This window comes from Gossypium hirsutum, chromosome D08 (genome assembly GCF_007990345.1).
Source record: "Gossypium hirsutum isolate 1008001.06 chromosome D08, Gossypium_hirsutum_v2.1, whole genome shotgun sequence".
In the NCBI taxonomy this organism is placed as follows: Eukaryota; Viridiplantae; Streptophyta; class Magnoliopsida; order Malvales; family Malvaceae; genus Gossypium; species Gossypium hirsutum.
Window position 1 is genome coordinate 50,281,887 of NC_053444.1, and position 72,089 is coordinate 50,353,975.

A 72,089-nucleotide genomic window follows, 5' to 3' on the forward strand; every position below is an offset into this window, starting at 1 on the left:
GAATTATAAAATTCAATTCAATTCATAATCAAAACTCGAACTACCCGATTTGATTAAATCTTAGTTTGTAATTTTTTTTTATTTTTTTGAATGCAACTGAGTTTTGATTAGTTTTTTTATCGGAGGTTGAGGTCGATTAAATTTTTCAGTGCATTATTTTTGAACTTTCAGTGCATTCCTAAGATATCTGATTGGTGAGTGAGAGAAAGTAGGGAGTTCAAAGTACTAGAGGGAAAATGCTCACGTAAGACACATTTTCAGTGGTGCACTGTCAGAAAAAAAAAGCACTGAAAGCGCATTCAAATGGACGCATTTTCATGCCATGTCAGCTGAAAACGTATCCTGTTGGACAGGCTTTCAGTGCATTTTTCTGACAATGTACTGAAAACGCGTTCTACGTGTAGCGTTTTCCCTCTAGCACTTTCAACTCCCCACTCACCTGAGAAAATTTTCTAAATCAATAGCCACTCACCCCGACTCTATAAAAGGGTGGCTTTCAGCATTGAGTGACATAAGGCATTCATGAGCAAAAAATATTGTAAGAAGAATCAGAAGAAGAGGAAGTTCGCACATAAGGCATAATTTGGAGCTACCACGCAATTTGCATCAAGTAATGATCGATTTTTGTTGTTCATATTTAATTACAACATTATTTTTTTGCATAATGTTTTTGTTTCGAACATGTGGAATAGGTTATTTCATTGAAAATGAGTGGACAGATTAATGTTATTGTTTATTATGACGTGAAGTGCGTGACACTAATAATGAGATCGTTTTTTTCAGAGAACACAACATGGTTGGCTTTTAACCCAAACATACAATTGCTAGAGCTGCGTGGAAGAATTAGGCAAAAAATCGTCAGATCCAACCAAATAAGAACATCGTCACTTAAATATCGATTTTGTACTTCGGTCAATGTTTTCAATATTAGAGGTGTGAGGGGGTTGGAGGTGATAGTGCAGACGCATATTGACAGTGGATCACCATTTCTCGAGTTATATGCGGAGTTTTCAAGGAAAAATGAAGGCCCTCGAAGGTCAACATAGGTTCCAGTTCAAGAGGTCGAAATGGAAGAACAAGCCGAGAGTCCAACGATACAGTTGTGTGGTGGGTTCACCGTTTTGTTAGAAAGTTCTCGTTATGATATCCCAGAATCCTCAATGAGAAAACACTCATTTGTTTCGGTCCTAGATTTTAACTGCGACAGGTAGAACATCGAACAATTGAGGTTTGGTGGTAACACAGAATATTAGACCCTGCACGACACTCAATTAATGGTTTTGATTTAAACTTCGGTCAGTCGATGTTCAACGCTGAGAACACTTACAGGGGAATGATATCAAGTTCCAATGATTGGTAATTAGCAAGTGATTTTGGTTATTTCAACAATTATACAAGAAGGGATGATGTACTCCCTACGACGTCCATTGGTTAGTGGACATCCAACCCTGGAGATGTTGGTAGGGTTGAGAATGAATAGGGCATTGAATCTAATGCCAATCCAATTCGAGATCCCGGTATTGATGGTTTAGAAATTGCATTATTTTCTGAACCAGAAGATGGAGGTTCATACAGTGAAGGTCTGAGCAAAGATGCCAAAGAAGATCCATGATTTAGGGCGTACTCACCTCTAACCCACATGCATAATGTGAACCTATCAGTAGAAAATGGGCTGGAGTTTACAGAATTACCACACAGAAGATTGGGCCATACGAGTTCTTCGTTGGATTCGGGTGATTTAGAAGTGGGGAAGGAGTTTTCCTCTAAAGATGGTTTTGTTGCTGTAGTGAAGTGATACAATATCAAGAACAAGGTAAACTTCCACATTGTTAAATCCCGATCTGACAAGTTGCTCAATGCGAAGCAATAGATGTGTATGGAAAATCATGATTTTTGTTAAGAAGAAGACGAGGCTGTGGACCATAAAGAAATATACTTCTCCACATACGTATGTTGTCGCGGGTACTACATCAAGACTGTTTTATATTTAGAGAGTTGAATTGCTAATTTTAACGTACTCGTCTTGTCGTAGGTATTTCACTGGATCATTCGAAATTGGATTCAGAGATGATAGCAGATATAATACTACCTATGGTGAAAGCGAGTCTCAAAGTTGTTGTGCCGATTTTAATTGCAAATATCCGTAGCCAGTTCGATTGCACGTCATCGTACTGCATTGTGTGGATCGCAAAGCAAAAGGCATTGAAGAAGATTCATAATGAGTGGGACGTGTCATACAACGATTTATGATAGTTTTTTTTGCAAGCCCCAACCTTAATCCGCTTTTCACTTATAAAATGCTTGAATTATTTAATAGCATTGCACCCAATTTCGAAATGATTTTCTTAATCCCACATTAACTTGATTTAAAATTTTACAAAATATTTTGTATTATGTTGATTTTTTATAAAATTAAATCAAATATATTATAAAATGTTATAATAAAATATTTATAAAATTAAATATGTTATAAAATCTTATAAAATTACAAAAAAATATAATTTAAAAATATAAAAATGTAGTTATAAAATTTTTAAAAATGGTATTTTAGTAAATATTTTGGGCAGACGAATTGTACCTCATTTTGGCTTCGAAAATTTCAATGAAAAATAGTTTCATCTTGAAATCCGATTTAAAAAAATAGCATGCACAAAAAATTTATTACTATTAATAATTTTTTATCACCTAATTATGAAAAATTACAAAATTATCACATAATTACTAGTAAATTTCTTTTTTAGTTACTTGATTATGAGAAGTTACAAAATGGTCACTCAATTATTCATTTTTTTCCTTTTTTTATCACAAACGGGCTAACAATGTCAGCTTTTAAAATTGACACACTCAATATTTATAAATTATGTCAATTTAGTCTTTGTTCTAAAAAAAATTTAACCCTTAACATTTACATATTTTATAATTTAGCTTTTTTTGTATTTTTTTGTGATATTGAGAGTTAATTTTTAAAAAAATTAGAAAAGATTAGAATTATTAACTTCAATTTTTGGGTGTTTCAATCAAACTTAGCTAATAAATTTATTTATTTATATTTTTAAGTGAAAGGGTCACAAAAAAAAAAGCAGATTGCAAAAAAGAGCAAATTATATCATGTGTAAATGTTGAGGTTAGATTTTTTAGAAACAAGACTAAATTGACATAATATATAAATGTTGAGGGTTAAAATTATTTTTACAAATTTAAAAAGTGACAACTGGAAGGGTAGTAGAGTACAGTGTGGTGCGTTTAGTTTATTTTTTGTCTCATGCTATAATATCTAATTTTACCGTTACCGTTATTTTTACATTAACGATAAGTAAAAACACCGCAAATCTAAACTTACCACTAGAAAAGATAAAATCAAATGGTTTGAATGGCAAAATTATTTTATTAATAATTGGATTATCTTTGAAAAATAAGTGTGCGGAGGGAAAATCAATCAGATGCGCATGGGTGATTCATACTTGCGTTTCCCATAAAAATGACAAAATTCTAAACGATAAAATCTGATTGGATTCTTGGAAAGATAGAGAAGAATGGAACATAATTCAACAATATATCTATTGCCTTCAACTTCAAAGCATTTCACTAAAACAAAGAGAAGAAAAAAAACATGGATATTATACTCGCTATCATCTTCTTCCTCATATCATTGCCACCATTATTTCTCTTGCTGATCTTCTTATTCCTCGCCATCAAAACCGTCGCCGGAAAATCGATCAACGATCCCGATTACCCGCCGGTGAAGGGCTCCGTTTTTAATCAGCTTTTATATCTAAACTATCTCTACGACTATCAAGCGGAAGCAGCCAAAGAACAGCCAACTTACAGGCTACTGGCTTTAGAACAGAGTGAAATATACACCATCGATACACGAAACGTGGAGCATGTATTGAAAACTAGGTTTGATAGATACTGCAAAGGTAAACGGAATCAAGAGATATTTTTGGATTTTTTGGGAGAAGGGATCTTCGCGGTGGACGGAGTTAAGTGGCGGAAGCAGCGGAAGCTTGCCAGTTTCGAGTTCTCGACTAGGATTCTTAGAGATTTTAGCTGCTCTGTCTTCAGAGGAGATGCTGCTAAGCTTGTTGGGAATATTTACGAGTTGGCTGTGTCGGGCCAAGCTTTTGACATGCAAGTAAGCCCTTTGATTTTGAAAACTATTTCTTTAGAAATGGTAGCTTTGTATATATGCTAAAGTTTCATAACAATTTTAGTTTTATCACAATTATTTGGTAATCTCCATGAGTAGGTATTCAATATATATATATATATCATCATACTTACAGAATTAAAAATTTACACGGTGAGTGTATAAAATAATAACCTTTATTTAATTCTTTTTGCACGGTGATGTGTAGAAGATGTTAATGAAAAGCACACTCGAGTCGATGTTCAAAGTTGGGTTTGGGATTGATCTGAAATGCATGGATGGGTCAAGTAAAGAAGGGATCACCTTTATGAAGGCTTTCGATGATGCCAATGAGATGGTGTACTGGCGCTACGTTGACCCTTTTTGGAAGCTTAAAAGGTCTCTTAACATTGGCTCCGAAGCTGCCCTCAAAAACAATATCCAAATCATTCACAATTTCGTCCACAATGTTATTAGCACCAAGAGGAAACTACTCCCCATGAACCCAGAATTGGTGAGCCATAAATTTGGATATCAACTTCCTTTTTGTTATTATATCACCTTATTGGTTTTTAAAAAAAAAAATTAATTGCACTAAATGACTTCAAATTATGATTCAAAATTTTAAACTCTATAATATTTTAATTGAGTTTTTGAAATAGTTGTCTTGTATCAATAATGTCATTCTATTAGTTTAACCATCAATTTAGGCTTTACATGTCATTTGTGAATAGATGTATATTTACCGTATTGACAATTTGAAGTTCAGGTGTTAAAAAAATAAAAAAGACAATGTTAATATGTCATTGAAATTTGGGATGATTTCTTTTTTAACACGTTAGATATATTTATTTGCAATTCAAAGTTAGATTTGACTTGACTTTTAAAGTTCAAACAAATGGTAATACTATATATATGTATTTACTTTGAAAATTTAATCAATTTTTTTTATAAAGATTGAAATTTATTTATGATTTAAGGAGATATCAACTTAGATTATATTATATGGTTTTTAATAGTTTGTATTTATTTATTTGAAGAATGTGAAAGAAGATATACTTTCAAGATTTTTAGTGGAAAGCGAGAAGGATCCAGAAACGATGAATGACAAATACCTAAGGGATATAATACTGAACTTCATAATAGCAGGCAAAGACACATCTGCAAATACTTTAAGCTGGTTCTTCTATATGCTGTGTAAGAACCCATTGATACAAGAGAAAATTGCAGAAGAAGTGAGGGACATCAGCAGTCGTGAAGTAGAAGATGAATATGTCGAAGATTTCGTGACCAACATAACCGAGGCTACCCTTGACCAAATGCATTATCTTCATGCTGCATTAACTGAGACCTTAAGGCTTTACCCTGCAGTTCCAATTGTAAGTTCACTCAAAAACTTTTTATTCTACAAACATTTTCCATCCCATTTTCCATTTTCTATATTAATGTTATGCTTTGATCTAAATTAGTAGCACCGTATAAAATTTTCATTAATCGGTTTTTTTCTTTTTATAGGTAATCATAATTTTATCGTTTAAATGATCTAAAAAAATTCACATTCTCCGATCAATAGAATTTTTTAAATGGTGTCAGTGATTTAGAGAGTAAGGCATAATATTAGTAATAAGAACATCAAATTGAAATAGAGGGACTAAATCCCAAAGTTGAATATAGTATAGGGACAAAAGCCAGAATTTAACCTATATTCTACAAACATTCTTCTTAGCATTTATGTAGGAAATAGCTAGGCTTTTCTCAAAGTTTTAAATTTAATTTAGAGAGATTTGTATTTTTAAGCTACTAAAGTTTCATTTAAAGAGAAAATCTTGAATTTAATTCAATTATAACCAGAGTTTAGGTTATAAGTGTGTGAATTTGAGTATTTTAAACTTGACTTGAATAGCTTACAAATTTAATCAAATATTTTTACTTTTAACTAGTATTAAAAAATGTAAATTTGAACTTACTTTAAAAAAAAAAAGAAAAACCCTAACATGATTGAGTGAGTTGAAATAGTTTGACATCTTTTTATCTGAAATTCGATTCGAAATTAATTTGATGTTAACAAAGGATGGAAGGTGTGCAATGGAGGATGATATTCTACCGGATGGCCACAAAGTCAGGAAAGGTGATGGAGTGTACTACATGGCCTACGCCATGGGAAGAATGTCCACGCTTTGGGGAGAAGACGCTCACTGTTTTCGACCCGAAAGATGGCTTCACAATGGAGTTTTCCGGCCTGAATCGCCTTTCAAATTCGTAGCATTTCATGTTAGTACATTTAATTTGGTTGCTGGTTGATTTTATTGTCTTTTCTAGTTCGTTGTGTAAAATTGGTTCAATGTTTTGACAGGCTGGTCCTCGAATTTGCTTAGGCAAAGATTTTGCATATCGACAGATGAAGATAGTATCAATTGCGGTCCTTCGACATTTCCGATTAAAATTAGTAGATGATGCGAAAGCAGTGAATTACAGGACAATGTTCACGCTTCATATGAAGGAGGGTCTTCATCTTTACGCTGTTCCTAGGACTATTATGTAAATGAATTCTAATAGGACCAAGTGTATTCTAGTCCTTATGTTTTAAAACGATAATCGGTGAATAAAGTATAATCAAGTTAGTTTAAATGCAGGTTAAATGAATTTACCAGATTACTTAAAAATAATGCCACATCATTCTCCTAAATTTAACTTTTTTAACTACTACAAAAATTGTCCATTTTGCTTGTTTCTCTAGCTTATAGTGATTTTTTTTTCTCATTTTAGACGTACAAAGACCAATTCCAAACAAGCTTCAAAAAGTGAGGGACAATGAATACAACAGAAGATGATCTGCTTTCGTTTTCTCATTCTCATAGTTTAATATAACAAATAAACAATGCTGAAGATCTCAACAAGCCTCGGAGTAGTTTATGGATTTAAAGAAATTCTTTGAACTTACCCGTATCTGATACTCATGTTCAAGTCATAGAACCCAGTTGTTTGTTAATCATATCATTCTAGGGTTGTTTCACTATATTTTATATACACGAAGAGCAGCTGGCGCGGTTAAGTCGTGTTTGTTATTCGCTTGATTTCTTCTTTACACAATCGATCCTGGTGGCATCAATAGTGCATCTTCTATACTCATTCTTTAGCCAATCAAAGAACTCAAGGGCTGCATAGAAGACCACGACATTTATAACAGGGCTGAGCCCTTCACCTTCCTAAACTATGCTTAAGCAGCTGATCCACCACTTTTCTTGGTCAACTACATCCGATGAAACGATACGAATTCAAACACTTTTAATTCAACAGTTTTGGTTTAAGATTAGTAGTTTTAAAGCTATGTTGCTTCTGCCTTTTTCTTTTGAAATATTATCTCCAAGGATCATTTAAAAAGTAATTAATATTTAGGCTAAATGACTGAAGAACCAAGAAATGGAGAAAAGGAAAAAGTTCAACTTACGGCCGGATCTGTGAAAACGATCAACTGCTTATCTGCAGTTGACACTAGAAGATTTGTGTTATCCTCGTTCAAAGCAAGAGCTGTAATATCCTGACCTTCTTTAAGTTTCAGGACATGGAACACCTGCAAATGAGAAGTTGGCACATAAAAAGAAAATTAATGTAAGCCAAAACCAAAAACATACCGCATTGATTTATGTACAGGAGGTGCAGATAGGGATTAAGGCATAATAGAATCTGCTTAAACATTTTTGTATACTTTGAGAGTATGCAGATCCAAAAACCAAATGGAAGGTGACGGTATATCCAATTTGTTGCTTTTGTTCTCTTCTGACTCAAGAGCCGAATCATCAACTACGGCTTTCTTCAAACTCGAGTCCCGGCTGTTATTGCGCAAAGTTGAGTTCATTCCAATTAAAGCACTCTTACCATCCATGGAAATTTCCATGCAGCCAACACCACCCAAGGAAGGAAGTTGTGCTCTTGCAACCAGAACTCCATTGAGAGTGAATGTGCTGAGAGTTCGTTTTGATTGGTTCCATGTTAAAATGATTCCCTCGGATGAAAGGCAGACAGCATCAGCTTCCACACCAGCAAGTCGTCTAATCAAGCGACCCCTTCTTATAGAATGCAAAAGAACATCTGATGAAAGGCCACATGAAACAACCAAACCTAGATCCGTACTGACACAGCAACAAAGAATTTCCTTGTGGTGACCTCGAAGGACATGTATGGGACCTTCTATCCAATGTTGCCTGCTTTTATCTGCTATGATTTTAGCTAAATTAGCTCTAGCAGGTGAGGGTGGTCTGCGAGGGGAAGCAGGTGGCTCACGTGTGCTATTTGAGCCGGATGTACTTGCCCTATATATCCTCCAAAGTAATACGGTAGAGTCCCGTGATCCTGTCACGAGATAGTTGCTATCTGGCGATAGAGAAAGGCAAGTGACAGGAGCACAGTGTCCAAAAGCCGTTTCTAGTGTATTTGCTCCATCAGGTGACAAAATCTTGATACTGTTATCTGCATGTCCGCCTAGGAAGTGTTGAAAGTTTATCAGACATTAAATTTAACTGAAACTAAAAGTTGGCAAAACAATGTAAATAAATAGGTTACCTGTGATAATTTCTTTATCACACGTGATGGAAACAATAGACGAGCTTCTGATCCCAGATGAAGCAAATGCTAGTGCCTGGGGAAACTGACACTCATCAGAACCTGAGCCTCCTTGTGCTTTGAACATTCTTGTAAGTGCTCCACTAGCAGAGCTTGCCGTTGCCTGTCCATGCTGAAATACAAATGGTTTTCCCTGATCATCAGGAGTGTTTGGTTGCCACTTATGTCGTGCAATACGAGCTGCTGGCACATTTCTATCAACTATTATGACAGCATCTTCAGATGCATGAATAGCAGCTGCAGGCAAATTGCACCGTTCAGGGACCAGGACAGCATATGGTTTGACTTCTTTTGGGTTTCGAAAGATTGTCTGACATTAAAATGTTCACTGTAATCAGTTTTAGCATATTCAATTTTAAGGACGTTATTCAGATCACAAGGGAAGTAATTGCAGATAAAATTTGTATATAACACTGCATCAAAGCTAAAATTAGAAAGGGCGAACCAAGAATGAAATTTCTACCTGCAAATGGAGAGCCTTTGAAAGTGGCATCTTCTTCATGTGAGGAACAGTAAGAAGCTGGGATGGAGTTTGTCCAAAATAAGCTATCTGGTCTTGTATAGCATGCTGTTTTACCTGTTATTTATATAATAAATGTGTAAGGCAATGTGAAATTTCCAAATAGAGCAGACAATGGGGAAAAAATAGTAAAACAACTTACTGGATCAGAGATCTTGTCAATATTAACTGTCCCTTCATATGTAATATAAGAGAATGTGTTATTTGCCGATATAGCTTCTTTACCCCGTTGCTTATACCTGAACATTCCAATTCACTCGAGTAAATACTAAAAAATTCAAGATTGCCTGAAACAAGAATCTCAATGAACAATTACTATTAAAAAAAATCCAATAGCCTTTCTTTAGGAAAGAGGAGAAAGCAAAAGAAAACAGACCCAAATATAAGGTCAACCCATTCATGCAAATGTGCAGACACATGCTCACTTTCAAGAGCCATTCGATGTTTACGAATGAAATCAACAGGGTTTTCAGCCCAAGGTGGAAGTTTGACCGAACCTGCACATTGGAAATAAATAAATAAAAATCAGAACTAGCACAACTGGCATTTATTTCTCTTCGGATAATGAAAAGAGGATACTCGGGTAGTACATACCAAGCTTTCCTCCTGATTGTTTTGTTCCAAAGCCAATTGATTTTTCATTGGTTAACATCTCAGGTAGGTAAAACAGCTCAGGAACCTAATATAAATAGAATAAAATAAAAACAAATAAATTTTTTTTTGATAATCTATTGAAGTACAAATGCATGTAAATGCAACAATTACAAGGTACAAGATAAAATCTTATTCGTTCTTTGCACAAGAGAAGTTTGATTTTCTCATAGATAAAATAAAAAACACATACCAATTCCTTCACGTCACTCATGTCCTCAAGGACTCCTTTCCAAGTAGCAGCAACATCTGAAAACACACGGTCTGCCTGACCAAAATTTCTACCTTGCATCTGAATTGAAAGAGATGTAAATGGCTCAACTCTAACAAGGTAATATAGCGCCTGCAAGAAGACCGGATACAAATAAAATAAATTATAATACGATATCAAAATTCACCTAATTGACTAATTGCATAAATATAGAAATTTGGATAGAAACTAATGGAATAATTCGGTCAAAAAATAGAATACAAGAATTAGAGGCAAAGAAATCCATTTTGTTACAACTTGTTTCAAATAAATCCTAGCAAATAATTCCGAGGACAATGCAAATGATGCTGAAATCAAAGTAAATAGTAGTGAATTACCTTTAAAATGAAACATACTACCTAGTGAAATGGAAGATGTGCAATGCAACTGCAAAATTTCATTGAACGAAACCAACATGCTAAAGGAGATAAACTACAGCTTTTAGCGGTACAGCAAGAAACATGTTGGCCCCAGAAAGGGAATTAGTCAATCTTGCAAAACATATTTTGTAAGGCTAACAGAAGATAGTACAGAATGTAAGTTATTTTCCTAAGAAAAACACTCAACAAGCAACAAACGACATTGCATACAATGTCCAACAATGGCCCTATTTGTTCGTGAATTGCAGGCATACATCCAAGTGTCCAACAGTGCTCCTATTTGAAGCAATTTAAATAACCACCACAACAGTATGACGACAAATTTTAAGCAGAAGAGGAAACCTACTGTTCCAGCACTTGAATAATGTGAGCTATAATGGAACTTGGGGATGACTGAATCATCGAAGCTGGCATATCTCTCTTGGAATTTCTTAAGCCTGTCTGGATTTAGTGCCCCAATAGGCTGCAAATACAGATGAAGTTATAATGGCAGAAAAGGAGAGTGCAGAGACAAAGTGCCAGCAAAATTAAAGTCAAAACACCTTTGAAAGATCACGGAATGCTGAAGGATCAGCAAGATCCAAACTCTTTGAATTGTAGTCAGAAAGAATCCACGGGAATACTGGATACTGTAAGTAAAAAAAAAAAAGAAAGAAAGAGAGAGAGGCAGAAAAAGTAGCTAAGTGATATTATACAAAACTGCCCGCAAAAAGTAAGTACTAACCCATTAAAGTGCACTCTAGAAAACACTGACCTGAGTAATGTCATTATAGGTACGCCCAGCCAGTGTATTTAGCCGCATTAAATATTCAAAATTGCTGATCTGCAGAAGGTATAATTCAGACAATAATTATGCTGCTTATTCAATACATGTGAGCTATATATGTGCACAGTAATTCATACCTCCCACCTAGCCCAGCGCTCCATTAACTGAGTTTTTTTCAGGAGTTGTTCAGGTCTCTACAGCATAAAAATATATATATATATTAGTTCAGGAATAGGAATAAAAATGAGTCCTTGTTAAAAGCAGTTAACATTTACACCGTTAGATACCTTCAAATGAACCCAATTTTATAAACATAAGATATCCTCAAATTCCCTCAAAAAAAGAGAGATATCCATAAATTTTCCACTCTTTTTGTTTTAAATACAAGTTATATTCTCCATATGTATATATGAGCACATTCTAGGTCTCAAAATAAAAAAATCTCCAAGCAAAGTGCAAACCTGAGTTGCAAGATAAATGTTGTTCAAATGAGGGGGTCGTGCTTGAACAATAGCTCGGTAGGCATTTCTTCGGTCCTCAGAACTCTGGATCAAGTATTATCTTTTAAATAAAAGAACGAAGAAGAATAACAAAGCCAAGGATTCAAAAAAGAGGTGCATACAATAGATCAACAACCGTAAAAAGCATACATCTTTTCTATAGGAACATACCCCAAAAGCAAAGAAGAAATTAGAACGGTCAATCAGAAACAGCTCCAGAGCACTTCTTCTTAGGAGATACCTATGGAAAAGATAAACTAGCAAAATGAGGTGCAACAGCAGATGCTAAAGCAAAAGCAGCATTAGATGATTAAAGCCTAAAGATCTTTGACTGCAGCAGCAAGAAATATTTTGCTATGGATTACAATGCCAATTTTAAAATAAAGTATACCTCTAAACTCCTGCTAATATTAATAAGCAATAAGCACACAGAGAGAAGACTTAAAATTCACTCTATTTTACTGGATTTTACAGTCTAAAGACACTTCTGTTATGCAGGTTATATCCAACTGCAGTGCTCTCTGAAGAAATTCACATCAACATGTTTAGAATATTGAGGAATTTCTAGAAGATTTCTGGTTGTTAACAGGCACAATGAGAGAAACAAAGACAGTGTCACAAAAAATGCCAGAAGACTTTTCTTTCTCTTCTCATGTTCTAGGCATGCATCTTGTTTACAAATATAGGAATGCATGCATGCTCATATGTAATCAAGGTTTGTTGGCAATATCTAGGCTTATTTTGTGAGACAATGATGATCAATACACTGCTTAGGATGTCAAATAACAAAAAAGTTGTAGCACAAAGTAACAACCATACTTAAATTTTCTAAATCAGCATGAACAAAAATGAGAATAAAAACTAACATAATATCACCACTATAACTTCACCTTCTGCTATATATTTGATGAAGAGAAGTCATCAGCCAACAACGATCTTTTTTATTATTTCTTACTTCAGAGTTTCCTTCTGAACCATCAGGCCCTATGCTGCTTTCAGTGTTATCAACTATAAAATTTATTCTCGTTGTGGTTACCTGAAAAAAAGGTGAATAGCTCATAAAAAAACCCTTCTTTTCTTGTATGAGTTAACAAATATGAAAGAGTAAGGACAATTTTGCATTAAATTTTCAATTGTGCTCTCCATCATGTTTTAGGAAACAAAATGCAGATAATTTCTCTTTGATCAATCATAGAAAACTAGTAGCCAAAGTCAATTATCATAGGGCAGAAGGGGACAGCATCACCAATCAGGATTCTATGTTAATCACGAAAAAACTTCCGCTTTCACATTTAACAATTTGTACAGAAAGCCAGGATCATAAAAGATGTTTAGTAGCATAATCAGTGGCCAAACCAGCTGGTACTGGAAGAAAACATTACAGGGGAAGTTTCTGAGCTAAAGATTCTAACCTGGGGTTTGTCTGTCCTTGTAGCCCTCTCCAATATAGACACACGCAAGTGTATTCATACAAATTATCATTGGATATAACAGTTAGCAGCATAGTTCTCGTTTAAAGGCATTTAACAATTACATTACCATTAAATTCACACTCTTTCCCAAAATCAGCAGCATGCTAAATAAAAAAAAGTCACTCTTCTCTGAGGATTCAAGAAAAGTTGCTTAGTTCTTGTAATCAGCCAGTCCTTTTAAGACTTAAATCCAGAACATGTCACCCTAATTAATGAAAATCTTATCGGTACTTTCTGGAATCTGGGGCATCAGAATTTATCATCTAGATTATAGAATTTGAAGTCACTAAAGTTAAGAACATCACCTTCAAAGAACGAATCGCATTAACAAGCAACAAGATCACTGCATATAATCTGCAAGGATTTTTAATTCGATTTTAAAAACTTACTTGAAAGGTTCCTCGCATAACCTTCAGTTGCCGAACCATAGAAGAAGGAAGTTCAAACACAATTCTATCATCATGTTCACTAGGAACATACCCAGGAGCTATTGCTGATGAACTTTGGACTAAGTCTTGCACACTGGCAAGTTTAGTATAAGCAGATTCTATTGATTTCTGCAAGGGTTGCTCAGTTATTCTAGACAGCCTTGGTGGATCTTCCCCATTTTGGCCGTTTTTATAGGTTCCGTTAACTAAATTATCAATTTCTGGCTGTTCATCTTCATTCACTAACTCCATTGAAATTGCTTCAGCTGCTATAACAGCGGCATTACATGAGCTTATGACATTCTCTTGATTCTTTTTCACATCATTTTGATCCTCAAAACTAGAAGTAGCACCAATATGATCAGTCCCTATGTAATTCCTTCTCAAACATGGTCTCATTCTTGAAGAGCTTTCCGTAAACTCTAGCTTCCAGAAAATCTACACATACCATAAATGGAAAAGAAAAATGTTAGACAAGGGGAGAAGAAATCAAATCCATTATCTAGCAACATATACTATGGCATTACAGGAGGAAAGTAAGTCTCAAAACTTACATGTGCCTGGCTTGAAAATTGGTCCCCTAATGGCCCAAAGAGACACTTCATCTCTATCAAGTAATGAATAAGTTTGCGCCAAGCACGTATCCCAGTGAATAACCTATATTGTGCAACTAGATCAACTTGTCCACGCCTATCAGTCTGGAAAAGCAAAGTAGATGAATCTATTTAAACAATTCTTATTTTTTGCCTTAGGAAATTATTGACAATAATGACAACCAGCAGTAACCAAACCTCTGATCGATGAATGTTTCTTGCTAAAGCAAAACTTGCAACAAGGACTGCAATAAATTTATAGGATAAAGCATTAAAATCTTTCCCATAGACTGATTTTGTATCAAATGGTTGCAGACATTCCATCCAAGCAACTCCCATGGCTTCAGAATCATTCCATCTTTTCACCCGCTCCATATCACTAGCATTCCTCCGCTGTGCAGAAGTAGCCATTGCAACAGCACTGAGACCTCTTCCAGAACCAATCTTTGCATTGCGTTCAAGATCACGTGCAGCTGCCAAGGCAGCAGCCTTTGCTGCTGCCTTGTCTTTTGGGTGAGATGGTGTTTTGGTAGGAACCTCCAGAGGTTTCTGAAAACTAGAAAAAGTGGTCAGCTTAGCTGTTTTGCGCTCAAGCATGGAGGAGTCACGTTTAAGATGTGCTGTTGTTGGAGGAGCAGGAGTTTCTGCTCCACTAGCACCAGCAGCAATCATTGCCAATCCCATAGCAGCTGGTGGTGATGCAAAAGCAGCAGCCCAAGCTGGAGAGACCATTGCAAGGGCTGCCTGAAAAGAAAAAATTAAAGAAAATTAGAGAACCTCAAATAATGTAGAATAAGGTTGACAATAACAAAATCTTTGTTGAGAATAAATGCAGACTCCTTTAAGAGATTCAGGCAAAATCGAGAAGCATGTGTGAATACATTGAGAATAGGAAATTAGCACTAATGGCAGTAGGAAAGACAGAATTGACACCTTACGAGAAGGGATTATTTAAAGAAAGGAGATAAGAATGATAATGAGAACCTCTAATGGCGGTGCATCAGCAGCCAATATGCGATTATCAACAGTAAGAGGATTCAAACCATCAGGAGTAGCAAGATCATGAATTCCTGCCAAAACTGGTCGCCACCTCCTCAAAACAGCAACAAAAGGTGGTACAATGGCCTCAAGATACTGTTTACGAAGTGGCTTTCTGTCCCTCCCAACAGCATGCCATACCTGCAGCATACATACTGATCAACAACCGATAGTTTGCTTATGACATGATGATAATAGCATGACTATGATAATAGAAGAGAACTTAGCGAAGAAGAAGAAAACATATTTCTATGCCACAAAAAATGTTGATAAAGAAGCAAACAAGAGGAGCTAAACGGTTAAAAGGTTTTCTCATGTTTCCCACTAAGTTGATTCAGTTAGAACTAACCTCAGAATAGAGAACAGAGGATGCTACCAAAACTCTTTGTCTTTTGGAGTCGGAGATTGGCATGTTCAAAATAGGGGAAAGCACACTGCATGAAATTAAAATGATTAAATTCAAAAACTCCTGTATGAATCTTGGAAGTGAAGCGGAAACAATACCATTGGACTACATGGTCGAATAGCACAAATATATTTAGTGGGATGTGTACATGCCTATTTGGAAGAAGAAAAATAAAAGCAGGAGAAAATTATAGGAAAAGCAAAGAGATTAATGTTTCATATGTGGTTATTGGTTACAATTCCTCTGATTAACTTAAATACACAACAAACAAAAGCTCACAGAAATTTATAGTTTTGGCCCATATGTGGCAATTGGTTCAGGTTTCCTCTGATTAACTAACATAAACAACAAAGCAAAGTGCAGAGAAATGTATATGGATCATGTTATTGGTTACAATTTCCTCCATTTAACTTACCTCCACACTAAAGAGGACCATGGTTTTCCAACAGCGATTTGAGCACTGTCATCTAAAGACATGTTGTTACCTCCTTGGTGATTTACTCCTTCCGACATTCCATCTTCTATGCCTACGTTCCTTGTGAGCATGTTGTCTTGTCCAGTATCTTCTTCCCTCACTGAAAGAAGTACCATGCGAAGCATGCATAAAAATGGTTGGTCACTGTCCAGCAACTGGTACAGTGCTGCCATTCCTCCCATCCCAGTACCTGATCCACCACCCATACCAAGACAATCGCCAAGCCCAGAATCATCCAACAATAAAGCTTGGAGCATGTTTACAGACTTCTTCACTAGGGGAAGTTCAATCCAGTTTCCGTTGGCATCCTTTTTCAAAGCAGCATTCCACAACTCCCAGCCACTGCCACCACCACCAATGCCAACTTCTTTTTCAGATAGGCCAAGACCATACCATAAACGACTCCTGTATTTCCAACCCTCCGCTATATCCGTAGCACAACTACCGTATGACACAAAAGCAGCGGACACAGAGTCATAAGGCTCAGCAGCAGCTGCTGCAGTAAGCCATTCCATTGCTGTTGCAGAAATCTGCCAATTGGCATCAGCAATTGAAGAAAGGACCTTGTTTAGTAATTGAACATGAAAGGTAGAAACAACACATATCAAAGCAAGGGATAGGGGAGAGGAAGTCAAAGCAATGTTCAACTAGACATTCCAAGAAATATACATTTTCTTTCACTAAAAGAACAATAAAAACATCATTCCTAAGAATTACCACATGTCCAATGCCAAAAGTTATGAAACCGAGGTAGACATTCTATCAAATAAAGCAACTACAGAATATGGTGAAGTTTAACAGATAAGACCTACATATAAACCTAAATCAATAAATTATGTACAATTTCAGGTATGCAATACAGGTGTGGAGAAGACAATATACATACATCAAAAGGGAGCCCGCCAGAATCTACAGATATATCATCATCCTCAGCTTCAGATGATTCTCTACTGATTGATACTGTTGAATTTGAGTGGTTATTAAAGGAAGTCGCGATATGAACTGGAGATGCATTACCATCAACTTTCCGTGAGGCATTAGAAATTTTACTTTGTAACCGAAAATGATCTTCAATAAGCATTAAAATTACAATTGCGTTCTCTACCAAAAACACTGAAAGCTGAGCAGCATTCTGTGCTTCCAACTTAGCATCCTTTGCGGACAAACCTTCTGCTGCGACCCCAGCAGAAGCAGCAGCAATAAGTTGAGTCTGCTACAGAGGAAAAGCTCAATGAAGGACTATCACAAATTTTTACATCTAGTGATGAGAGACTTTGTAGCATAACAATGATGAAAACAAACAAAAATTTCAGTGAAAGCAACCAGTTATGAGAACATTAAAATGGCAGAAGGTAGTTGAAAGAAGATTGATTTTTCATTTTCTTTCTTTACGATTATCTCAACTTACATAGATATTCCACTTCACTAGTTTAAAATGAAAAAATATATAAAAGCTATCAATTATGTGTCAAACTGCAATTTGTAATGACTAATTGTTACCTGAGCCTGCAGTTCTCTGGTAGCAAAATCCATCAAGCCGCCCAATAGCCTTCTCTTGAATATTGGCAAAGATTCTTCACGCCTTCAGAATAAAACCACATAGGAAATGAGAATATGTTAAGGGCTATACTTATTTATCAAGAAAAAAAATGAATGATAGCTTTAAGGATAAACAACCACTGTACCTAAGAGTGTTTTAGCAGACTTATTCAAGAACTATACAGAACTAACACTTTTTATTGGCTCCATGAAGAGCATATCGTGTAAACTAATCAGTGAGTTTAGATTAACTTAATCAATGCAGTTTTATAGCCATCTATGCATCCTATGCAAATATATGGAATATGTTCAATTCTTTATTCGATGCATGATTTTTAGAGAATAGAAAAGAAACAAATAAAGTTTCCACATTTGGCACTTCATATTGAAGTCAAAACATCAATGTTTTTGTTCCCTTAAGGCAGTCAAAATCACAGAATTTAATGACTCAGTGATTCCACAAGATTGAAATTATGACTACTTTATCTGTGTAAATACAAAATTGACATTTGTCCTTTAACTTGATTATCCCCTGCACAAACATCTTGAGGATGTTCTCACATAGACATGTGCCTTTTTTACATGGCAGTACAGGGAAAGCAACTAAGGTCAACTGCATATGAATAGCAAAAGAAATGAAAACCACGAAACAGGATTTAGTGAGTGATACCTAATTCTCTTATCCCTCGTGCTAGATCCACCCACGATAGAGAGCCATTCTGCACAATGAATCGTAGCTTCAATATCCTGTAAAATGGAAGCAATGTCTGGAAAATTCAAATGGAATTGGAATGCTTAAGATTAAGGGGTAAAATGAATAATTAAAGATACACTGTGGAAAAGATGGATAAAGACAAACCTTCCATCCATCCTTTTGGCGCATTGAATGCTCCAACATGATGATCAGGAAATTGTGTATGAGGTCCTCTATGTCTCCTAAGTTTACTGAACAAGACTGTTTTCTTGCATCCATCTGGAAACACTAGGAGTATAATTAAATTCAAATTTACTAAGGTCAAATGGTAATTGGAAAATGCTAAAATTCTAATTCCAACCCACACCAACTGCTAGATTTACATGCAATCAAAGATGACAAGGGGAAGGACACGAGCATAGAGAAAAGATAAAAGCTTTTGAAGTTGGAAAAAATTACCTCATAGTTAGAGATATGAACCTCTAGTATCCACTCAGGCCATTCCTCCATTTTTGTTAGCCTGCTTCTATTTTCTGGATGACTGCAAGCCAAAAACAGAAGATCCTGAAATCATACAGAAAAGAAGTTGCTCAGGAATTATAATGGAAAATCAGAAAATCCATAATAAGGAAAATTAAAAGTGTGAAAACAAAAGGCAACAGACCAATATGTGAACGCAGTTGAATTCAGGATGAGAAATGCTATATACACAGAGAAATTGACAATGGTTGAAAATTATGTTTTGCTATCATAAGAAAAAAAAAATGTAATTAAAGCTTATTTTCTACTAATTCAAGAACAACAAAACAAAAGAAACAACCAAGAAATTCAGACAAGCATACCTGTAGTGCGCGGCTTTGGAAAGCTCTAGGTGCATGTGGCAGCACACGCAACAAAACCAACAAAAGTTGCAAATGTTCAAAATGATTACTAGAATCATATAGGTTCAACCCATCCTCTGTCGAAGAAGCATTGATCTGTGGAAGTTAAAAGAAACAAGAAGCATATAGGACATAAGAATTCAATGCTACATGCAAGTGCAAGGCACTGTAAGAAGCTAACATAGCTCCGAAGTGGAGATAATCTTTCTACTTAAGCAAGTTGAAATATCACAGGCAGTGTATCCAAGCTGAAAAGTAGAAAATCAATACAATGGACCAATAAGTTTTTCAACCAACAAAAGCTGTAAGAAAATATAAGAAAAATTATCATTGAGCAAAAAGGGCAAGATATTACTAAAGCAAATATATATATATATATCATACCGAAGCCCCCAATAAAGCCATGTACACATTGGTCGTCATAAGCCTATTAGGAGCAGCCTGCAAAGCCTTCTGCAAAGCAAAAAGCAGAAGAGAAACTTTATCTTCAAACATACCACCACCTGCATCATTTAATTCAGCACCAAAAAGGCTGCTTGTCATCTCTGAAGACACAGGTGAACCAAATTTCAGATGCCCACGTGCTACTAAAGCACCTAACAGCCCAATGATCCCAACAACAATTCCATCATTTTTGTCGAAATTGTAAACATTATTCCTTGCACTATCAGCACTAATTGAAAGACTTATTCCACCCAAATTCTTCATAAAAGTATTTTCAGAAACAGATGAAATCCTTTCCACTTTCGTACTAGGAGAAAAGACCCCACAACCAAGGGGTTGAGATTCAAAATCTTTCTTTTCAGAAGTTTGATCTCTCTCCTTCAGAGATCCTTCATTCTGACTTTGTCCTGGAACCCCACCACCACTATCTCCAGGTTCAGATCTTTGAACAGATGAACTTTCATCAGCCTTAGTGTTAGTTTCAGGAATGTGGTGATCACCAACTTTTGCTTCTCGTTGCAGGAGGACAAGGAGTGTTTCTATGCCACCAGAACCAATGAATGCCTCTGCAAATGTTTGAGCTCTGGTTGCATTTGGTTGTACCACTAGCCTGTGGATCAAATGTAGCACCCTAGCAACCTAAAAGAAATACTAGCAAGTCATTTTTCAAGTAGAACAATAAGAAAATAGTACACACAAGATAACCCACAATATCAGCCAGAAATATGAGCCATGCTCATAGCCACAACGGCAGCTTGTTCTTCATCATATACTGATCCAACAAAGGAAACTACAAAAGCAAAATTCATGACAGAGAATAAAAGAATTTTAAGTATCCCCATCAGAATGTTTACATCTTTAAAAATTAAGTGCTTTCACAGCTTAATTAAATCAGAAAGATAGGCAGCCATCACAAAGATACACATGCCTCAATATGATCAAACATTTGTAACAAACATGCTCTCAACTTTTATCTAAAAATTATTAAAAAGAAGTGAATTGTGCATCTTCAAAGGCACTACTAAATGAAATTAGAAAACATAAGTTCACCTGATTGGATTGTGGGCAATCAACCATGAATCCAAGTAAACAACAGACGTCATCTGCGGCCATTGAAGGTGGTGCTGCTCCTATTAGAAGTTCAATGACAACTAAGAGCTCATCAACCAAAGCATTCACTTCACCCATTGGGCGCATATCACCATTTAGGGAAAAAGAATCTAGGGAGTCCTTTTCACGGATTGTCCAATAGCACCTTCTGCATCCATCAAGAAGCATTTGCATAGCATTAGCATTGGCATCTCGCATGACTGATGACTCTGTGAAGACCATATCTGCAAGTGATGAGAGGAGTTTCTTTTGGAGGCCATAGCTACACAAACGCCAAATTTTAAGATCCAAAAGCAGTGTACTGAAGAGCTGCACTTTAAGAGCGTAATTATGCTTTTGAAATAGGCAAATGGAAACAACAGAAGCAACAAGCTCCTCATCTCTCGCCCCATCATCCTTTCCAGCACCAAGAGAAGACAAAGTTTGTAAGAGATAGTTTAAGATTCTAGACAGAATCTCAGGTCCCTTTCTACGATATATCTCTTCATTGTTTCCAGGGTGATTAATGGCAACTGAAATAATTCTGAAAATTGGTGCTGCAAGGGAAGCTGTAGCCAAAGACAATGGAGGGCTACCCTTTTCTGGTTCCAAGCTATCTTGATGCACATTGCTGATCGCCAGAGGAAGTAAAGACATGGGACCTCCATAAGCTAATGCCCAGATAGCCTCCACAGCTCTCATCCGCGTTGCAATATGGACTTGTCCAATAACCTCAGCAGGCCTGCGCGCTATACCTGAATCACCAAAAATAGGTAATTTAGAGAGAACAAACCAATTCTTGAATGCAAAAGAATGAAAAGAAGGCAACCAATTCCAAGTATAAATATGATGCAGAAGACAAATAGGAAGGAAAAATAGTAAAAAACATGATTGAAGAAACTAATATAAACAGATAATTCTTTCTCCACACATATGGTAAATATATTGCAAGGTCCACAACCAAATTTATTCAAAAAGGGAAAAAGGTCAAGCAAACCAATGTAATACATGAAAAAGATAGGGCATGAGCAGTAGATGAATTTACATGCACAGTCTAGTAAACTGACATATCATCCACCCAGCAATCGACGATTCCTTCACCATACATGCATGCACTGATAAAGAGGGGAGAAAAGTTACAGGAAAACAAACAAGTATGATACAACTAATCTCTTGTGAATAAAAATCACTTTTGTCACAATCTTCCTCCTCCAACTTGCGACGTGTTAACCACCTTGGTTCTATAATCCAATTCATCCAAGTGACTTCATCTCCAAGAGTTGGTAAAATTAAGCAAGAGATTACTTTTTGTATCTTCCAGCTTGTGCTTTTGTACTTGAACCCATTGGCACCTGTGAGTTTTGATCTGCTTATCTATATCCTCAAACTTGATTATATCGGACTTCTGATCCACTAGCAGGATCCAATCATCGGTTGTATTGAACTTTTGATCCGCTACCAGGATCATATCAATACCTAGAAATAGAAGCATCTAGCTTGCTTATACAACTTTAAAACAGCACACAGGCTTAGGGAGAAGAAAGAAAATAAGATAAATGTTTTCCCTTCTCTACTCGATCTTGTAAAGCATACTCTGATTCAGGAACATGGATAAATAGAACAGAGCATAGGATAAGAACCAAGCACACCCACACAAGGAGATCTTAGTATTCTCAGACACTTCATTGGAATCTATAAACCAAAAGTCACATGCTAAAAGGTCATGTCAATACTGGAATTAAAGGTGAACATATTCATCCTTCAAAAAAAGAAAAGACAAGAAAAGAAATAGATGAATCCGCTCACCTGCAGCACCAGAAGGAGAAGCATCTGGGCAGAATCGCCCACTAAGAAGACAGGGATGGTAGAGTACATATAGACAACTTCCAATCTCAGCATCTAATAGAGAACTTTCCTCTGCCATTCTTTGCACATGATCGTTTGTGGCTAGCCAAGGAAGCCCTGCACCATTACCAAAAGAAGGTAGCATATCCCCTCCCCTAGAAGCCATACGTGCCATTCTTTCTGGCCCAATTGGTTCCTTAAAGATGTATACTGGGCCCATTTCAGCAAATAAAGGGCATTGAGGTTGACTGTTCTGTAAGCTAGCCGTTGTAGGAGGGGGGCTTGTTCCAATGCAACAAAATGCAAGTGGCTTAGAGATGCGAGGAAACTCGAAAGGACGACTTTCATACAAGGATCCATCAATATATAATCTCAATTCATTCTCTGCTTTACCAATAAGTCCCTGCCTGCATACATGCTCCAATCCAATAAAATACCAACACTGTGGCTTGAAAGGATGAGTAAAATGTACAGAAGCCTTTTTTCCTTTTCCATTCCCACTTTCAACCACTAAAAACTGTGCATGAAAGTATGCCTCTATTCCCTGATTATCAGTTGATAGGAAACTAAATAAACGAGGCATAAGTGCAGTGCCTTCACCAGCAAGCGCACTTGCAGCAGCAGCAGCAGACATTGCTGATGACTTTCCTGACTCGGCTGCTGCAGCAGCAGCAATGGCAGCTGCAGCAGTAGCGGTGTTTAATGAATCTGCAAATGATTCAATATAGATCCATGTTGAAAAGGCATATCCATTGGTAAATGGCCAACGGCTGTCCCCAGAAGCTAGTAAGCCAGAGCATTCACCAAAAAATTCAAAAGTACATGCTGGTCCCCTAGACTCTTTCCCACAAACTGCCTTCTCTAGTGCAAGCATTAAGTGAGGTGCCCAAATGGTAGTAATTGTTCTTGTCATGACCTGAAACCATCCGTGCAAATCAATAACACTAAGCGAATGCCCCGCCAAATGTTGGATGCAATAGCATAAGGGAGTTCCGTCCCATTTTATCTGCTTTATTGAGCCAACATCCTGAGTAAAAATATTCTCAGCTGACCTCAAAAGAACTCCTAATAAGCCAGCCATAGAGCACATTGCCCTGTTTCTCGTACAGGCCCTTAATATAACCAGCAAGCCTCTAACCATCCGTGTCCTGGCAGACATGACAATGTCACTATCTCCTTCCCATGGAAGCCAAGGAATTAGCTCACCTGCCACAACTGCAGCCCTAGAGTTTAGCATCACACTTGGAGGACTGTTTTCGTCATCCTCTTCAAAACTTTCAATTCCACCCATTGTGGCAATAAGTGAATCGACAACCAAAAACGGACTGCAATCCACATCTTCCCTACTTCGAAAAGACTCAGCCTCACTTACAATATTCTTCAGCTTCTCCAAGCTTTCAGGCCTCCCCATAATGGCAGAATCAACTAAATGTAATAATTCAGAAGATACAGTTGGCATATCAGCTTTTGGCTTAGGCTTTATAGGTGAACCCAGAGAAGAGTAACCAGAATCATGCCGCAGTTCAGAAGTTGAGGAATAATCATTCTCCATCCCCCACGTGCTTGCTAGATGTTAAGAGTACTCCTCAAACCCGCCAGAAGAGTATTTCTCATTGTCTGAATTTAAGGATCTATTTGAGCCCACCTGATTACCATGAGATTGTGCAGCACCTTTATCTCAATTTTCTAAAGAAACAGCAGCTTCTATCGTGTCCTTCACAACAGAAGCTACTTCAGGAGTACTGCAACCCCTTACTGAAGTTTCACCAAGCTTCTTTTCTTCTTCTTCTTTCATTGCATTATTACTTCGAACACCTAGAAAATATCCATTTGAATTATTTACACCCAAATCCACCTGTAAAAACAAAAATAAAAAAGATGAGAACTAACAGCCACTCCAGTCAATTCTTGAAACTATAAATCTAGCACTAAAGATGCACAGTCATAAACCATGAGAAATTACTCTTTTAGCACAAAACATAGACTGATGAATTAATGATAAAACCGTTCATGAACTAAGCCAAATATAACCTTATGTTTCACTTTCAACATTAATACTTACGAAATTAAATACAGAATATAAAATTTTACATATTAGTGAAAGCCACATTACATTTTCCCCCGCAGAATCCAACTAACTCTAACCGTCCAGACGAAAAAAAAAATCTAATTTGAATCAAATAGTAGGACATAACAAGCAGTCCGGGATCTAGCTCATGAAGCGATAATGCATTCGAAAATACAATAATGGATATAAACTCTCCGAATTACAATAAATAAACAATGATCCGTTCTCACATTGACGAATCGATCGACTTGCATAGAAGTTCAAAAATTAATATTGATGAAAGAAGGAAACAAGAGAATATCGATCCAAATAACCAACCTAATCACAGTTTACCGGTCATTCATATGAATAATTCTCAAGACAATGAAAATGTAATCGTGTAATGTAAAAAAGACTATGAACTTACCTGTGTGAAAAATGGATCGGTCGGGTTCAAATTTGAAGTTTCCCTTTGGATTAATCCATTAAAATGAGAAACATAAAAGAAATAGAGAAATTGAAGAAAATTGAAAAAAGAAAAGAAAAAGAAAATGTAGTTTCAGAAAATGAGAAAGAGAGAAACGAAGAAGACGAGAGAGAGAGAAAGGATGGCGAAATGGACGCGGGAGAGAAGGTGGATTTAGCCACTAATTACTAATTAGCAATTTGCAATTAGGACCTCCTTATGGTTGCCCCGTCAAAAACAAATGGTGGTTAAACTTAATTGATATCTCCAACCACCTTTTTAAAATTATATAGTATCTATATCCTTACTTTATTCCTATACCGATTTATATGTAATGATATCTATGTCATCTATTTAAAAATTTTGAATTTTACTCTAGATAAAATTTTAATTTTAATTAAGTTTATTTGAATTTAAGGTTTCTTGGAATTGAAATCAACTGAGTGTTTCACGTGCAAACATATATATATCTACGAAAGGCAATGTATGGTATGATATTGACTCCATATTTTATAAACTCTTAAAATCGAGTCACATGCATTTTCCAAATTTGTCGTGCAAGTCGTAATTTTACGGGATAAAAAATATGAAGTTCTCTATATTATATTTTGTCCACTTTTATGAAAAAATAGATATATTGGTATTTTTACATTAGAGCAAAAAGTAAGTTAGTTCTTTTTGTTAAAAATTCTATCAATTTATATTATTAAAATTTGGCGTTGCTGACAGAATAATCAAATAGTGTACTTCATGCTGACATGCATGGATTAGTTTTTAACAACAAAAATGGATGAAACTTTTAACAGAAGGATCAATTTGTTATTTGATCGACCATATAAAGACTAATTTGCCAATTTTTTAAATAAAGAGAACAAAATACAACCAACTCTTAGTACATGAGCCTTTATAATACTTTTACCTAATTTTATGATTTATAGTTTTTAGCAAACTATTTTTTGATACACACTAACTGTTATTATAAAAATAAGTACTACTTTTTGAAATACTCAAATAACATAGAAAAAAATTGCAGACATTTTATTTTTAAAAATATATATTTTTTAGTGTATACATTTTAGTACCAATTTTTCTTTTTAAATCTAATTGGTGGTCGAACCGATTAAACTATCAGTTTGTCAATTCAATCGGTTTAATTAAATAAATCATTAAAAAATTCATAAAAAAATAAAACTTATTAAAAATATGATTCAACCAACTTTTTATTCAATTTAACTAGTCCATACCAATTCCTTCAATTAATCCGTACCGATTCTTGACCAATTCAATGTCCTTCAAACCGCTACCTTGGTTGGTTCTTGATCTAACTAATCTAATCCGCTAGTCCAATCCGATTCAAACAAAATTACCAAGTACACAAAAGTTGTATATTTAATTTGTTAATAGAATGAATTTAATGTTAATTGCGAATTAATTTATCAAAAACAAACTAATTGTTCAGATTTTTTTTTCAGGTTCTAAAAAGTTAATCACCAATATTATTAATTAATTATAACATTCCATCAAATTAACTTTAAAAACTTGAATTAAACACTAAAAAACTAACACCTTCATCTTCAGACACCAAAATTATGATTTTTATCAAATACAACATTGAACAAAAGATATTTTCAAACTCTTTGACGATAATGGACAGCGGAGAGATTATGGCACGACTTCAGTGTCAAGTAAAAACTCACTACGTGAAAAATAGATCAACTACAATGCATTTTTTCTCTTCTATACAAGAAACAATACAGATTTACTTCGCAGCATGATAGTATCGCAGCATGATAGTAGACAGTAATAAGTATAAAATGAAAAAACCGCTTAAAGAAATCAAAGAAATTAGAGTCACATAACATAAATGCTCATACATATTAAATCTTGCAAAAACGAGCCCTTATTGAAGAAAAAAAAATACAGTGGACTACTTTCCATATAAGGTTTCCATATTCTGTCTAAAATTGAACTTACATCCAAAAAGGGGAAAAAAAGGATCATAGTGTGTCTTTCACAGGTTAACATTCGTACACAGTTAACTCGTTCCAATGGGCGAGTCCTCAAGGGGATGAATTTAATGAATTACAAAGAAGAATAATCAATGTGGGGGGAGGGGGGGAGTAAAGCCAAAAAGGAAAAAAATGAAATGCTTTAATTAATCAGGTTTACTCACTAAGATTGCAGCTGCGAAGGTAGGGATGATCATACTTGATGTATTTGGTCCAGTATGATCGATATTTGGTCATTGCCAGCTCGAGCCAGGGTTTCATGTTGCCATTGTAGTGGATAACTGCGGCATGTTCAATTTCTTTTTTGTCTACGCTTGGATTGTAGCCAAGACCGAGTACATGCCATGACTTCTCAAGCGGATGTGTGAGACCGTAAAATGTAATCAACCCAGGAGGGAGTGTCCCAAGCTTCCACAATGCTCTATCTTCATTCTGATACAACAGTTTAAAGGGCAAAAAAAAAAAAAAAGAAAAGAAATCAGAACAGACAACAATTATCCTGCAATTTAATAACATGAATAACTTAAGCAACATGTCAGCTAGAATAATACAAGATGATTCAAGAACTCGTTGATTCGACCTCTAAACAACTAAATGACTAATCTATATACATGGATGAAGGAGGAGAAAATAAATAAAATGAAATCAGATAAATGGTCTTTCCATCGACTCACCATATTTTGCCACTTGTGGTATATGCCAGTGATATCCCTCTTTTTCCACTCCTTGAGATCAAACATATTCATTCCATATGCCCACCCGCAAGCATTAGGATCAAAGTTTCGTGAAATATGAGGATTTGAGAAGTTTAGATACTTATCAAAGCGGTGAAAACTTTCACCACAAGTTTCTACTGCACCATTTACCTTCCCATGTAGATCCACAGACCATAATCCGGTCAAGTCATTCTGGACAACAATGTCATCGTCAAGAAAGAGGATCTTATCTAACTTGGGGTATACTTGTGGCAGATAGAACCGCAAGTGGTTTAGCATTGATAGATACTTTGGGTTTCGATACTTCAAGTTTGAAGATGCAGACTTGGTTGGATTATCTGCCTTGAAGTAATACTCCTTCATTGCAGAAGTCTCAAGCTGCCGTAAAACAGGGCAATAGGATGAATTAAGCCACTTGAATTCATCAACATTTTCAACATTAATGGTGGCCTTTCCAGGGGGATTTAACAGAAACCACATGTTCATTGCTCCAAAATTAAGTTTATCAGTAACAAGATGGAAAACATGTTTTAAAGGATCCTGCAAGACCACGAAGGGAAGATTTAGTCAAGACTGCTGCCAAGCCTCAATTCTTAAAGATCTTACAATCAGTTCTGTTCTAGAAGTGCAAAAGGTAAGAACAATCAAGACTGTTACGCAAGATAAGGCAGGTTGTATCACCTTGGCATTCATGATAGTTGAGTTGACAACAACTGATGCAGCCAAGACATTATCAGAGAAGAGAGCATAATGGTAGAGGTTTGGATTTTCCAAGTTCTCACTTCTAGGGAACTTTCTCTTCTCCAAGGGAAGGAGATAGTATTCTATGGTCAAACGCATAGACAAGCAATGGATCGCATTGGGAATTGTTTTGGCAGCCAATTGACTCAAGAACGTGCTCTGTTTTTTCAAGCTCCTAACTTGTTCGTCTGATATCTGAAGCATTGCTCTGAGCTTTCCAGTAACCAACTTGCAATCATACAATTGCTCTCTTGCTATTGATAGAACCTTGCCCATTGCTTTAATTTTCTCAGGTGCACTAAACAAAGTTGAATGAGAACACAGAATAAGAAATTGCAAGAATCACCAAGAGCGAAAACAGAAGGAAACATAGACTGCACATTGTCAATGAGATTACAGATATACCATTCTTTTACCTGTGAGGTAGATCAGCATCAACTGTTGACTCGCCTACAGCACGCTGACTCTCTTTGACCCTGATCTTCAGTTCTTGTTGCAAACCAAGCTTATTTTTCATTTTTGCTATGCCTATATAAACCTGTGCCATTATAATTTGATCCCTCATCAAGCGCACTGTGGAATCTGAGTTCTCATTCTCAATTTCTCTCCTCCATATATTGTATCTACCCAGAACAGCAGAGTCCACAGCTCTGGATCGTTCAATGGCAGCATTTTCAAGTTTCAAAGTAGCTTCATCATCTTGGTGCACCAATTCAGCAGCCCGCTTTGCACGTCTATTATCTCTAAGTTGCTGCAAGGAAGTAGCATTTATAATTTACTTTTTTATATCACTAGAGCATATGGTGCATCAAAAGATGTTAATTACCCTTCGAAGTGTTTTAGCAGGTGCATCAGGTGAACGATCATCTGCATGAGACAGGCATGTCAGAATGAAAGAAAATTATGTCTAGAGCATTATGCATATATTTCAGGTGAGATTACCGTCTAGAAGCTTTCCATCTTTGGACATTTCTTGTTTCAATTCTGCAGCCTTTAGGTTTGGCTAAGAACATGTGAGAATCCAATATACATCAATAAATCAGAAACTAAAAATGAAAAAAGAAGAAGGTAAAGGCTGTTAAATATAGAAAAGCGCTCAAAATATGAGACCGATGAGGTTCATCATTAATATGAAACCAACCTGAGAAGTAGCATCATCTTCAACTGATGTCTCCACAACTTCCCATGATGCAGACAAGTTGCCTTTTCTGAAAGAATCTAGACTTAGCGGCCCCAGATCAGCTGTGCTTGTAGTTACAACATCAATAACCTAGAATCAATCCAAGTAAGGCATCACCAGACAAAAAAATAATCAACATTTTGAACCTATCCCTTGTTAGAGCAAGAAATATAATTAATTCAGATGGAATATTCTCCGCCATGAACTTACCTCTTTAGTGAAAAGGTTTTTGATAGATTGCAATGCCAGCCTTTCCCTCCAATCAACATTCTGCAAAATTCAACCATTTTAAAACCATATATAACGAGTATATAGAAGCCACGTGAGTCGGTCATTATATCAGCAATGTAAATGGAAAAGCTTGAGATGAAACCTGCTTGGTATAACCACTTTGAACATTATTTTGATCTGCACAAGAAACAATAATCGGTGGAAAGATCAGATGCAAGCAATTGGAAAACACCAAAGTTATTAAAAAGGCAAGATACTCAGACATGGATAACAACACAATTGAATTCACATCTCAAATTTAGATTAACAAAACAAATTCAGCAAAGATTAGCTGAGCTGATTAGATGAAGACTAAGGTTCAATTAAAAATCCGCTGAATTTCTAGGTTAAAAGTTTCTTTTTTTTTTTTTTGAGGAAAGGTTAAAAGTTCTATCAATGCGAATATTAAATTTAAATTAAGTGCAGCAACAAGTTTCAGCTAAAATCGAAACCTATTAGGAACGAGAATTTGCGATAAATGTTGTGTAACTAAAGTAGACCACTTGATCTTAAACTTTTATAATCAAATCACATGTCAAAAACTAAAGAAAGAAATAACCAACCAAATAACAGAATCAATCACTAAAAAGTTACGGCATTTTAATTTTTTATGAGAGCAAAATAACACATTTATCAATCAATTAAACAAACGAATTAAATGATATCATTTCGAAACTAATTTTCTGAAATGCAAATAGCAAAATAGCAAAGTGAGATCTGCAAAATAATTAATTAAATGCGGGTGGAAATAAAGAGAGAGAGAGAGATAAAAAAAAAGAGCGAACCAGATATATACAGTCCACGACCGACAAAGAAAACAAGCGGAGCGAGAACTGAGAAGAGAACGAGAATCACGATAGGGAATCGAGATTCAGAACTTCTGTTCCTGTGGACGCCAACACTGGATAGCCCCCGCTTCAACGCCATTGGCAATCAAAGCCTAAGAACAACAAAAAAAATCATCCCGAAAAACAAAAACAAAAAAAGAGCGAAGAATCAAAAGGAGGGAAAAAAGAAGAGAATTACGAGTTTAACAGTGAGGAGATCTCGTGAAACTGAGAGCACAGCAGATCCGTATCAAAGCTAGCAGCAGGAATGAAAATCCATAGCAAATCAATCATCAGATAAAGCGTTAATCAGATGACTTTTTTTTAAGCGTTTGCAGAGAAGCAAATGCAGTGAGATGAAGAAAGCGTTAATTAGGATTTTGCCCTAAGCAAAGAAAGAGGGAGTGTGTGATAATGGCGATTAAAGTTAAAAGAGGTGAACTTCAATCTCGGCTGGGGACTGGGCTTTTTCTTTTCTTGTTTTTTTTTTTTTGCTGTTTGTAATGTAATTTCTTTCTTTTTATCCTTTTCGCTCTCGCGTCTTTGAGAGAGGAGATAATTACTCTTTTTTAGGGGAAAAAAACGTCAAGCAGCCGACATGGAAGATGTCGTTTCCATCGCCAGTCTGGCCGGGAGCATGGGACCAACTGATTTTATTAATAAATTAGCTTAAGGATGCAAAAAAAACTCTCAAATCTTTTTAAAGAAAAGTAATTAAGTTTTTTTTACTCGGTACTTAAACTTTTAAATTGCATAAAAAAAATATTTTAATTTTAAAAAAAAAGTAATTAAGCCAATGTTTTTATTAAAAATTAGAAAAATATAAAAAATTAAAATCAATAAAAGCTATAAATATTATTAACTTTTAATAAAAAATTAAAATATTAAAAAAATATTAAAAATTAGAAAAAATATAAAAATCGTAAAAAATATAAAAAAATTGTAAAATTTTATAAAAAACATAAAAAATTATAAAATTTTATAAAGTCGTAAGGAAATTATACAAAATGTAAAGAAATATAAATTTCGTAAAAAATTTATAAAAATTATCTTACCAAAAGAAGCATTTTATAATTTTTCTATAAATTTTATTTATTTTTATTTTTTTATCGTTTCTCGTCACATGTTATGCTGTGTTGCGGCACGTGATGATTTTAATTTAAAAAACCTAGGGTTGTTAATTTTTTTTATGATTTTTATAAAATTCAATATTTTTTTTTATTTTTTTACGATTTTTATAAAAAATCTATTTTTTAATAAATTTTAAATTTTTATTAAAATTTAATAATTTTTCTAAAATTTATTATTTATTATTTTTTCTATTTTCTAATAAGAGCAAGGGCTTAATTGCTTTTTTTGAAATAGTTTGAGGGCTTTTTTGATACATTTTAAAAGTTCAAGTGATCAATTGAGTGCAAAAAAAGGAGGGGCTTAATTGTTTTTTTTTTTTTTAAGTTTGAGGACTTTTTTCACATTTAAGCCTAATAAATTTATAGGACTTCGTTTAATTTTATATCAGGCTCTTTCAATCCAAATAATAATAATATTAATGTTTAATTGTGTAAAAAGCCCTCAAACTTTTTCCAATAAAGGAATTAGGCCCCTGTATTTCTTTTTGCACCTAATTGGGCACTTGAACTTTCAAAATGCCTCAAAAAGGCCCTAATTTTTTTTCAAAAAAAGCAATTGAACCCCTGCTTTTTTTTTCTATACTCAATTGGATAGTTGAACTATCAAAATGCATCAAAAAGACCCATTGACTAGTAAGGTTAACGGCCCCTAATTTTTTTCAATTAAAGCCACCCCATGACACAATCACAGTGTGACATGTGGCAAAAATTTTTAAAAAAGAAAAATCAATAAAAATTATAGAAATTATTAAATTTTAATAAAAATATAAAAAATTAGAATTTTTTTATAAAAATAGTAAAATATCACGTGTTGCAACACGGCATGCCATTTGGCGAAAAATGATAAAAATAAAAATCAATAAAAGTTATAGAAAAAAATATAAAATGCTTCTATTGGTACGATAATTTTTATAATTTTTTTACGAATTTTATATTTCTTTACATTTTTTATAATTTTCTTATGACTATAAAATTTTAGAAATTTTTTTCTATATTTCTATATATTTTATAATTTTTTATGATTTTTATAAAATTTTACAGTTATTTATTTTTTTTATTTTTATATTTTTTCCTAATTTTTAATAAATTTAAATATTATTTATAACTTTTATTGATTTTTATCTTTTTATTGCCCCATGTCACGCTGTGGTTGTGGTACATGGTAGCTTTAACTGAAAAAATTAAGGGCGGTTAACTTTAACAGTCAACTGTTAAAGTTAAAGGTCAAAGGGCATTTTTGATGCATTTTGACAGTTCAATTACCCAATTGAGTGTAAAAAAAAAAAACAAGAGCTTAATTGTTTCTTTTGAAAAAGTTTGAGAGTTTTTTACACCCTTAAAGTAATACTACTAATAATAATGTTAATCTTTAAAGTTTAGATATGAGGTCCCTATACTTGAATAAAATTAAGATTTGGTCCCTAGTCGATTTTTCAATTGGTTTGTTTTTTAAATGCATAATGACATATTTAGCCTTCCAACTTTATATCTTAAACAAATTAATTAATTTAAATGTTTATAAAATTGATAAGATAATCTTCAAAATTGTTAAAGGATAATATATTCTTGAAAATAAATAAATAAATAAAATAAATCAACTTAACTTATTATTCATTTAGTGATAAGTAGTTCTTATCTGCTTATTATTTTCAACACTTTTTTATTAAAAAAATCTAATAAATAATTTTTATCTGTAATTAGCAAACACATTTAAAAACTTAAATTATTGGAAATTTATTTTCAATTAATGGAAAATTTTCAATAATTAATCAAATAGACCCTAAATTATTTAGAAACACATCTATAATATATATATGATGTGTCACGAATTAACTAAAAATTTGACTAAGGCAAGTGCATCTATCAATCTATAGTATAGCCACGGTAAGTAAAGATATCGTTCCCACGAATACTAAAAATACTAGTAATTACCGTCTTTCTATTATTTAATTGAATAATTCGAATGATTGATTAAAAACTAAAATTAACTAAATTAATTAACTAACGAACATGACAAATAACAAATCACGAAAATAATCGAGTAACAATCAAGAAGCGAAACAATACCTAGGAAAGACTCCGCCTAGATTTCATTTGTCACTATCAATCTAAATTACACAATTTCTTTACTTAGCACTTTGATCCATAGAAATCCCTAAATTATGCTAATATCTCTTTCGACCATAAGAGCAACTGACCCTAGATTGATTAATTGAAATTTATTTCTAGTTAAAACCCTTATTATCACATAAACTCATGTTATGGATTCCCCTATTTGATTTCACTCTAATCCGGTAGATTTATGTTGTCCTATTTTTGGGATTGCATGCAACTCCACTCAATTAAGCAATATCTACCTTTAGACAAGGTCTATTCAACAATCGATTTAAGCGTATTAAACATGGATCAATAATCTAGAAATATTAAATCAAGAATTAAGTATACATAATTGAGAACAAGAAACTAAGTATTTATTGTGTAAGGTAAAAATCAAACGACCGAATCCATCATATGGTTCATCTCCCCTAGGTATTTAGAAAATTAGTTCCTGCTTGAAAATAAAAACATCCCTCAGTTCATTGTTTTTACTGATAATGTCTTAGGATAATTTACAGATAATCATGCATTGGAAATTTAAACTAAAACGACACTAAAGAACACAAGCAATCCAAGCAAAAATTTTTAAGGCTTAAAAACATTAGGCATCTCCCCTATCTCAATAGTTACCTAAAATTTACATTTAACAAGAATTAACACCCTCACTAAGGTTCACTCCAGCACTCAAGGTGTTTAAGGTTCAAGTAATGTGCACTCAATAGTCTAATAAGAAATAGGCTTGCTTGAAAAGCAAATGTTCACCACTATATAACGAGATGACACACCAATCAAGAGGCCTTTACGAGGTTGTAACGGGGCTTAGGTTAACGGTACGAAAAATGTCCTAAAAGTTGGTTACAATCGAAAATTGAGTTGATAAGTTATAAAACTAAAAAATAAGTTGCTGGATTAAAAGAATTTACATTAACAAGAAATAAACAGTGGATATGAGCTTGTATACAAAATATGAGACTAACAATTCAAGCTCAATCAATCTTTTTTAATTTTTTTTCATTGTGTTTTTTAAGAACAAAGTAAAATTCAGCAATGCAAATGATAAAATATAGTCAGACAACTAACCAAATCGAATCTCAACAAAAAGGGAGTCAATAAAAAGTTTGATTTACAAAATTAATGTGGTTTACAAGTTAACATGAATGGGTGATATGAAAAAAAAGTGTTAGGATCAACGGGGTTTACTAGGGGTTAATTCAATAGGTAAGTTATGTTAAAGGTTAAGTAGGTTAAATCCTAAGTGGCTAAGTTGTGTTAAAGGTTAAGTAGGTTAAATCCTAAGTGCCTCTATCATCTTAGCATATCAATTTAATAATGAGGTCTCAACATGTATAACTGAAGCAAGTTTTAGAATAACAAATCAAGTTGACATACTCACAACCAAAAATAAAATGAGCACGAAATAATAGATGCTCTATAGGCTAAAAAGCTCACAAAAAATTATGGTTTTGATGTTAAACTTGTAAATTTAAAATTTCAAAATAATGATTCAGTTCAAAGAGACAACCTAAAATAATAATTTTTGAAATATGGCTTATCATGGTTAACTCGCTTGTGTCTTAAAGTATAAATCAAATAATGCACAAAAATCCATAAATTAATCCCAAATAGAATAAAAAAAACTCCTAATTGAAAAAAAATAACTTTAATGTTAGGTTTGAGAAAAGTAATTAAACACAAACAACAATTCAGAGACTCTATTGCATAAACATATAAAATTATCCCCACACTTAAGATGTACATTTCCCTCAATGTACAAAAAAATATAATCATAGTAAGCAAAGTATCATAAGAAAGGGAGGGAGAGAACTGAAACTGCCCTGAATTTGGATGATTGTGCCGGAATAGAGAAATTCAGAAACGTAGGATTTCCTAAATTAAGTACATGGTTCCGAACACACTAATAAGAAAATAAAACAAAAATAAAATAAGATAAAGAAGTGACAAAAAAATAGAAAAATAGTCGAAAACGTAATAACAGTAAAGTTTTTGATAAAATAAAACATATAACTCCGGAAAATAAAAAAAATAAAAGTACAAATAAAAATAAAGAGAAAAATGAATAAAACATAAAACTAAATAAAGTCATTGATCGACATTGTGTGGGATGTTAGGATCGAGATACGTAGGTACACTAAGGGGCTCGGGTGAAGAAATATGAAAATGTTGGCACATCTATTGTAGATAGGCCTTAATGCGATCTTGTTGGCACTGAAGCTGGCCAAAGTGCTCTGAATGTCATTGCTCAAGGTGATTGAGCCGATCTAACTACCGCTGCTCAAGGCGGTCGATCTGCTCTAACTGCCGCTGCTCAAGGAGGTCAATCTGCTTGGACTGCTACTACTGTGTGCGATAGATGTCCTCAAGTGTAACCGTATATGAAATAATGGAGTGACTAGCAGGAGGAGTGGATCAAGCTGGGTCCCCATGTTGAGGTGGGTCATCGTCTAGGAGCTCCTCATGCTTATCCTAAGGATCCAGATGAAGCAATGTATACCGGTTTGGACTCGCTCTGTGCTGAAGCCGAATCATTCGCATGTGGGTCATGATAGACAACCCTTGGGGGCCATCTGTCCAGCCAGAGTGAAAGGTGTTGTTTGCTCCGAAGTGTCGAGACGCCCGAAGTGTTTTGCTGGATGAGTCACGTAGGGGCCCATACAAATAAGACCCTTCTTGTAACACGCCAAACCCGACCCAATATTTGGATCCAAGTATGATGTGTCACTACTTCAAATCAAACTAACTTCAAAAATTTTTGGCGGAAGCTTTATATAATTCTTACAAAGTTATAGATATAAAACATATTATAACTATTGCTTTACTAAAGTTTAAATGAAATCATTAACAATATATAATAACGTTCAACCCATATGGCGTATAAGTTCGGATAGAACAATTTCACTTAAAAAAGGTAAAACTTTAAGTCTAAACTTTGGTATTTAATAAAGATCTCATAAAAACAGAGTCTTAACAAAACAAAATTTCTTTATACAAATCATTTCCAAAATACATTTATATGCCACCCCCATGAGTCATGCAATATAGGAAATAAAACATTTAGCTTACAAGAAGTAGCACTCTAGTCCTTCAAATAAAACCATCTTTCAGTTAGCAAACATGAGAAGGAAAAGGTAACATAGTAAGTTCATACAAACTTAGTGAGTTCCTAAAAGAATACCATACATAATATTACTGATAGTACAACTGAACCTTTCTGAGGGACTTAAAAGAATATCATACAAAATATTACTAATAGTACAACTGAACCTTTCTGAGGGACTTACACACATTAAAGATAGTACGCCCAGTGGCGCATACAGAATACAAACAAACTCAATACACTAACTTATCACTTGGGCGTATAATGTATGCCAACTTAAAATAACGCAGACAACCCATCTTCATGCCAACCACGCACCCATACTTCCAAATCAGAAGCATATCATTCAATTTCATTCACATACATTCTCCCCCTTATCTCCTCATATCATTTTCATTCAGAATAACATGTTTTATCGTGATTTGCCAGTTTTGTTTGCAATATAGCTACCCTATCAGAGACTACACACACATATCTCATCATCTTCATCACCACATATCTGATCATATCAGAAACATGTGGTAGTGGCTTAAACATGAATGATGACACTTACTTCATATCATAGACAAAACTTAGACTGATGACTTTGGATAACCATTATTAACACATACTCTTTTCATCCATTACAGAGGAAGAATACTTACCTTACACGAATTATAAATAATAAAACTACAACACATGGAAGTAAGAACGAACTCACCAGAAACTCTAGCAAAATCTACAAAGTAGATCATTTGCCTTTATCACTTGGACCTTCGTTATCTTCTTGAGCTAAAAAAAAGATAATTATATATATATCAGATCATCAATTTATCAAATCTGACCATGCATGAAAGAATCAATAACACTTAATCTAGAAGCAGGAAGTTTCCTTCCTCACCCACCATTTTAACATCTATGTATGCAGAACGAAAAACATGTAAATGACTTTGAGGATAACTTAGGGTTCATTAGTAATTACCAATGAACTGGTACTAACATATAAGTTAGTTGAATACTGCGAACCTTCACTTTAAAGAAGTTTTCTAAACTTAAGTTTTTAGAAAATTTTAGAAGAAATCAAGAAAGAAAAAGAAAACGTAAAGGTTTTTAGAAAGATCATCGCTATCCATATATACTTAAGCAAAAAGACGAAGATTAGTGGAAAAATCAGATAATTTTACTAACACTCTTGATTCTCGTGATTAAGTGTACTTAACATAATTTAAGTCTTATCATCTACAGTAGTCTAGTTCCGTTCTAACTAAATCTCAACTTAACTGACCGAATTACCATATTAAAATAATAAACAAATCTAAATAACTGCTAACTTAATGAGTTCACCTAAAGCCTCTAGGTTGGACGGATACTTAACAGAAGAGTTCGCCAAACCTTAGAGCTCACCAAATAAGGATTTCACCAAATGGTGCAATACACAAAATTCCACACTGAGCCAAGACAACACTTTACTTACTCATATCTATCATTATTTTACCAACTATAAGCCAAACAGTAACCAAAGACAGAGACTTCACAAGGAGGGCTGTTACACTTCTTGTGACGAGCGAACTAGTGGCAACAACAATAAGCCACGAAGTAAGCGACATCGATCAAATGGCGTGTCTCCATACTCCATGAAAAATAGGCGTCTGAAGTACTACAAACCTCCGTACTCTCCTTTTGACTAGTCAATGTGTAGGCTAAAATGGCATGAATATAGCACGAAGTTGGAGGTAAGTATGTTACCTTTGATTGACTTGGGTTATACTGTGACTTAGTTTCTGTAATACCAGACCAGCAGAGTGGGGCCGGTCGATTGATGTGCCTAGAAAGTGCCGAAAACTCAGGGGGTACTTATAAAATCCATAGAATATAATCTTAGGGAAGCTCTGAAGCCTGAGATACTCAAGTAATGCGTCATACCCTAAGGCGAAAAGATATAGTGCATGGCTCATCCCACCGTGAAATCGCTGGTTGTGAGAAAAAGGTAGAGTAGAACTCTAGTGTGAATATGTCATATGTGTGCTCTACGATGGTAAAGAACTGGTCCCACAGTGCCGTGTCAATCAATACCTAAACCCTGGCAGCTAAACGGACCACTTGTAGAGCCTCCCAATCAATGTATCGACCTACTCTTAAGGGTCAGTCATTCAGTTGCTGATACTGGTCCTTATGTGAACCCATACCAAATTGGAGACACGGGTGTCTGGTGATCGTGGTCGGGGCTAAAGACGAAGATGCACTAGGTGTCTTCCACTTTTTAGAGGCAGGGACAATGACCTTTGTAACACCTCTAACCCTTATCCGTCGTCGAAACAGGGTTACAATGTATTATTGAACTTTACGGATTAAATACTAATGTTTCACAATATTTAATATACACATCAAGAACCAATCATGAAACACTCATATTGTCCCTTATATAGGCTCTTGAGGCCTAATATAAACCTTAGAAGTGAATCGGGACTAAACCGAATACTTAGGGAATTTTTCTCAAAATCTTAAAAATTTTCTTAGGAGCAGGAGACATACGCCCGTGTGGCTCACACAGCTAAGAGACATGCCCGTGTCTTTACCCGTGTAATTCTTTGTCTTGGATCACACAACCAACCATACGCCTGTATGATAGGCCGTGTGCAAGATACATGGGTTACACGGGTCAAGCCACACGCCCGTGTGCTAGGCCATGTGCTAAAACCTGAGTATTATTTTTCGAAATTTTAAGGTGCAGGGGACACACAGCCAGACCACATGCCCATGTGCTAGGCCGTATGTCACACACGGCTAAGATATACGCCCGTGTCTCTACCTGTGTGGACGAAAATAGACCATTTTATGGCCTCTTTTCTCACCCATTCTTGACTTCAACCTACATATCTCAAATTTCATACAAATAGGCCATAACAAGATCTTCAAAACAACCAATTCCTATCTTTATTATAGTCACATTATCACATGTATTCTAACAATCTAAACTAGAACATAAACAAATCCCACATGCAACTATTTTTATTAACATGTTTTACCATCATCCACTAGCTACACTAATGCTATTCCAAACATGATAAAAACCAGTCAAATATAAATTAACTTGAAACATAACCAAAATGAAATTCTTAATATTTACACAACCATTTCAATCCCTATACATGCCATATAAAACATAATATGTTTAGCAAAATCTACCGGCAAGTTGGATAGTGTGATTCGATGTGTTGATCTGACCTCCTGACTTCTCGTAAATCTACAAAGAACATTAAACAATACAAGTAAGCTTAATGAAGCTTAGTAAGTTCGTTGGCTTTAAACATAAATCTTACTGAACATATTATAACAATTCATTTAAGTAAATCATTCATTACACATTTCCTGTCAACCACAACTTTAATTGATGAATTCACTTATTTCATCTCAAAATCAAGGACATCATTGAGTCTACGAACATTAATTCCATATATCACTTACCGAATTACCAACCTTTTTCAAATCAGTGAACATCTTATAAATATGAGTACATCGTATACGGAAGCTCGAAGGCTGCACAGAAGCACACAAGTGCTAAACTGAAACCTATAAGGGTTGAACGGAAGCTCATAAGAGCTGAACGGAAACCCAGAAGTGTTAAACTGAAGCTCGAAAGAGTTGAACTGAAACTTATTAAGGTTAAATTGAAACTCATATGAGTTAACTGAAGCTCATGAGAGCTAAACAGAAAGTAAACACTAAAGTTCGCAATGCTGAACCTCGGGTTACTTGGGTAATTTTCCGCCAATTCCTCTTTTGCACTGAACGATTGTACTCAATTCCGCGTTCCGTTCACTTCAAATATTCACTTCAATTTTCATAACTTTAACATTAATTTTATTTTCACAAATGATATGAATAAATTTATAATACCATTCATCAATTTAACATATAACATTTGAAATTTAACCATTCATCCGTAGATTTGTAGAATTTGTAGTAGTTTAGGGACTATTCTACTAATTTTCCTTTTTCACGATTATCTACGGGCTCTTGATCTAAAATATAAAATTATTCATTCTTTAGCATCTTATTCAATTCTAATTCACTTCACAATTTTACACCATTCAATTTTTAAAATTACACAATTACCCTAACTTTTACAATTTTTGCAATTTAGTCCATCACCAATTAGCCTATCAAATAAGCTAATTTTTTTTTCTTAATTAAAATTTTTTCTAGATATTGTAAGCTATCACACAGCCTTTCATAAACAGGATTTAATACCAAACCCTAATATGTAATCTTTTTCATAATTTGGTCCTAAAATAAATTTCCCTTGAAATCACTTGATAAAATCATCATATAACAAAATTAAAGCTTCAAATATATGTTAGTTCATCATAAACATCCAGCACTCATCAATGGTAACTTTCAAAATTACCCATAGAATTAAAAACTAATGAAATAAATAGTTGGACCTAATTGTAAAAGTCTTAAAAATACAAAAATTTCAAGAAAAGAGCAGGAATTGAACTCGTAGCAAAATATGAAAAACCAGCTTCTTAAGGGTTCTTCAATTGTGTTTTTGGCTAAGAATTATGAAGAAATGTCTAGATATTCAATTAAATCCTATTTTTTTAATTATTAAATTTTATTTCATTTTCAATCTTACCCTTTGTTCACATTAATTTCATGATTTTTCTACACTCATGCCGTCCAGCCTCTTATTTTAGGCTTATTCACCCTTCAAGTCCTTCCTCATTTAACATTTAGGCTATTTTATCACTTTTAGCAAGTTTTGCACCTTTTTCAATTTAATCCTTTTTAATTTATTAACGATCAAAACATTAAAATTTTCTAATGAAACTTTAATACTAACTTAATGACACATTGTAAATATTTTTAAAAATATTTACGATTTGGTTTATGAAATCGAGGTCTCGATAACTCAATTTCGAAACCACTTAACTTAATAAATCCTTCTAAAACACACATAATCAATTCAAAGATCTTTCTAAAATCACACTTGACTCGTAAATAAATAATAAAATTTTTGAACTCACTCATCGGATTAATGGTCTCGAACCACTATTTCCGACACCACTGAAAATTGGACTGTTATAGCCTTGGTTTTTCCTCTAGTATTAGTCATTGTGTTCCTAAAATAAGAGTGGTAATAAAATGTATCAGTTTCTGGTACTTACCAATCAGTCAATATGAAAATTAATACAATAGAAGGTCAATCGAAACAAGACTTGAGAGAATAAGCGAATCCAGTGGTGGCCAAATGCCAATAGAGCATAAAACTGTCTACAAAATAAAAATGCATATAACCAACAGTTATGTAGAAAATTCTGGTAGAAACAAGTGAATAATCATATTACAACATGTCCTAAAAGGAATTGATTCAACATTGACAATAAATTAAAGCACAACTACCAGCAACAATAAAACACCCATACTAATAAGAACATAAAACCACACATGAACGAATCACAACAAACACATTAAACAAAACAAATTACATATTCGAATGCAGTAACCAAATAACTTATATAGGAAATGAAATGAAATAAAGTAAATAAATAAAAATATCTAATAATAAGAATTTAAGAAAAATACTAAAAATATGGTGGTGAATGATGGCGGTAGAAAAGCAGTCAACGACAAGTAAGGTAACTAGAGGGGTAACTGACAGCGAAGAGGACGGCAAAAAGGCTGACGATGGCGTGGGTTGAGTGGCAAAAGGGAAGACGATAAGTAGAGAGTAAACGATTATGGAGGTTGAGTGGGGAAAGGAGGGGACGGTTATGGGGGTTAAAGCAATCGTGAGTTTGAGATGGTAAAAAGTGAAAAGAAGAGGAATACTAGATGAATGACGGTGAGGGCGTAGATGCTGTTGAAGGAGGTTGAGAGTTGGTTGGCTATGGGATAAGATGGTGGATTTAGGGGCATGGGACGATCGTGGCTTAGGGGACAGTGATCTTTTGGCTGGTGCGACGAGGGACGGAGGTGGAACAAGAATAAAAAATAGGGTGGGATTTGGCGGCGAGAGGTATTAACGAGGTGGTAAAAGGCATCTTCAGGGGAAACAACGGTCGACAGAAAGATGAATCGGTGGTGGGGGTGTTTGACGGTGGTTAGGAGGGTAAAGGCTGGGTCACACGGGGTATGAAGAAACACAAGAAGTTTTTTTAAAACCCTAGCTTTAAAAGAGGGTACAAGACCATGTGCTAGTGTCACAGGCCAAAGTACAAAGCCTGTGACCATGCCACAAGAAGCACCCCATGGAGGTCTATCGATTAGATGGGGAACATTTAGCCCACGAGAATTGGCCCGATTCAGAGAGCTATTAAAGAAGCCTATCAGATTGAAGCCTGGTTGGCCCGATGATGAAGACATGGCAACTTAGGCTAATTTTGGTAACTAATCTTAGAAGATAGAAGAGAATCGTATCTTGTAAAGATTAGATTAGATTTGATAAGGCAAATCTTGTAAATCCCTAAAATCAAGGGATATAGTGAATCTCATCCGTCGATGTAAATGTATCTTAACCGTCGGTTTTGGGGGAGCTCAACTATAAATAGAGAGCCTCCCTCTCATTTGTACTCATCCATTGTAAGGTGAATTCTTAAGAGTAATAGAATTCCTTGAGCATTTACTCAAACACTTTGTGTGTATTCTTTCTTTGGTTTTCTGTTGTTCTTTTGTAGCTTCTTTTGACACAATTGCTTCCGCTATACAAATTGGTGCCTTGGAGGAATTCTAAGGAATCCTCACTTTTGGGTGTAAAGGCTGACTTAGGCGAGTTTAGAGCAAACGGATCGCCTAAGGCCGCACGATTTGCGAGACGAAAGGTCTAGCCCCGTGACAAGTGGTATCCGACCAGGTTTTGAACCAAGTGATATTCGAGTTGGTTCGAAGGCACCGTTGGGATGTCAAAAGAAGTCGTTGGTCAGAGTGAGCCAATGGAGACCCGTGGGAGGGCTAGAAAAGCCAGTTGCTCGAGGGGAATGCTGACAGCTTTGGAGAACCGAGTGGTCAATCTTGAGGAATCCGTAGGAAACGTTAAAGAGACCCTTGAATTGGTCGAGGGACGCACGGATGGGTTTGACTCAGTGGAGGAGCAACTCAGAAATTCTGTGTTGGATTCTTTCGATGCCAATAGGGAAAAGATGAATGAATTACTCGAGTCTACTGCGGGAAAGCTGGCAGAAAGGGATGAGTATCTCGAGGATATGACATTAGCCATGAAGAAAGAAATAGAGGAGCTTAAAGGGGAGCTCGCGATCTACAAAGCCGCTTTGAGTAATGGGATGTTGTCTTCAAAGCCGAAGCAACAAGCAATGGATGTTCCCAAACCGGAGAAGTTTAAGGGTGCACGATCAGCAAGGGATGTGGACAACTTCTTGTGGGAAATGGAGCAATACTTCCGAGCGATGGGCATCGAGGATGATGCCATTAAGGTAAACACTGCTTCAATCTATTTTACTGATGTAGCTCTCTTGTGGTGGCGTCGTAGGTCGACGGATGAGAAACGTGGTGGGAATGCAATTGGGACTTGGGAGGTGTTCCAAAGAGAGTTGAAGAAGCAGTTTTACCCACAGTATGCCGAGAAGGAGGCTCGGGCTAAGTTGCGTCGTCTCACGCAACAAGGCACTGTTCGGGAGTATGTTCGGGCATTTAGCGAGTTGATGCTTCAAATATCTGACTTGAGCGAGAAATAAGTGTTCTATTGGTTTGAGGATGGGTTAAAGCCGTGGGCAAAGCATGAGTTGCGAACGCAAGGAATCACTGAACTTACTGTAGCCATGGCAGAAGCAGAGTCCTTTATTGAGCTTGGTCCGACGAGAGACGAGCTTGAGGCATCTAAGCCCAATGGAAAGGGCAATGGTGAGAGAAACCATGAAGAAGATGAGGAGGGACATAGTGATAATGACAATAGTACCGATAGCACAAGTGGCGATGGGAAACCATGAAATGCGAATCGGGGATTCGATAACCCAAGCGACAAGAGGAAGAAGATAAAATGCTTCCTTTGTCAAGGACCACACATGGCGCGAAAATGTCCGAATAAAGTGATGGTTTCGGTAATTAAAAAGAAAGATGAGGCGAAGCCTACCGAGGGAAAGACATCGAGAGTCAATTCGATGGTGCTCATTCCTAGGAAGAAGAATGGAGGCAAAGGGTTGATGTTTGTAGACATCAACATTGCGGGTCAGAAGCGGAGTGCTTTTATTGATACGGGAGCATCGGACTTGTTCATGTCGGAAAAGGCTGCGAAGAAGCTTGGTATGTCAATTAGGAAATCAAATAAGAAGATCAAGGTAGCAACTTCCGAGAAAGCCCCAACTGTGGGAGTAGTTCGTGATGTGGAGCTACAAATCGGTGAATGGAAGAGCAAGGAAGAATTCGAGGTAATCCGATTAGATGATTATGATTTTGTGCTTGGCTTAAACTTCCTTGTCAGGATTCAAGCAACTCTGCAACCATGGGCCGATCAAATCCATATTGCCACCGGTCCATCAACAAAGAGTATTGTGCCGGTGCATCGGGATGTGAAAGTTGGGACTAAGGTGTTATCGTCAATCTAACTAGTCGAAGATGTTTCGTATGGGAGAAACATTAAATCGTCAAAACGGAATGCTACGAAAGCCCCTTCGGAAGTGTTAGTAGCGCAATGGACCGATATGAAGCCTGCGGGACCGACTGTGGATCCGACACCTTTGGGAAAGATGGGTTGTGCATCGAGCTTCGAGGGGAAAGGAGTGATGCAAAAACAGTCGAGACGAGTAAATGCTACGAGTAAGGTACATTGCAAACACTCTGATAGTGTTTTGAATTCTGACTTGTTGGCTTGGCAAAGTCGTAGGGGCCTTTTCAAAGTTCATAAGCAAGGAGGCCAAGGAACTGTGGGCGGGACGAAGCCGAGATGTGAGAATCCAGGGGATTCCAGTGGAAACAAGTCAAAATTGGGGCAAGTTAAAACAGAGACTTCTTGCCAACAGAATGTACCAACAAGTGCAACGGTTCAAGATAAGAGGCGATGGAAGCCAAGGCATAGGTTCCGATAGAAGGGACAACCCGATTGGAAGACAAGTCGGGAAGAAGTCGAGGCAACGAGGAAGTTTCAAGATAAATCAAGTCAGTGTCATCCAGAAATCGTAACGAGGGCGTGGCGTGATTGGGTAGGGGAGAATGTCACGGGCCAAAGTACAAAGCTTGTGACCATGCCACATGAAGCGCCCCATGGAGGTCTATCGATTAGATGGGGAACATTTAGCCCACGAAAACTGGCCCGATTCAGAGAGCTATTAAAGAAGCCTATCAGATTGAAGCCTGGTTGGCCCGATGATGAAGACATGGCAACTTAGGCTAATTTTGGTAACTAATCTTAGAAGATAGAAGAGAATCGTTTCTTGTAAAAATTATATTAGATTTGATAAGAAAAATCTTGTAAATCCCTAAAATCAAGAGATATAGTGAATCTCGTCCGTCGATGTAAATGTATCTTGACAGTCGGTTTTGGGGGAGCTCAACTATAAATAGAGAGCCTCCCTCTCATTTGTACTCATCCATTGTAAGGTGAATTCTTAAGAGTAATAGAATTCCTTGAGCATTTACTCAAACACTTTGTGTGCATTCTTTCTTTGGTTTTCTGTTATTCTTTTGTAGCTTCTTTTGGCACAATCGCTTCTGCTATACAAATTGGTGCCTTGGAGGAATTCTAAGGAATCCTCACTTTTGGGCGTAAAGGCTGACTTAGGCAAGTTTGGAGCAAAAGGATCACCTAAGGCCGCACGGTTTGCGAGATGAAAGGTCTAGCCCCGTGACACTAGGCCATGTATGTAACACCTCTAAACCATACCTGTTGCTAGATTAGGGTTATGGAGTACTACCGAGCAAAACAGAACATTTAACTTCACCATAGAACAATTATGCAGATTAAATGCTAACATATAATAATTGAATCTAATCATGAAAGAAATACACTTATGGTCTTTAAATCGAGTTTACAGGGCTTTAAAAACATTTTGGGAACAATCTGGGATCAAATCGAAACAAATCAGAAAATTCTGGAAAAAATTGAAAATTTTTGAAATAGGGGTCCCATGGCCGTGTGACATAGCCCAGTCCATTTAAAAATTCGAAGCCTGGACACACGGTCGTGTCCCAGCCCATGTAGGTATTCGAAAAAGGGTCACACGGCCGTGTTGCAAGGTCGTCTAACTCTCTATGATTATGTGGACCAACCTGTACCTAAAAATCAATAAGACACATAGCCATGTGACCATACACGATCGTGTGACAGCTCATGTCTCAGGCACTGTGCACCAAATATGCTTTCCAAAACAAGCCCAAAACAATGTCATTTTATAGGTGTCATGACACAACAAAAAACAACCATTTTTATGCCTTCAAACCTCAATCAAACAAACATATAACATACCAAAAATCCAACCTAGGTGCCTAAACAATGTGCCCCCATTGACACCACAAATTAAGCATCCAGTCAAACCCATACTCAAAGTTTACATGACATTAGCTTTGAGACATACTAAATTCTCCATTTCAACACATCCATTTACCACATATCAAGCTAATCACAAAAGACATTTAGCTAATGAAAAAAACCAATTCAAGTCTCAAACATAACCCAAAGATACCAAACATAAAAATACAACCACAAAGCTTAATCAAACTAAATTATAAACAATATCATCATAAATGAATCAACTTAAAGGCTCTTAGTACATGCCATTTATAACCTGACAACAAAATAACTAAATCTTCTTCCGAGATAAAGAATGGATAGTGTGAATATACTCGAACTAGATTCCAACCGATTGAACTTTCCAATGACCTACAAGATGAAGAAAACAACTACATAAGCAAATAGTGCTTAGTAAGCTCGGATAATCTTAAACTTTAACTTACCAAAAAGGATGTAACATAACCATTTAATAAGATAATTCAATATCTCGATCGTATGTTCATTAATCACCTATACACATCACAAATCTCACACGGTTAGTGAGTTCATATATAATAAATGTAACTTGATTCTGTTGTGACATATATACCCCAAAACACGTTTGGTACATAACTCATCCCTCACATATTCACTTAACATTTAATATCTTTATTTTAGGTATTCATTTCAATTATCCATTTTCACATATTTATATTCCAATAAATACTTCGTATAAACTCTTCATATAACCGTTCATTTATCTATTTCTATATAAACATTTCATATAGTTGTTTCATAAAACCATTTATCACATAATCATTATTTATAAATTAATTCATTAATATATATTACTATTCTATAGAACACAAACCTCATAAGGTTAGTAAATGTAACAATGAAATATACAATTTCCAACATATAATAGATCTTGTAATAATAAATATGCCATGTCCACATTTCATTTATTACGTAGCAAATAAGCATCACTTTTCCATTTAAAGTGTTCATACCATCATATTCAAACTCATATATATAAATCATATAACATTTATACTTAATTATAAAACATACAAAACATGAAACTAACAATTGTTGCCAATATACATTGTTTCAACTTTTCAAAACATTTAGACCTAGATAATTCATATCATTAAAATTCCACATGATAAATGATCATAAACCAAGTCATCGTTATAATAACATCTCATTTTAGATAATCTAAAGGATAACACTCATTCGAGTTAACTTTAAAATTTTAACCAACTCACGATGCTGCTCTTACAAGCTTCAGAATATGCGCAACACATGCAGGATCTCAAGCCATCATTATGGCCTGTATCACCGGTACATAATACCTGTTAAATATTCACCGGCTCAAAGCCTGCTACATAAACACCGGTTCAAAGCCTGCTAATTAAACACCGACTCATAGCCTGCTAAGTAATCACTGGCGCAAGGCCTGCTAAATAATCACCGGCTCATAGACTGCTAAGTAATCATTGTCTTAAGGCTAGCTAAATACTCATCGGCTCAAAGCCTGCTATTCAGGTACATCAAGCACTCGCTATATTCATTTATTATTTATTTTCTAATCATTCACTAGATAAATAACAACATTAAATATAATTATAATAAAGCATGTAATAAGTAAAAATCATTATATATATAGGAATAGTAGTATGAACTTACCTCGACTACAACGGTTGTAAAAGTAAAGTCGATGATTAATCCAAAACCTTAGCTTTTCCTCGATTAAAATCCGGTTGATTCGTTTCTTGATATAGATAATAATTTTCATTCAATTAAATAAGTAAAATAGCTTACATAATTAATTCAAGTCTATAACCACATCAATTGTGAATTTACAAAATTACTCCTTATGTTTTAACATTTATGCATTTTAGTCCTCAATCCCGAAATTTACAAATTAACCACAATTAACAAAAATTCATGTTAGCCGAATTTTATAGAGATAATAGCAACCTATATTTCCCATCATTTCATAATATTTACCTTAACTTTTACCATTTTCACAAATAAATCCTTAAACATTAAAATCATCAAAAATCAGTTAACAAAATTCCTATATTTAACTACCAATCCTAATAATCTATCAATTAAATTCACAAACACTTTCAATTAGTTCATGATAAGTCCCTAAAATTTTAACAATTTACGAATTGATCCCCGGACTAACTAGATTAAGCTAATACGATAACAAAAACATAAAAATCATTAAAATGGACCTCAAAAACACAAGCATGCAAAGGGAGAAGTTTGGTTGAATCTTCTTGACTCAACGGTGGTGTCTTTCGGCTAGAGGAAGAAGAACATAAAAATATAACCTGTTTTACTTTTGTTTTTATTATAACTTAATTTAATTTTTTTAACTAATAAAACATATATTTTAACATAATAAAACAATATCAACCGTACCTACCTTTGTAATATGGCATATTTACCATATAAACCCCTGTACCTATCTTAAATTGATCAATTAACTAAAAGAAATTAACTTTTATAATTTTTATGATTTAGTCCTTCTTAATTAATTAACTGATTAAACTTTAAAATTTCTTAAATTTGAATATGACCTTAATAATATTTCGTAAATATTTAATAAATTATTTATAGGATCAGTTTATAGAAATGAGGTCTCGATACCTTATTTTCTAAAACCACTCGACTTTAGGGACATACCACTTGAACATAATTATTATTTCAATTAACAAAAATTATTAAATCAAATTTCAATGTAATTTTTTATTTGACTCGTAAGTATTAAATAAAAATATTTACGAAATCACTCATCATATTTGTGGCCTCGAAACCATTGTTACCGACACCACTAAAAAATATGCTGTTACAACTCTCTCCTTTTAGAAAAATTCGTTCTCAAAATTTCTTAGCTGAAATGAGTTTGGTTACTAATTTCTGAAAGACTCTTCTATTTTCCAAATCAAATCTGCCTCCACTAACCTGTTCTCACTCCATTTTGACCAGTATAACGGGGTTTTACATTGCTGTCTTTGAAAAGCTTCAAACGATATCATTTTAATATAAGACTGATAGCTGTTATCATCAACGAATTCAACCAATGGTAAACATTTTCAAAATTGCCATTGATCTTGATGATATATAATTGTATTATGTCTTCCAGAATTTGAATTTCTCGTTTCGACTGTCCGTCTGCTTGTGCCATAGCTTCGTGAATTTTAGATACATACAACTCGATTAGCTTTCAAACGAATAATTTGTTTTGGCCGAAATAAAAATGAGTCATTTTCATTAGTCTGACAATAATATTCCTGACCGATTCTCTCTTTCTCAATGACAACGATAGTCTAGATATAGAATCCATCGACTCGCCTTTATATCCTATCAAAACTATAACAAATTATATGTAACACCCTAAAATCCTTTATATTTATTTTTGTATGTTTGTGACACAAATATATGTCTGCTTCAGTGGATATGTGTTCTAGGAGTGTTTGAGAAGTCTTGGGTTTAAGCCTTAGCTTGGGTAAATTTTTGTTTTAAATGATTAAATCCTTATCTCCAATCAGTAGGCTTATAAATAAATATTGGTGAAATATGTCAGAATGGGTCTGCTGGTCTAGGGGATGAGTGGCGTGCTATTATTACCTGAGGTTTGAAGTTCGAATCCTTGCATGCGCACAGGGATTAAATTTTTATAGGGATGGATGACGAGAGTTTGTATTTCATTAAAAGTCTGAGTAGTGGGAAGGCTGGAGTGATTTTAGAAGGAAATTATGGGATGTGGGAAGTTATCTTGATTTGAAGGATGTAGAATTCGGCTCTCTCTCTCTCTCTATTTCAAAATTTCGATGGCTAATAGGGTTTTTTCCTTTCTCTCTTATTTTTCAATTTTGCTGTCGTTTGCTTCCCCTAAAATCTCTCTGTTGCTGCCAAATTTCCTCAATTTTTTCTTCTCTCATTTGATTTTTATCGTCTTTTCCAAGTTCTTTGGTGCTGGTTCTGTCATTCGATTCTCTTTTGCTGTGACTGTCTTCCTCTCCATCTGTTCTATTCCTTTTTGGTTTTGTTTTAATTGTTTTCCCCCCATTTGTTGCCGTTGTTCAAAATTCGGTTCCCTCTTTCTATTCCCAATTGTTGATACTAGCTTCTCTTCCCCTCAAGCCGGCCGTGCATAATTTTGGCTCCTTTCCTTGGCTGAATATTGAAAGGTGAGTTCTACGTTACCCTTTGTCTATTTCGAATTTGCACTCTACCCTGTCGATAGTTGGTAAGTGAGTAGGTGTTTGTTGTTTCATTGTATAAGATGCTGAATGAAAGGTTGTATGTATATTCTTGGGTTTAATTGGCTTGTTAAGTGAAATGGGATTAACAGTTGAAACAAAAGAGTTTTGTGGCTCTCGTGCTAGGTGGAGATCAAGGGTTGGTTGGTGCATCATCAACCACACGAGTGTGTAGGAATATTGGGCCGGGTCGTGTGATCCACATGGCCAAGGCCATTTTACACCGTATGGGCCACACAAGCGTTTGGGCCTATATAGGCTTGCAACATGAGCCTGTGGGCCCATCTTCACTGTTTGACTGTTAAGGTTGCACGAGTCGCCCAAGTCGACTGTAAACCTACTGTAGGGTCGGTAAGTATACCTAGACCCCTAATTGACTACAATGGTTAAAAGACTGTTATATGCCTATATGAGATAGATATGTATGTCTGTATGTTAAGCATGCTATATACACTATACTGATTATACATGATACCTTAACATGTTTGTATGATGCATTGCATTGGGTTGGGGATTGATATTGATTGGAGGAAGTGTCTGAAAGGCTTCAAGCCTAACTTACTGGCAACTCAGCTGCAACAACTATTTAGTGCCGCATTCGGTACTATTTGGAGTGTAGGGATGGGTGGGTTGATTATATCCCCACATGGAGGGTAGGATTGGACGGAGATGGAATCTAGAGGCTGGTTGGGTAGGATTTTATAACTGCATAACTGTCACTGTTACTGTACTGTGATGGGCTAAGGCCCTAATACTTACTGATACTGAAATGGGCTTAGGACCAAACTGAGATTATCTGTTATTGTTTGTTTGTTGCATGAGGATTACACATTGAGTTTACGTAAACTCACCCATTCTGTTTAATCTGTACAGGTAATCCCTAGACATAGGCGGATCGGTGCGGCGGAAGACTCAGTGGTGGCCACACAACTTTTTTTTTCTCTTTTGCTATTTGATACGTATTTACAATTTTAAGTTTTAATTTGGGTTATTTTTATGTAATAATGGCCTCTATGGACTTTTACCTAAAATTTGGATTTTATACTGTTTTCTGTGTATATCTGCTAGATGTAGGTAAAACTCGGGTTTTCAAAAGAAATGAATGTTTTATCAAAATACCACGCACACGTAAACTATTTTAAAAGCTTCCACAAAGTATAGCATTTTAAAAATGAATCACGGCTTGAGAATTAATCAAAGATAATGATAAGTTTTAAACAGAAAATGGTTTTAGCAATGATACAGTTTTCAAATGCACTTCCATGTGACATCGCCAGATTCGACCATAATGTCCAGGCCGGGTTTGGGGTGTTACATTTAGTGGTATTAGAGCCAGGTTGCAAAATTCGGCTGTGGATTTAGGTTTTAAAACTTGGTTTAAAAAGCACCGATTTTTGAAGGATTTGAAACATTTCTACTGAATGTGTGGTGCACCGAGTCTCCGGCGCCAATATTTTAAGTTCTCTGAAGCCTTCATGTGTTTTAAACTAAAATTGACTTGATACTAAAACTAATATAGAGATTATTATAGATAGACTGCACTGGAAACACTCAGGATAGTGTACACTGATACTATAGTAAAACTGATAGACACTGTTAAACATTGTGTTGTGCAAAAAAAACTTTACACTTCTGATACTGCCTATCATAAGGATCTTCCAATAAATACTAAAATTGTAAACTGATACATAAAGCTGTTAATACAGATTAATGCGAATTGGCAATGAGCACAAGAGGTACTCGCGGATGGGGTACAGGAGGCTGTGGAGCTGTTCGTACTGAGTTTTCGTCATTTGGCAATCTGCCCAATTTAGAAACTAGTGAGACACCGACTTCACCTGTGAATAAGACTGGCCCTCATGATCGAGCGGCTGGGGACGATGCACTGTCTCAAGCCATGTTAAGAATTCTGGAGATGGTCGCTGGGGCCAGTACTAGAGCTAGAGGCCGAGGGTCGGTTACAGAATGACTCCGAGCCAATGAAGCTAAGATTTTTAAAGGTATTACTTGAGTTGCCCCTAATGTGGCTAAGTATTGGATAGAGGCCACAAAGAGAGAGTTATGGATGACCTGGACTAAACCCCCGAGCAAAAATTAAAGGGTGCTGTATCGTTGCTACGTGATGAGGCATATTAGTGGTGGCTCACTGTGATAGAGGGCACTCACCCCGACCGACTGAACTGAGATTTTTTTAAGATCGCATTCCAGGGGAAATATGTGGGGGCTAGTTACGTGGACGCCTGTAAGAGAGTTTTTAAATTTGACCTAGGGTGATAGGTCAATGGCTGAGTATGAGGTAAAATTTCTGCGATTTAGTCGCTATACACGTGGTATGGTGGCAACTGAGTATGAGAGATGCGTTCGATTCAAATATGACCTCAAGGATAATCTAAGGGTATTGATAGCTCCAGAGAGGGTACGAGACTTTGTTGCATTGGTTGATAAGGTGAAGATCATCGAGGAAGTAAAGCGCGCTGAGTGCCAGAACCGAGAAAGAGGTAGGAATAAGAGGGATTTGGAGCCCTCGAGTTCCATTCATAGGCCTAAGAAAAAGGTCAGAGTTGATGGGCCGATTAGAATTGGGGCCCTATTGCTGCTACTGGACAGCCGTTGTGTACAAACTATGGTAGGTGCCATCAGGGCGAGTGTTGGAGAAGAACTGGGGCATGTTTAAGGTGTGGTTCTCTAGAGCACCGTATTAGAGTGTGCCCACAGAGGTCTGATCAGATACAAGCTCTGGGTAGTAATATTGTGCAGTCGTCAAGGGTAGTTCATCAGCCACCGAGAGGTCAGGGTCAGGTCAGAGGTGGTAATGGTTTGGGCCGTGGTTAGAGAGCACCAGGCAAAGGTGCTAATAAGACTGAGGTGAGGCAGCTGACTTTAGTTTATGCTGCACGTAGTCGAAAGGATGAGGATGCTCCGAACATCATCACAAGTACATTCTTTATCCATAATGTGCCTTATACTACATTGATAGATATAGGATCTACTCCTTCATATGTTGCCTGTTCTGTTACTGAAAACTTAGGGATTTTGGTTGAGAGTACTTCGAGTGAAATTACTGTATGTGAGTCTATTAGGGCAATTCATCTGGGTTAATAAGTTATTTAGAGATGTCCCTTTAGAGGTACAAAGGGTTATCTTTCTAGCTGATCTTATGGAACTTCCGTTTGGAGAATTTAATCTGATACTGGGCATGGACTGGCTAGTTAAACACTGAGTGAGCTTGGATTATGCCACTAAACGGGTTGTATTGAGAACTTAGGAGGACAGCGAGGTAGTTGTAATTGGGGAACATCAGAACTACTTATCGAATGTGATTTTTTGCATTGAGGGCCAAAAAGTTAGTTCGTAAAGGATGTGAGGTGTACCTGGCTTACATCAGTGTTTCAGATTCTAGGGATTCTTCGGTTAAGGATATCAGGACGATTAAAGATTTTTCAAATATTTTTCCTAAAGAGGTATCTGAGTTACCTCCGAATCATGAAGTAGAGTTTGGGATTGAGCTCCTTCCTGGTACAGCTCTAGTGTCCATCGCCCCTTATAGAATGACACCGGAAGAGCTTGAGGAGCTTAAGGCCTAGATTCAAGAGGCTACTAGATTGTGGGTTCATCCACCTTGGTGTATCTTCGTGGGGAGCACCGGTTTTGTCTGTGAAAAAGAAGGATGAATCCATGCGTATGTGTATTGATTACCGGTATCTGAACAAGTTGACCATAAAGAATAAGTACCCTCTACCGAGGATAGGTGACTTGTTTGATTAGTTTCGAGGTGTTTCAGTTTTCTCTAAGATTAATTTACGGTTAGGGTATCACCAGTTGAGAGTTAAAGAGGCTGACGTGTATAAGATGACATTTAGGACTCGCTATGGTCATTACGAGTTTCTAGTGATGCCATTTGGACTGATGAATGCACCAACAGCTTTTTTAGATCTGATGAACCCAGTGTTCTGGCCCTATCTGGATCGATTTGTGGTGGTATTTATTGAAAACATACTAGTGTATTCGAAAACTAAAGGTGAGAACGATGAACACCTCAGAGTAGTTCTACAGATTCTACGGAAGAAACAATTGTACGCTAAGTTTAGTAAATGTGTGTTTGGTTACGTGAAGTAACATTTTTGGGACATATGGTTTCTGCTGAGGGGATTAGAGTCGATCCTCGAAGGATTTAGGCTGTCTTAGATTAGAAGCAGCCTAAGACTATATCTGAGATCCGTAGTTTTCTAGGTCTGGTAGGGTATTATCAACAATTTGTGGAGGGGTTTTCTCTGATTGCCGCACCCTTGATTAAACTACTACGTAAGGGTGTGCCGTTTAACTGGACTGACGCGCGGCAAGAGAGCTTTGAGAAGCTTAAGACTGTATTGATTGAGGCCCTTGTTCTAATACAACTAGAGTCCGAAAAGAAGTTTACTGTGTACAGCGATGCGTCACTTGTCAATTTAGGATGTGTGCTGATGCAAGAGGGTAAAGTGGTAGTATATGCGTCTCGTCAACTTAAAACTCATGAGGTGAATAATCCAAGGCATGACTTGGAGTTGGCCGCAGTGGTGTTCGTGCTAAAAATCTAGAGGCATTATCTGTATGGTGAGAAATGTATCATTTACACCGATCACAAGAGCCTCCAGTACCTCCTCACTTAGAGGGAGCTGAATCTTAGGCAGCGTAGACGTATTGAGCTGCATAAAGACTACGACTGTACTATTGAATACCACCCTGGTAAGGCTAATGTGGTGACCGACGTACTGAGCCATAGAGTTATGACTGACCTGAGGCCGATGTTTGCTCGCCTCAGTTTATTTGATGATGGTAGTCTGTTAGCCAAACTTTAAGTTAAACCGAAGTTGATAGAGTAGATTAAGGGTAAACAGATAGAGGATGATTCGTTGGGTCTTCGTTTCCAACAGGTTGAGAGTGAGAATACTGAGGATTTTGGACTGAATAGCAAAGGGGTGCTCTCTTTCCGTGGGAGAATCTGTGTGCCAAAATATACTGAATTGAGGCAACCTATACTGCAATAGGTGCATAGTAGCCCTTATGCTATGCATCCTCACGGGAATAAGATGTATCGCGATCTTCATAAGTTATACTATTGGCCAGGTCTTAAGCAAGAGGTTACCAAATTTGTGGCTAAGTGTCTGACTTGCCCGCATGTTAAGGCTGAGCATCAGTTACCTTCGGGTTTGTTGCAGCCAGTCAAGATCCTGCTTTGGAAGTAGGAGAGAGTGACATGGACTTCGTTAGTAGGTTACCCCTCACACCTACCAAGAAGGATTCTATATGGGTTATTGTGGATCGATTGACTAAGTCCGCCCACTTTATACCGGTTCGTACCAACTACTCTCTGTAGAAGCTGGCTAAATTATATGTGTTTGAGAAGGTGAGACTACTTGGGGTACCGATTACAATAATATCTGATAGGGATCATTGCTTCACGTATTGATTCTAGAAGAAGCTGCATGAAGTTCTGGGTACAAGATTGGACTTCAGTACTGCGTTCCATCCTCAGACGGACGGTCAGTCAGAAAGGGTGATTCAGATACTAGAGGACATGTTAAGGAGTTGGGTGATTGATTTCTGAGGCAGTTGGGAGGATTACTTGCCGCTAGTAGAGTTTGCTTATAACAACAACTATCAGTCTAGCATTCAGATGGCACCTTACGAGGCTTTATATGGTCGTAGGTGTCGCACACCTTCATGTTGGACTGAGTTAGGCGAGCGGCATGTTCTGGGCCGTGAACTAGTTTATGATACTGAGGATAAAGTGAGACTAATTCGGGATCGATTGAAAATGGCATTTGATAGGCAGAAGTCCTACGCCGATTTGAAATGTCGAGAGGTTGAGTATTCTGTGGGGGACTTTGTTTTTCTAAAGGTCTCGCCATGAAAGAAGGTATTAAGGTTTTGTCGTAAGGGTAAGTTGAGCCCTAGGTTTATTGGGCCTTACCGCATACTGAAACGTGTGGGACCGATTTCCTGCCAGTTGGAGTTACCTCCGAAATTGGATCAAATTCACGACGTGTTCTACGTCTCTATGTTGAGGCACTATCGCTCTGATCCCACGCATATTATTCCTGTTGATGAGATTGAGGTTAGTCCAAATCTGACCTTTGAGGATGAGCCAGTTCAGATTTTGGAGCAAGATGTAAAGGTTCTAAGAAGAAAATCCATCCTGTTGGTTAAGGTTCTTTGGCTTAATCATAGCTCTGAGAAAGCCACATGGGAGCCTGAGGATGTGATGCGACAGTAGTATCCTCGTCTGTTCTAATCAGGCAAAATTTTGAGGCTGAAATTTTTTTAATGGGGGTAGATTTGTAACACCTTAAAATCTTTTATATTTATTTTTGTATGTTTGTGACACAAATATATGTCTGCTTTAGTGGTTATGTGTTCTGGAAGTGTCTGTGAAGTCTTGGGTTCAAGCATTAGCGTGGGTAAATTTTTTCTTTAAATGATTAAATCCCTATCTCCAATCAGTAGGCTTATAAATAAATGTTGGTGAAATATGTCAGAATGGGCCTGTTGGTCTAGGGGATGAGTGGCGTGCTATTGTTACCTAAGGTCTGAAGTTCGAATCCTTGCATGAGCGAAGGGATTAAATTTTTGCAGGGATGGACGGCGAGAGTTTGTGTTTCATTAAAAGTCTGAGTAGAAATTAGGGGATGTGGGAAGTTATCTTGATTTGGGGATGTAGAATTTGGCTCTCTCTCTCTCTTTTTTAAAATTTCGGTGGCTGATAGGGTTTTTTCCTTTCTTTTTTTTTTCAATTTTACTGTTTTTTGCTTCCCCTAAAACCTCCATGTTGTTGCCGAATTTCCTCTTTGGTTTTTTCTTCTCTCATTTGATTTTTTCATCTACTCCAAGTTCTTTGGAACTAATTGTGTCATTCGATTTTCTTTTTGTTGTAACAGTCTTCCTCTCCATCTGTTCTGCTCCTTTTTGGTTTTGTTTTAATTGTTTTTCCCCACTTGCTTCCGTTGTTCAAAATTCGGTTCCCTCTTTCTATTCCCAATTTTTGACACTAGCTTCTCTTCCCTTCAAGCCGGGAGTGCATAATTTTGGCTCCTCTCTTTGGCCGAATATTGAAAGGTGAGTTCTACGTTACCCTTTGTCTATTTCGGTTTTGCACTCTACCCAGTCAAAAGGTGGTAAGTGAGTAGGTGTTTGTTGTTCCGTTGTATAAGATGATAAATAAAAGGTTGTATGTATATTCTTGGGTTTAATTGACTTGTTAAGTGAAATGCGATTAAAGGTTGAAACAAAAGAGTGTTGTGGCTCTCGTGTTAGATGGAGATCAATGGTTGGTTGGTGCATCATCAAGGAATTGAGGGTGCTGTTTTGGTTAATTTTGGTGAGGGGTTTTGGTTGCTGATCATTCCTTAACGTCGTTTGGCTTTGTTTGATTAACGAATTATATAGTTGGTTGAACGACGTTTTGGTTGAATTTAGGTTTTGGTGTACCAGGAGTACGGCTTAACTGCCAACAAAGTCAGGTGTGTAATCACATCACTGAAAACGCTACTCGGCGAAAAGCTAAAAAATAGGATTTACGACACCACTTGAGCGTAGGACCGCTCGTGTGGTCGGCCGAGTGATCGAGCATGGGCGTGTGATCATTGAGGCTGGCCATGTGTGATTCATGGGTCGGGTCGAATTAGGCCATGTGGGCCACACGGGCGCATGGGCCCTACACGGGTAAACCACACGAGTGTGTGGGAATATTGGGCCAGCCAAGGCTATTTTGAGCCGTGTGGGCCACACGAGCATGTGAGCCACACAAGCGTGTGGGCCTACATGGGCTTGCAATATGGGCCTATGGGCCCATGCTCATTGTTTGACTGTTAAAGTTTCACGGGTCGCCCGAGTCGACTATGAACCTACTGTAGGGTCGATAAGTATACATAGACCCCTAATTGACTGAAACGGTTAAAAGTCTGTTATTTGCCTCTATGGGGTAGATATGTATGTTTGTATGTTAAGTATGCTATATACACTATACTGATTATACATGATACCATAACATGTTTGTATGATGCATTGCATTGGGTTGGGGATTGATATTGATTGGAGGAAGTGTACTGAAAGACTTCAAGCCTAACTTATTGGCAGCTCAGCTGCAACAACTGTTTAGGGCCGCATTCGGTACTATTTGGGGTGTAAGGATGGGTGGGTTGATTATATCCCCACACGGAGTGTAGGGTTGGACGGAGATGGAGTCTAGAGGCTGGTTGGTTAGGATTTTATAACTGCATAACTGTCACTGTTACTGTACTGTGATGGGCTAAGGCCCTAATGCTTACTGATACTGAAATGGGCTTAGGCCCAAACTGAGATTATCTGTTACTGTTGGTTTGTTGCATGGGAATTACACACTGAGTTTACGTAAACTCACCCCTTCTGTTTAATCTGTATAGGTAATCCCTAAGCATAGGCGGATCGGTGCGGCAGAGGACTCAGCGGTGGCCACACAACTCTTTTTTTTCTATTTTGCTATTTGATACTTACTTACGATTTTTAGTTTTAATTTGGGATATTTTTATGTAATAATGGCCTCTATGGACTTTTACCTAAAATTTGGATTTTTTACTGTTTTCTGTTTATATCTGCTAGAAGTAGGTAAAACTCGGGTTTTCAAAAGAGATGAATGTTTTATCAAAATACCACGCACATGAAAACTATTTTAAAAGCTTCCGCAAGTATAGCATTTTGAAAATAAATCACGGTTTGAGAATTAATGAAAGATAATGATAAGTTCTAAACAGAAAACGGTTTTAGAAATGATACTGTTTTCAAACGCACTTCCATGTGACATCGCCAGATTCGGCTATAACGTCCAGGCTGGGTTTGGGGTGTTACATTATAACAATTCAGACAAGACTTGGTATTCAACTTTGACATATTAGATATCTTACTACAAATTTTAAAATTTCACATTTTATTCCCAGCTACCAGTAACTTTGTCTTAAGTTATTTCATAGTTTGTCACACTTGACAAAATCAAATAAACACTGCAATAAGCCTTTCGTAAGGTGTCTCGTATAAACTCAGATTCATTCAATACATATATTCGAATATTTTCTTTGCATCTCATAAATTCTATACGATTTAACCCTCGAATCTGTAATAATCAAACCATCATAATTCAAGGTTATCTTAGTGGAGTGTTAAGGTAAACAATGTTTAAAAACCCGTTTTAGTGAAATCAGAATAGTAGTTTTGAGACCACAAATTCGATGAGAAAATTATTATTTTAATGTCTATGGAATATTAGAAAGGTCATATAAAAATTTCGTTAAGAAATTTTAACGTTTGCATGCTTAATTTAATAAAAAGGACAAAATCGTAAAAAGTACAAAAGTAGAGTTCTATTAGTTAAAGGTATCAAATAACTATGAAACGTGAAAATAAAGGACTTAGATGGGAATTAGACCAATTAAAGTGATAGTGAATGTTTATGGACATGGTTTGATTGAAATTATTAATGTTTTTAAAGGGCAAATTGGTAAAATAGTAAATAAATCATAAAAACAAAAGAAAGAAAAAGAGATATCATCTTCATATCATCTTCTTCAACTGGTTTTCACCATGGGAGCATGCTAGGGTTCAGCCAAACTAAATCCCACTTGCATGGTATGCAATTTTGTCCCGTATTTAATGAGTTGTATATTTTCATGATTGTTGTAGCTTAATCTAGCTAGCATGAGGATTAATTTGCAAAATTACTAAAGATTTAGGGTTTTTCCACGAATATTTTTATATGGTTTTTGATGTTTGATGGAAGATTATGAGTCATTGTTGTTAATTAAACAAGTTTTGTAAAGAGATTTTTTTATGAAAATTGCATTTTGGGAATTATTTGTAAAAATGATAAAAGTTTAAGTTAAATTCATGAAATGGTGATTTTTATATGTTGGTAGGTGTCCCTAGTGAATTCAGCTAGCATGAAATGAGGATGAAAACACTTAGATTCGAATTTACGAGCTTAAGGACTAAATTATAAAAAGGTTAAAATGTTAAAGGTAAAATAGTAATTTTGTAAAAATATAAAATATGGACTGAATTAAATAATAGAAGTATTAAATGGAATCAATTTGTTTATCTAGATCAAGATAGACCTTATACGAATTTATATCGTAGAAAAGCGAAAGCTTCAGCTTGGTCGACTACGTTTTTACATTTTGTTTATCGAGGTAAGTTTGTATGATTAAATAAAATTTTAATGTTATGTTGATCTATATGTTAATATGTTATTTTCCCTGCAACTAAACGCTGTTAGTCCAACATTGTCACAATGATTATTGAACTCCATTTGAACCTTAGGAATTTGTAAGATGCAAATGACATGTCGTTAGGGTTTTCATGTTTGGGATGTTGGTCTTGAATGTCCCATCGATGGCTAAGGTCCTACATTTGTTGCGGATACTCCACAGCTCGTGTGAGCAGCATCGTGTAGCTTACATTCTGACCCACAGCTCGTGTGAGCAGGCCCATTTCACAACTCATGTGAGCAACGATGTAAAGGAAAAGGAAAGGTTACATGTTTAACACACTTCGAGTGAGCTTTCTCGCGTATCCAATGTTATTTTGAATGATTTAACGGGCATGAAAAGAAAAGGAACGGTAAGTGTTCAAATGAACTATGCTATGAATCTATGAAAATGTTTGAAAAGTAAATGTACAATGAAAGCATATCTATAGTCATGAAAAGGATGAATTCAAAAGTAGTATGTCCATGTACACCTAGCTTACCTTATGATAATTCAAGTGAATTATGTGTTAATGCAGTAACATGTGTCGTTGATGGTGCTTAGGATTGTGCCAAGCTTATGGTTGGATTAAATCATGCTTAATTTTAATGTTATGCTTGAAATGGTAAGTTATGTTCATGTTTTACGAACTTATTAAGCATTATATGCTTATGTAGTTTTCTTTCCTATATTTTATAGATAATCAGAAGCTCAATTGGTTTAGAAGCTTGTCAGAGATCTATCACACTATCCAACGATTATATCGATAGTTTTTGATGTTTTGGCCAAGGTTGTAATGGCATGTATAGGTGGACTTATGTTTGAATGTTAGTTGATAAGTTAACCTCTGTAAACTTGAAAACAGTCTGTACTTATCAACTTTTATTCTGGAATCCAGGACATACGCATAAAAATACATCACAACCTTTTCAGATCAAATTCTATACAAATATCACTGAAATCATATTCGAAACACAATCAGACTTAGTAGATTCAACAAAAATCAATTCACCATTCTAACATTTGAAATATATTCGTTTCTATCGACAATTCATTATAACATCATAAGCAGTAAGCTAATCCATTCCTAAAATAATGTCAAATTTATTAAAAAGGCAATAACATCAAATCAACATAAAAGTGGCAACCCTGAATTCTTAATGAATACTCTTTGCAGACCAGTTCAACTATGATATTTTAGCCTAAAGGGTTCATTACTTTAATAACATACTGATGTGACACAATTGGTAAAATCTTTTTTGTTACTAACTTAGTGCATATATAAAAGTGTCTCAACCCAAAGTCAATTAATGCATATACTGTAATATTGAAGGTAGGAAAGGTATCAGCAATAACATCAAGAACTGAGGCTTTCACGCACGCTTGGATTATATAAATTCTAATGAGAACTCAAGCTTCAAATCGAACCGCTATGTATTTTGTTTCGCTTCTATTAACTCTAGTTGTGTCTCAAATTTCTGATCGTCTAACTCTCGTAGAAGTAATAACAAGTTTTACATTCAGATCTTTGTTCAACTCAGCTCGAATCAGGTGATCTTGCTTGAAATGATCGAGAAATCCACAAACAAATCAGGATTTGTCTTTCAATCTACATATTCCAAAATGATTTTGGTCACAATAACCATATTCCGAACATTGACAGCTAAAATTGTCGATGGCCTTACACTACTCTGTTTCATTCTATCTTTGATGTAAAACCCTGATGGCACTAAAAATAACTATTCGGTTCTTTCATTTTCTTTGGCGTGGAAGTAGAAAATGTTCTAGATACATTTTGTTTATTTAAGTCTCAAACTTTTCGCTCATTATGTTTCTTATAATAACAAATTTCTTCCATTTTCAATCGGCTTCATCTAATAAAAATATTTACTAAGCTGATCAAACTCTCACTCGTATTCCGTAACTGATTCAATTCCCTATTTCAACTCGAGAAATTCTTTTTTCATCTTATCAATATTTTGTTTGATGACATAACTCTTTTGGAAATAAATTCAGAAGAAATCCCAGTTAATTTGTTCTTTTGACACCATAGTAGTTAAAGTTGACTACCAGTGAATAATCTCCTCTTTAATAAAAACATAACATATCTTAAAAAATCTTCAGAAAAATATAACATTTCATCTTAAACTCTCTGTGTTTGCTAACCAGTATTCGGCTCCGACTGAATCATAACTACTTTACCTTTAAACTCTTCAGCCTCGCATTTTCGAATTTTATCAGTAAGAAACCTGTGAATATTCTGTCATATAAATCTTTAAGGACAAGGGGATAGAGACCATTAAGCCACATAATTAACTTTCAAATTCGCATTAAACATATAATTCATTAATAAGAAAATTACTGCGAACCTGTTCTTTAGACTCTTGAATTTCAGCACATTATGAGCAGCCCTTGGTCAAAGGCTTTAGCATTGCTCTTAACCTCATCGGAATTAGCTTGGTTAGAATACATGTTTTATCTAATTGAAAAACAAAATCCACAAGAGTCAAAAGACATCACACTATCATAGGTTATAAAATGACATGTATTTCTAGACTCTATACATGTTACGTTTAGTCTGAGAACCAACTAAACCGTAGCTCTGATACCACTAAATTTAACACTCTTAACTAGTTTCCGTTGCCAAATTAGAGTTATAGAGTATTACCGAGCAAAATAGAACTTTTAACTTCACCATAGAATAATATTACAAATTAAATGCTAACATATAATAATTGAATCTAATAATGAAAAATACACTTATGATCCTTAAATTGAGTCTATGGGCCCCTGAAAATAGTTTAGGAACAATCTGGGATCAAATCGAAACAAATAAAAAATTCTAAAAAAACTGAAAATTTTTGAAACGGGGGTCACACGGCTGTATGACATTGCCCAGTTCGTATGAACATTCAAAGTCTGGACACACGGTCGTGTCCCAGTCCATGTGGGTATTCGAAAAAGGGTCAAACGACCGTGTTGCAAGGTCGTGCAACTCTCTATGATTGTGTGGACCAACCTGCACCTGAAAATCAATAAGACACATAGCCATGTGAGTAGGTCGTGTATGGCACACGACCGTGTGACAGCTCGTGTCTCAAGCATTGTGCACCAAATATGCTTTCCAAAACAAGCCCAAAACAATGTCATTTCATAGGTGTCATGACACAACAAAAAATAACCATTTTTATGCCTTCAAACCTCAATCAAAAAAACGTATAATATACCAAAAATCCAACCTAAGTGCCTAACCAATGTGCCCCTATTGACACCACAAATTAAACATCCAGTCAAACCCATACTCAAATTTTACATGACATTAGCTTTAAGACATACTAAAATCTCCATTACAACACATCTATTTACCATATATCAAGCTAATCATAAATACATTTAGCTAATGACCAAAGACACTTCACGTCTCAAACATAACCCAAAGATACCAAACATAGATATACAACCACAAAGCCTACTCAAACTAACTTATAAACAACATCATCATAAACAAATCAACTTAAAGGCTCCTAGTACATGCCATTTATAACTCGACAAAAAAATAACTAAATCCTATATAAGATGAAGAATGGATAATGTGAATATACTCTGACTAGATTTCAACAGATCGAGCTTTCTTATAACCTACAAGATGAAGAAAACAACTACGTAAGCAAATAGTGCTAAGAAAGCTCATATATCTTAAACTTTAACTTACCAAAAATGATGTAACTTAACCATTTAACAAGATAATTCAATATATCGATCGTAAGTTCATTAATCACATATATACATGACATGTAATATGTCGTTTTTTAGTGGTGTTAGAAACAGTGGTTTCGAGACCACAGTACCGATATGAGAGGTCATGTTTATTGTTTAATTAATGTTTATAGAGCTATATTAAGGTCGTATTAAAATACGGTTAAGAAATTTTAATGTTTGGATAATTAATTAAGTAAAAAGGACTAATTACTAAACATTGTGGAAGTTAGTTGTTATTAGTAAATTGGGTTTAATAGCTGTAGAAATTTAATTTGATGGCCTTAAATGGTAATTATATCACCACTATCCATGATGGGCGGTAATAGGTTTAAGTTTGGCTTAATTGAATGATACATTTAAGGGTAAAATTGTAATTTAGAAATTAAAACTATAATCAAATAAAACAAAAAGATGTCATCATCTTCCAAGGAGCTTAGTGCCAACAATTTTAGGGAAGAACACCATTTTTTGGTGCTTATGGTTTGGCCAAACAATATGGTGTGTGCATTGTATGAATTTTTAGCCTATTTCTTGTAATTTTTATGTATTTGAGATTATTGCAACTAGATCCTGTTAATCCGAACCTTCGTTTTTAAAACTATTATAGATTTTGAAATGTACCATTGACGAGTTCTTGATGTTCATGATGCTAAATAATAGATTTGAGTTATTGGTTGTTGATTATGAATTTGTTGATTAAGTAATTTTGTTAGCTTTTGTGTTAAGGAGTAATTTGATAAAATATTAAAATGGACATGGTATTCTTGAAAATTTTGAATAGTTTTGGATTGTACTAATACGTATATGAATTCAGGTTAGGGTATTTGGAAATTTTGATAATTTTGGAATATTGGATTTAGGGACTAAATTGTGAGAAATGTAAAATTTTAGGGAAAATGTGTAATTAATGGAAAGTTAAGGGTCATGTACATTAAATTAAGTATGAATTTTATATGAAATTCATATACGATATTTAATTACTATTTAGATCAATATTGAAATCAAAAAGACAATAATCGAGGGAATGGAAAATTACGGAGTAGTCCCTGCATTTTAACCGGAAGTGAATAGTAGGTAAGTTCATAGTTATTTGCTACTTAACGTGTTTCACTTATAATTTATATTGTTATTTTATTGTTAGTTGATCTCTTTGTATGTACATGTGAATATAACTTAGTTAATTATGTAATCATTAGGAATGCAAGTATCACATATATAAATGAAATTAAGAAGTGGTTATTAGTAGTGTTTCTTGGATTTATAATGAGTTGTATGAGATTGCAGTGTGTTCTAATATGTAAACAGAAATGTGGAAGTGCGTTCATTGCACTTCGATGTCCCTGTTTGCACAACTGTGCCCCTGTAAACACTTCAGTGTCCCTAATTGCACATTCGTGCCCTCCGGTGCCCTTGATTGCACACTTGTGCTCCTGATTGCACTTTGGTGCCCATGTTTTGCATTTATGATGCCCTTAAAAATGAATATCATTCAAGTATGTGAACTGGGTAATAATGAACGTGATTAAACAATATGAAGAATTACATGGAATTGACATATTCTAGTTATGATGAATTCTTGAAAACTTATAGACAAAACAATTGGGAATTTTTAGTTTTCATGTTATAAATTTTAAGTGGTTCCTTTACTTAAAACAAGTCAAGTAGAATTTACACTATGATCTTACTAAGCCATTGAAACTTAATGATTTTTGTAACACCCCTAACTCGTATCTATCGCCAGAATAGGGTTATAGAGCATTACCAGAGTTTACTAATTAATTTTTAGTCTTTTCTTTTCATCAAGCATTCATATTTATAACCAATCAAAATCAAAACATTAATGAGCTAACATTAACCAATTTCACTTGTACATGCCATTATAACTAGAATCAAATCATCCAAAATTATCGATAGAACGAATGGATAATGTGATATATCTCCAACAAGCTTCCAACTCAATCGAGCTTCCGATAATCATTTCAATGCATCAAATAATTATACATATTACCAATAATAATTCAATTCCAATAATAAAACACACACACATATATATAATATTCATTACCAAATAGCATTCACTTTAATTAAAATTATACAGAATATAGTTCATACGAACTTACCGGGCTAAATTGGAGAAATACTAAAATTCAGGGACATTTTGGAAATTTTCTATTTTTCTCAAATTTCCACCCAATCTTGATCTAAATTAATATTTCATTCAATTTACAAATTTAAATAATAAAACAATTCATTTCATGCAATTTGGTCACTTTTTGACATTTTTACAAATTTACCCTTAAAGTTTTACTTTTATTCAATTTAGTCCCTGAGCCTAAAACGTGAAAATTATCCATGCTAGCTGAATATTCATATATATATTTTCCTCCTCCTCCTCTCCATTCCACATCCTTAATTTATATAATATGCTTATAAGTAACATTATCTATGATTTTACTATTTACTTGTAAATTTATTCAAAACTGTCCATTTGAGTCATAGCCACTAAATTATTTTTATCTTGAGATACAGAAATCAAAATTATGATCTGCTAATTTTACCTGAAACTAGACTCACATATCTTCTTACCATAAAATTTTCAGAATTTTTGGTTTAGCCAATAAGTACAGTTTATTCTTTAAATTCACCTCCATTCTACTATCTGACAGTTCTGATCCTTCTTCACTAAAACTTAATTGTCTCCTTGTACAGAATTCGGATGATATCCTCATTTGTTTATATTGAAAATAGACTCTTTAAGGATTTTCAACATATAAATTATAACCCATAATTATTTTTTTACAATTTTTTATGATTTTCCAAATTCAGAACAGGGGAACCCGAAATCATTCTAACCTTGTCTCACAAAATCTAGTATATCTCATGATTTACAATTATATTACTTACACCGTTTCTTCTATGAGAAATTAGACTCAGTAAGATTTAATTTCATATTTTTTTCATCCTTTAATTTCATTTCCACAATTTATGGTGATTTTTCAAATTTAACCTACTGCTATTGTCCAAAACTGTTTTAGTGCAAAATGTTAATTACTAAGTTTATAACTTCCTTATTCCCTTTGTCTATAATATTTCCCATCACTTTCACTTATTTCTCTTCACTAATATATCAAGAACATAAGAATTTATATAAGAAAGCTCTACTATAACATCTTTTCCATGCTATTTCAATAATATCAAACTTAAAAATATATTGAAATCTCAATGTTCTTACATTGTCCTATTGATTTCAACCTTTAACTTGATTTTCTCTCTCCTCCAGCTTCAATTTCTTGAATCCAACTTGATATTCTAGCTCCCCATAGTCTCCTTGTTATCTTTCTCTCTTGATGGCTATGGAAATTCCTTTGATTTCTAAGTGAAAATGGTGAATTTTTTTGGTGGAAGAACCAAATTGTAAAGAAAGCAAAACTTTCTTTCTTCTCTTCTCTTCTAACGTGAATTGCATGGAAAAGATGGTGGGTTGGTTCCTTTTCATCTTTCTTTCCACTTATATATACTAAATAATAAAATAATAAAATATCATTTAGAAAATCAAATTAAAATATTAATAAACTAATATTTATTTATTTAATTAATCTAAAATATCTCCAACATCATCATTATCTTCTAGATTTCTCTCTCTTCTAAATGACCATTTTGCCCTTCATGATCTTTTCAAATTCCATCCTTGAGTCATTACTTAATTTGGTAAAATTACAATTTAGTTCCTCATAATTCTTCACCTATTCAAATTGGTCCTAATTTATCTATTTTCCTTAGTTTGTAGATTATTCCAACCTTAAAATATTTGTACTATTGATCCTTCAACTTTTTCTTATTTGCACTTTAACCCCTCAAATTTTGAGTATTTACCATTGGCAACAAAACTTTTCTCACTTTTGCGATTTAATCCTTTCTTGAATTAATATGTCATAATTTACTTATTTTACTATATCAGGAATATTATCTTACTTTCTTATTGTAGTAAATTTCGGAGTACTACAATTTTTCTCATGTCATTTTGTAGTTAACGATTACGGACGGGTTGAAGGATCGACATCAAAGCTCAAACTATCCATTTACTTTTGGTAGCTTTTATTTCTCTTTTTGGGTTGTGGCATGTATATAGGTTTTGCTGTAAGAAGGTTAATATTAGAAGTTTTGGAAGGTATGAAAATTTATTTAGTACTTGTGAATGTGTTATGTATTTATTGAATGGTAAATTTTAATAGTATGTTTAGAAGATAATTGTGTGGTTGTTTATGAAAGTTGAACTGAGGTGTGTAAATGGATACAGTTTTGTTGTAATGTTTGGTTATAATTGAGGTACCCATGAATGGTACATTGGTTAGAAGTTTAAGTTACTCATTTTGATATGTTTTAAGTGTATGTTTTGATTGTTTTGGTAATGGGATTGTTTGTGTTTTAGGTGTACCTTAATGGACAAGTTTTGGGTTGATTTTAGCTCATTTAAGGGGTTAATTTGGAAGCACATGGCCTGAGACACGGACTATCACACAACCATGCGTGCTTTGTTAGTTTTAATGTAGGTTTCACTCGGTCTGTGACACGGGTTGAGACACGACCGTGTGCCTCAAGTCAATGAGTTACATGGGCTAGCAGACGGCCTACGACACGGCCGTGTAAGCCAAGTCAGTAAGTTACACGGTCTATGACACTGGCTGGAACAAGACCGTGTGTCCTTACTTCGAATGCTCACATGATCTGAGTTTTATCACATGGCTTGGTCACACGGCTTGTTTTCCAAATTTGCAAGTTTTTCCTAAATTTATATTTTGATTCATTTTGGTCCCCGATTGCTTTCAAACTAATTTTAGGGCCTCGTAAACTCGAATTAAAGCTCATGTGATTATTTATTCTATAATTTGATGTATGTTTATAAATTAATTGAATATTTATTCTAAATTATGATAAATTGTTCTGTTGGTTCTATAACACTCTGATTCTTAATCCAGTAATGGGAACGGGATACGGGTGTTACATTTAATGGTTTCAGAGCCAGGTTTAGTCAATTTTAGGACTAACGTAATGTGTATAGATTCTAGTATATACATGACACATATACCCTATGATAGTGTCATGCTTTTGATCCACTCTAATATTGTATTTTCTTTTAGATTCAAGATGTCGGCTGAGTTTAATTGGGCCGTAGTTAATGAAGCTGAAAGTAACGTCCAAGCTTCAAATCTTAAAGCAAGTAATAGTGCATGGGTTCCACATTCCTTTGGTGTGATGCGAAATGTGCTTTTCGGTTTGATGAACCCGTGGTTTAATGGACTTAAGCAAGCAAATCCTGTAACTCCGCAGCCTCTACCACATATTGTGCCTCCTTCGGACAGTTAATCGATTGTTTATGGACAAAGTTCGTAAATGTAGAGTTGAAGAATATAGAGGCAAAGTTTCTGATGATCCTGCAAAAGCTGAGTACTGGTGAGTGAATACGAAGAGAGTTTTTACGAAATTGATGTGCACTCCTGAAGATTGCCTGAGATGTGTTGTTTCGTTACTAAAAGATGAAGCATATTTGTGTTGGGACATTTGAGCACGATGACATCTAGTGAGCTTATCAGCTGGGATTTCTTTCAAGTAGAATTTAGAAAAAAAAATATGTTAGTCAGTTGTTTCTTGATAATAAAAATAAAGAATTCCTTAAACTAAAATAAAGAAATAGATCGGTTGCAGAGTATGAATAGGAATTTGTGTAGTTAAGCAAGTATGCTCGTAATATAGTTTCAAATGAAGAAGAAATGTGTATTAGATTTGAAGATGACTTGAATGATGACATAAGAATGTCTATTGCAGCATTAAAGTTACATGAATTTGTAAAACTTTTGGAACGTGATCAGAAAATCGAAAAAATTTGCAAAAGTAAAAGATAATTTGATGCGAGATCTCGAGAATTTAATAAAAGAGGGTCACTTAAGTCAGCTCAAATGTTTCCATCGAAGAAGTTCAGAGGTGATGCAAATCGATCAATTATCCTTTCAGAGTTCACTGGTAGAGAAAAGTTGAAGCAAAGCAATTTGAAGTATGGTAATTCT

The 72,089-nt window shown here is 35.3% G+C and overlaps 4 protein-coding genes across 7 annotated transcripts; 2 read left to right on the top strand and 2 right to left on the bottom strand.

Annotated features, from left to right (window-relative positions):
• The first annotated feature begins 3,509 nt into the window (after positions 1 to 3,509).
• On the top strand, positions 3,510 to 6,757 carry LOC107900916 (cytochrome P450 704C1). Of its 2 annotated transcripts, none has more exons than XM_016826699.2 (5): positions 3,510 to 4,135; positions 4,359 to 4,643; positions 5,170 to 5,508; positions 6,200 to 6,400; positions 6,483 to 6,757. In XM_016826699.2, exons 1-5 carry the CDS (start codon positions 3,611 to 3,613, stop codon positions 6,669 to 6,671), a joined length of 1,539 nt encoding a protein of 512 aa, XP_016682188.2. In that variant the 5' UTR covers positions 3,510 to 3,610; the 3' UTR covers positions 6,672 to 6,757. The 2 variants fall into 2 exon arrangements, with proteins under 2 accessions (XP_016682188.2, XP_016682189.2); XM_016826700.2 differs by having other exon boundaries at positions 4,362 to 4,643.
• A 188-nt stretch (positions 6,758 to 6,945) lies between these two features.
• On the bottom strand, positions 6,946 to 25,469 carry LOC107900917 (BEACH domain-containing protein C2). 2 transcript variants are annotated; one of them, XM_041098275.1, is made up of 32 exons: positions 25,195 to 25,469; positions 22,682 to 24,575; positions 20,837 to 21,630; positions 19,727 to 20,425; positions 19,304 to 19,438; positions 18,921 to 19,025; positions 18,627 to 18,749; positions 18,438 to 18,514; positions 17,729 to 17,810; positions 17,115 to 17,438; positions 16,169 to 16,758; positions 15,697 to 15,781; positions 15,294 to 15,488; positions 14,508 to 15,053; positions 14,271 to 14,414; positions 13,678 to 14,154; positions 12,707 to 12,852; positions 11,988 to 12,057; positions 11,778 to 11,861; positions 11,454 to 11,510; positions 11,305 to 11,373; positions 11,093 to 11,179; positions 10,897 to 11,013; positions 10,114 to 10,263; positions 9,864 to 9,948; positions 9,646 to 9,766; positions 9,412 to 9,508; positions 9,213 to 9,326; positions 8,690 to 9,059; positions 7,836 to 8,608; positions 7,578 to 7,700; positions 6,946 to 7,379 (listed from the first exon to the last, which is right to left on the bottom strand). In XM_041098275.1, the coding sequence occupies exons 2-32, from the start codon at positions 24,270 to 24,272 to the stop codon at positions 7,347 to 7,349; spliced, it is 8,463 nt and encodes a 2,820-aa protein (XP_040954209.1). In that variant the 5' UTR covers positions 24,273 to 24,575; positions 25,195 to 25,469; the 3' UTR covers positions 6,946 to 7,346. The 2 variants fall into 2 exon arrangements, with proteins under 2 accessions (XP_040954209.1, XP_016682190.2); XM_016826701.2 differs by having other exon boundaries at positions 18,627 to 18,740; positions 25,195 to 25,468.
• A 1,667-nt stretch (positions 25,470 to 27,136) lies between these two features.
• On the bottom strand, positions 27,137 to 31,520 carry LOC107900915 (polygalacturonate 4-alpha-galacturonosyltransferase). 2 transcript variants are annotated; one of them, XM_016826697.2, is made up of 11 exons: positions 31,176 to 31,520; positions 30,935 to 31,089; positions 30,253 to 30,287; positions 30,090 to 30,149; positions 29,841 to 29,969; positions 29,642 to 29,702; positions 29,526 to 29,566; positions 29,116 to 29,450; positions 28,640 to 28,997; positions 27,917 to 28,498; positions 27,137 to 27,674 (listed from the first exon to the last, which is right to left on the bottom strand). In XM_016826697.2, exons 2-11 carry the CDS (start codon positions 31,074 to 31,076, stop codon positions 27,399 to 27,401), a joined length of 2,019 nt encoding a protein of 672 aa, XP_016682186.1. In that variant the 5' UTR covers positions 31,077 to 31,089; positions 31,176 to 31,520; the 3' UTR covers positions 27,137 to 27,398. The 2 variants fall into 2 exon arrangements, with proteins under 2 accessions (XP_016682186.1, XP_016682187.1); XM_016826698.2 differs by having other exon boundaries at positions 29,642 to 29,690; positions 31,176 to 31,513.
• A 13,798-nt stretch (positions 31,521 to 45,318) lies between these two features.
• Positions 45,319 to 45,858, top strand: LOC107899916 (UBA domain-containing protein Mud1-like). The gene has a single exon (XM_016825652.2). The coding sequence runs from the start codon at positions 45,319 to 45,321 to the stop codon at positions 45,856 to 45,858; it is 540 nt and encodes a 179-aa protein (XP_016681141.2).
• The last annotated feature ends 26,231 nt before the right edge of the window (positions 45,859 to 72,089 follow it).

Excerpts from the sequence above, each read along its gene's own strand:
- LOC107900916 (XM_016826699.2), top strand. The coding sequence starts at position 3,611 with ATGGATATTATACTCGCTATCATCTTCTTCCTCATATCATTGCCACCA. Across the intron at positions 4,136-4,358 it reads GCCAAGCTTTTGACATGCAA|AAGATGTTAATGAAAAGCAC; the intron begins GTAAGCCCTTTG and ends GGTGATGTGTAG. Across the intron at positions 5,509-6,199 it reads TTTACCCTGCAGTTCCAATT|GATGGAAGGTGTGCAATGGA; the intron begins GTAAGTTCACTC and ends ATGTTAACAAAG.
- LOC107900917 (XM_041098275.1), bottom strand. The coding sequence starts at position 24,272 with ATGGAGAATGATTATTCCTCAACTTCTGAACTGCGGCATGATTCTGGT. Across the intron at positions 18,750-18,920 it reads TTCATATCTCTAACTATGAG|TGTTTCCAGATGGATGCAAG; the intron begins GTAATTTTTTCC and ends TTATACTCCTAG. Across the intron at positions 8,609-8,689 it reads TGATAAAGAAATTATCACAG|GCGGACATGCAGATAACAGT; the intron begins GTAACCTATTTA and ends AACACTTCCTAG.
- LOC107900915 (XM_016826697.2), bottom strand. The coding sequence starts at position 31,076 with ATGGCGTTGAAGCGGGGGCTATCCAGTGTTGGCGTCCACAGGAACAGA. Across the intron at positions 29,970-30,089 it reads AAAACCTTTTCACTAAAGAG|GTTATTGATGTTGTAACTAC; the intron begins GTAAGTTCATGG and ends GATTGATTCTAG. Across the intron at positions 29,703-29,840 it reads AAGATGATGCTACTTCTCAG|CCAAACCTAAAGGCTGCAGA; the intron begins GTTGGTTTCATA and ends ACATGTTCTTAG.
- LOC107899916 (XM_016825652.2), top strand. The coding sequence starts at position 45,319 with ATGGCGCGAAAATGTCCGAATAAAGTGATGGTTTCGGTAATTAAAAAG.